The sequence below is a fragment of the Nicotiana sylvestris genome, chromosome 8 (assembly GCF_000393655.2).
Source record: "Nicotiana sylvestris chromosome 8, ASM39365v2, whole genome shotgun sequence".
Lineage (NCBI taxonomy): Eukaryota > Viridiplantae > Streptophyta > Magnoliopsida > Solanales > Solanaceae > Nicotiana > Nicotiana sylvestris.
In genome coordinates this window covers 136,828,405-136,900,493 of record NC_091064.1, presented here as the reverse complement: position 1 = coordinate 136,900,493, position 72,089 = coordinate 136,828,405, and the positions used below count along the sequence as shown (strand labels likewise).

The 72,089-nt window shown below is 40.1% G+C and overlaps 4 protein-coding genes across 4 annotated transcripts; 1 reads left to right on the top strand and 3 right to left on the bottom strand.

Moving 5' to 3' along the window:
- The first annotated feature begins 28,778 nt into the window (after positions 1 to 28,778).
- LOC138875719 (uncharacterized) lies at positions 28,779 to 33,044 on the top strand. The gene is made up of 3 exons (XM_070154582.1): positions 28,779 to 29,273; positions 31,977 to 32,039; positions 33,030 to 33,044. The coding sequence occupies exons 1-3, from the start codon at positions 28,779 to 28,781 to the stop codon at positions 33,042 to 33,044; spliced, it is 573 nt and encodes a 190-aa protein (XP_070010683.1).
- An 861-nt stretch (positions 33,045 to 33,905) lies between these two features.
- On the bottom strand, positions 33,906 to 42,890 carry LOC104231526 (uncharacterized transporter C405.03c-like). Its single transcript, XM_009784538.2, has 8 exons — positions 42,490 to 42,890; positions 40,414 to 40,809; positions 39,394 to 39,608; positions 37,123 to 37,193; positions 36,938 to 37,036; positions 35,895 to 36,012; positions 34,289 to 34,424; positions 33,906 to 34,142 (listed from the first exon to the last, which is right to left on the bottom strand). The coding sequence occupies exons 1-8, from the start codon at positions 42,568 to 42,570 to the stop codon at positions 34,083 to 34,085; spliced, it is 1,176 nt and encodes a 391-aa protein (XP_009782840.1). The 5' UTR covers positions 42,571 to 42,890; the 3' UTR covers positions 33,906 to 34,082.
- A 9,564-nt stretch (positions 42,891 to 52,454) lies between these two features.
- LOC138875718 (uncharacterized) lies at positions 52,455 to 54,124 on the bottom strand. The gene is made up of 3 exons (XM_070154581.1): positions 54,050 to 54,124; positions 53,632 to 53,961; positions 52,455 to 53,510 (listed from the first exon to the last, which is right to left on the bottom strand). Exons 1-3 carry the CDS (start codon positions 54,122 to 54,124, stop codon positions 52,455 to 52,457), a joined length of 1,461 nt encoding a protein of 486 aa, XP_070010682.1.
- A 1-nt stretch (position 54,125) lies between these two features.
- LOC138875717 (uncharacterized mitochondrial protein AtMg00860-like) lies at positions 54,126 to 54,795 on the bottom strand. The gene is made up of 2 exons (XM_070154580.1): positions 54,706 to 54,795; positions 54,126 to 54,620 (listed from the first exon to the last, which is right to left on the bottom strand). The coding sequence occupies exons 1-2, from the start codon at positions 54,793 to 54,795 to the stop codon at positions 54,126 to 54,128; spliced, it is 585 nt and encodes a 194-aa protein (XP_070010681.1).
- Positions 54,796 to 72,089: the final 17,294 nt, after the last annotated feature.

Here is a 72,089-nt window from a genome sequence, read left to right as displayed (position 1 = left end):
GTATATTCGTGTTATAAATTTAAAAATGCGGAATTGTGTCACGCGTACGTGTACACGATAACTTTTGGTAATATATTTATTAAACAATCATTTTTTCGAAATTGTGTCGACTCAAGAATATTTGTTTTTCTTAAATAGTGAACCGTACATCTCGGGTTTTTATGAAATTGATTTAACGCCTTTGGAAAAATCCTTTTCTTAAATATTCGCTCGAAATTGCGCATACGCATAATCCGAAGTTACTTTTAAAAAAATAATAATCAGGGTGCGCGAACGCATCCCTGATCGCGCAAGATAGTATTATGGACTTTTCCCCCAAATTGTTTATTATATTATGAGAAATCTTCATTTAAGATACCCTTTAATTCTTGAAAAAGAATTCACAATTTATTGAATGTTGCCCGTTGATTATAATTTTCCGCGTATAATTTATGTTCATCCAAGACTATTCAAATTCAAAATAAAGAATAAGAACATGATTAATACTATTCTTCACAAATACAACATATATATCTATATGCCCAATAATGAATTGTATATGAAACTAAAAATGATTTATAAAGGGAAGAATATTTTTTCAAGAACTTTTATTATTTCTATTTAGTGCAAGTTCCTATTTCTAATTGTCATTGATAAAAAGTGTTGCAATTTGTATATCTCATCTTATTCTCATATACTTGCTTTTAATCTAATAGGCCTAATTATTTATTTAGGATGGTAAATAGGCATCAAATTGATAATAAAGGGAATTATTGTACAAATTGATTAACAACATTGCCTTACATGCCACATATTTGTATGTCTTGAAACATTCGTAGCACTTTAACATCATAATGAGCCATGACAACTCAACTTACCATCCACTGATGGTTCTATAGATACCTGCTATCTTATACATGGAAATAATACCAACACCATTTTACCTTATTTAACAATAGATATTACTACTGTAGTTTTCTTGATACTTCTACATTACTTTCTTACTTAGCTAACAACAAAATTAAATAATGACCAACATTCATGCCATATTCCCTACTTTGACAATTCAAATATAACTATACTAATGAGATTTCGAAATGGATAATATTATTACAAACTTTTACACGAATTTCAAAATAAGATGATTAACTTATAGCCATAGTGTTGAATTCACTACTAGTTAACCAACATGAAATAAAACAGAAATTTAAACTAAAGGACTTAGATGAGTAAAAAGCAAAATTATAACTCCAAACTTCATTTATTTGCCGTGTTGAAGCTTTTCACAACCTGAGTTTAAAAGGTATGTACCTGGAAATGGAGGTAGAAGAAGTAAATTTCAGCAGTAGCAGCAGTAACAAAATCAGCAGAATATACCAGTGTTCAACAGACTTGGTCAACAAAACAAGGCCCGAGGAACTCAGAAACACAGTACAAGACTACTTAAAAGTTTCAGATTTTTAAACTGAACAATCTGTCTGATTCTAAAACTTTAGAAAAGGAAAACTGAAAAGCTCTTAATTTCAAAAATCAGCCTTAATACTAGTGTCTGATGTAGAATTCTTTTTACTATTTCTGATTTTCTTTCTTTCCTTCTATCCTATATCTGATTCTGTTCTTCTCAATTTTCAGATTTCTATTTCTGATTTTTCTCAATGTATCTCTCTCAGTCTTTCTCTGAAAAGCTCTTAAATCAGATTTTTTCTCTTTCAAAATCTGAGTCTCTCTAAAACTCTCTTTCTCTGAAAAAACTCTTAAAGTCTCCTAAATTCTGTTTTCTGTCTCACTGATAAATCAGATTTTTTCTTTCAAAATCTCTCCAAACTCCCTTTTTCTGAAACTGATCTCTTCAGTCTGTCCAGCTCCTTGTATTTATACAGGGCTGGTCCTATACAGTTTAGTGCTGGATGGACCCTTTTCTCCTTTAAAAATCAGAAAGTTTTTTCCATTAAAACTACTTTTGAATAATTTAAAACTAAGTGCTATTTATCCTGTTTTTCAGCAGCCCCATTATCCCTTGTTCCCCATTATTACTTAAATTATAGCCACTATCATATTATTGAAAGCACACTATCACATTACCTTACTGTTTCATTCTAAAATAAAACTGAAATCCTTCTGTAATTACAGCCCTCAAGGAAATCAGAATCTGATAAAAAAACAGATTTTAAAAATTGTTCAGAATCGATTATCCTTCTGAATTAAATAGCTATAATCAATCCTATCAAGTTCTGGACTGAATCTTGACTGAGAATGCACTTTTCTAACACAATGGTATCTAACCAACATTTGTGAAATTGAAATTAAACCTAATATCATAACAACATTATACTGAATTCAGCCTAATAATTCAACTGAACTCAGCTTTTGAACTAAGATCAAACAAACAGGAGCATTGTCAATATATTGACAATGTTCTGAACTTAATGTTCAGAAAACAACACACATATAACGTCCATTTGATGGATTTATTAAACAAGAACCAACTGATTAACAATAACTAATTAACTGATTATAGCAAAATAATCCATCCAAAACAGGTTATTTCAGTCAACATTTTCAGAAGCAGGATTTATGATATAACTAATCGACGAACTTAGTCGAGTCGATTACACACATTGTACATAATCACAATCAACAGAAACAATTCACATTTAGAATCAAGTTGACGGGTAGGGGACAGTATAACAAAATTTGACTAGAAAATTATGAAAAATTAAACAAACTAATGAAACGAACATAGAATACACATAGAATGCACATAAGAAACAGAAATTACCTCTGAACCTTTAAATTCAACTGAACTCAACTCGACTTGGATTTGGATTTTGTTTGAAATCAAACAGACCTTAGTCGAAGTATTTTCCACTGAAAATACTTCGACTAAGGTCGATTAAACCTCAATCTTTATTCAATCTGGACAGAATCCAAAAGTCTGGTATTTTTAGGGTTCTTGAAAGTTCGATTTGGGATTTACTCATTTCTGGTTAGATTCGAGGGAAACCAAAGATGTTCTAGGCACGAGGGAGGTCAGGGGGGTAACTGGTGTGAGTTTGAAGTAGGTTGGGATAAGGTCAGGTTGTACTCGAATCTTCAAATGAAGATTCGAGTAGTTCCAGTATGATTCGAACCATGCAACTAACAGATCCGTGATGAGGGTATCTAGGGGAAGTTGTGGTGTTATTTTGGAAGCCATCGGAGAAGATCAGGTTTTCAGGCCAACCTTCGATTTAAGATTCGAAGAGTTGGGGCCTGATTCGAAGGAAACTAAGGTCAGATTCGTGTAGAGGATGTTCAGGGGGTTCTAGGGTGTTATTTTGGTGACCGGCGGCGTTGATGCCGCCGGGTTTCAGGCGGTGGGATCCTAGGGCGGCTAGGGTTAGGAGTAGAGGTTTGGGGGACGATGATGAACAGTGTAGGAGGGGGGGTGTTCAGTTAGGGGCCGGGGTAAGGGCTTGGGACTTATATAGGGGTGGGGTGGATTGATATTGTCCGTCCGATCAAGTAAGATGAAGGGCCAGGATCAATTCATTAAACCAAACGATGTCGTTTGGTTTAATGCCAGGGTCGGCTGAGTCGGGTCACTGGATCGGGTTACGGGTTACGGGTAAAGGGGGTGAGATCTTGACCGTTGGTTGGATTTGATCCAACGGTTTCTGAGAAGCCACGACCAAACGCTGTCGTTTTGGTTCGTCTGGTTTGGACCGGACCTGGGCTAAAGGATTGGGCTGTGGGGGTTAAAATGTTTTGGGCCTGGATTTTAATCCAGGTCCGATTTTGTATATATATATATATTTCATTTTTTTCTAATTTAAATTTTTAATATTAACTATAAAATAATTTTAACTTCACAAAAATATATTAATTACTCTATAACAATTATTTAACACATAGACAAAACATCAATCACACAGTGGAATATTTAAAATAGAACGATTGCATATTTTTTGTGATTTTATTTAAATTATCTTTTAAATGCATAATTAAATCCTATATGCATGCAATATGTATTTTATTTTATTTTTTTCATTTTATTTATGACAAAGTAAACATTTATGGTCATAACACAAATATTTAACACCACGCAAATTCAAAAATTACACAGTAAAAGAAATTTATTTTATTTTTTGATTTTATTTTGGAGTAGTTTTCGTAAGGCAAAAATCACGTGCTCACAGCTGCCCCTCTTTGTGCGGAAACTTCGAAGAGTTTTCGTGCAAAGATAAAGTGAGCGGATACGAGCGATTTTTGCCCGTTCGAATACTCCGTGGGAAGCATTTTTAGAAAGATTTGACCGAACCTCTGCTTCAAAGGTTTCCTACATATCCTTGGCTATAAAGGAATCAGGTCAATGTAGTTCGGGAATTTTGGGTAGCTGGGACTACCATGGGACTGTGATGTTACTGCTGCTTTGTGCTGTTTTTACTGCTTGCTGACCTCCTTATTATACCTTACTTTAAAGGAAATACAAAAAGCTAAACTAGACTATGGTACATGAATTATAAAAATCTTATCTAGATCATGCCCTTGCGTTTCTTGTTGTCTTGATATCTTGGTGACTCCTGGGCATTTGGCTTATTCCGTATTCCTTTTGGAACTCTTGTTGTTTCTTGCTGGGGATTTTGTTGGACTCCTCTGCTTTATTGATTCTAAGTGTGCTCCTTTCTCATATGAGCGGGCTTTTGATTTCAACACTTCAATTGCATTCCCTCGTTCTTCAGGTGGGTGCCTTGACTGCTTCTTTTCTTTCTCATCCTCATTATCCAGGTGGACGCCTGACTTCTTTTTAACTTCTTCATCCTCGTTCTCCAGGTGGACGCCTGACTTCTTTTTAACTTCTTCATCCTCATTCTCCAGGTGGACGCCTGATTTCTTTAATTCTCATCCTCATTCTCCAGGTGGACGCCTGACTTCTTTAATTCTCATCCTCATTCTCCAGGTGGAGGCCTGACTTCTTCAATTCTTCATCCTCATTCTCCAGCTGGACGCCTGACTTCTTCAATTCTTCATCCTCATTCTCCAAGTGGACGCCTGACTTCTTCAATTCTTCATCCTCATTCTCCAGGTGGACGCCTGACTTCTTTAATTCTCATCCTCATTCTCCAGGTGGACGCCTGACTTCTTCAATTTCTTCTTATCCTCATTCTCCAGGTGGACGCCTGACTTCTTCTTTTCTCATCCTCATTCTCCAGGTGGATGCCTGACTTGTTCTTTTCTTCATCCTCATTCTCCAGGTGGATGCCTGACTTCTTCTTTTCTTCATCCTCATTCTCCAGGTGGACGCCTGACTTCTTTTTCTCATCCTCATTCTCCAGGTGGACGCCTGACTTCTTCAATTCTTCATCCTCATTCTCCAGGTGGACGCCTGACTTCTTTAATTCTCATCCTCATTCTCCAGGTGGACGCCTGACTTCTTCAATTCTCATCCTCATTCTCCAGGTGGACGCCTGACTTCTTCAATTTCTTCATCCTCATTCTCCAGGTGGACGCCTGACTTCTTCAATTCTTCTTATCCTCATTCTCCAGGTGGACGCCTGACTTCTTCTTTTCTTCATCCTCATTCTCCAGGTGGACGCCTGACTTCTTCAATTCTTCTTATCCTCATTCTCCAGGTGGACGCCTGACTTCTTTTTCTTCATCCTCATTCTCCAGGTGGACGCCTGACTTCTTCAATTTCTTCATCCTCATTCTCCAGGTGGACGCCTGACTTCTTTAATTCTCATCCTCATTCTCCAGGTGGACGCCTGACTTCTTCAATTCTCATCCTCATTCTCCAGGTGGACGCCTGACTTCTTCAATTTCTTCATCCTCATTCTCCAGGTGGACGCCTGACTTCTTCTTTTCTCATCCTCATTCTCCAGGTGGACGCCTGACTTCTTCTTTTCTTCATCCTCCATTCTCCAGGTGGACGCCTGACTTCTTCTTTTCTTCATCCTCATTCTCCAGGTGGACGCCTGACTTCTTTTTCTCATCCTCATTCTCCAGGTGGACGCCTGACTTCTTCAATTCTTCATCCTCATTCTCCAGGTGGACGCCTGACTTCTTTAATTCTCATCCTCATTCTCCAGGTGGACGCCTGACTTCTTCAATTCTCATCCTCATTCTCCAGGTGGACGCCTGACTTCTTCAATTCTTCATCCTCATTCTCCAGGTGGACGCCTGACTTCTTTAATTCTCATCCTTATTCTCCAGGTGGACGCCTGACTTCTTTAATTCTCATCCTCATTCTCCAGGTGGACGCCTGACTTCTTCAATTCTCATCCTCATTCTCCAGGTGGACGCCTGACTTCTTCAATTTCTTCATCCTCATTCTCCAGGTGGACGCCTGACTTCTTCTTTTCTCATCCTCATTCTCCAGGTGGACGCCTGACTTCTTCTTTTCTTCATCCTCATTCTCCAGGTGGACGCCTGACTTCTTCTTTTCTTCATCCTCATTCTCCAGGTGGACGCCTGACTTCTTTTTCTCATCCTCATTCTCCAGGTGGACGCCTGACTTCTTCTTTACCAGGTATTTTCTGACACAGATATTGTATTTTCCCCTGTTTTAAATCAAAGAAAACTTTGTTAGTTTAAAGCAGGGTGGTTAATTGGGTATTCTTGCCGATGGTGAGGCTTCTCTTCGTCTCTCTTTATTGCTTTGGAATGGTTGAAAAGACTGTTTTGTTCTTGTAATTGATCCTTGACTATAGGATTCCCTTCTGTATGTTTTCCTTCAAACCCTTTTAACTGTAATCATATGTCCCTTTTGACTTTGCTGATCCAATTTCGATTTCACCTTTCTTATACCCATATCTTTTATCTCCCACCTTTCGTGGCTGTATTTTGTAACCTTGAATCTTGGTAGTATACCTTGACATTCCTTCTTATTTGTTTGGAATAAAACTTATCTCAAAACGTTTTTAGAAAAGTAAGATTATTAGTAACGAAATACGCTGATTTCGACAATTTATAGAATGAAAAGAAAAATCCAAGTTTGGATGACTGTTGGAGAAAGAATAAAAACTTATCTTGATTGGAGTTACTGGCACCAATGATCAGGGTATGCATTTCGGATTAATCAACCCAGTCTTTTAATCAATCTCCTTTCAATTGTCTCATTTTTGTTTTTGCCAAAAATTTCCATAACCCAACTTCATTTTTCATTTCACAGACCTGTTGGACTTGTAACGTCTTAAAGAGTTTTCACCGATAAACTTTCCTCATTTGTTCATTTCTCACTTCCTTTTCGCCTTATGGTGCCCACGAAGGTTTTCACCAATAAGACTCTCTCATTTTACTTTTCTCTCAACTTCCGTCGCCTTATGGTGCCCGTGTGGGTTTTCACCTATAAGACTCTCTCATTTTTACTTTCTTTTCTTGTTTGTACCCGAGTGTTATGAGCCATCTTCATTTGCTTGACTCAAGCATTTTTCTAAGATTGATCGAAAGGTCTTTTTGGTATGGGGTTAGAAATGGAAAAGGTATTAAAAGTTAAATAGCTTTGGTATGGGTTAAAAATTACAACTCTTGGAATCTTTCTCTTATTTGCAATACAGTTTCTCTGCCCCAATTTTTGATTGGGGTTGCTTGACATAACTTTTTGTGCACATTATGTATATTGTGCACCCTATGACCCGAGCCGTGAGGCGCCTACGTATCCTTCTTTGAGGAATCAGGTCAAACGTAGTTCACTACAATAATAGTGGTTTGATTTTTTTTTTTCATATTTGATTTTCATTGATTCCAAGAGAGGGTAAGAAAGAAACAAGTATGGCTCAAAGGGGGAAAACAAAGGGTATAGTGTTTGGATAGCAGAATAAATTGCCTTTGTCATTCCAATCTTCGAAATAATGCTAAATACAAACATTCAAGAATTTTATGCATAATATCTCTTTACCGCGTCAGAATTGATCGCCATGTCTATGCATTTGCCCTCAATGTCTGTTAAGCATAGTGCACCATTCGATAATACTCTGGTCACAATGAATGGTCCTTGCCAATTCGGGGCAAATTTGCCCTTTGCCTCGACCTGATGTGGAAGAATACGTTTCAGCACATGCTGACCTACTTCAAACTTCCGGGGTCGCACCTTTTTGTTGTATGCTCTTTCTATTCTTCTTTGATATAATTGACCATGACATACTGCGGCCAATCGTTTTTCATCAATTAAGTTTAACTGTTCCAGACGGGTTTTGACCCATTCATCATCATCAATCTTTGCTTCGGCGATGATCCGAAGGGAAGGAATCTCAACTTCTGCAGGAATTACTGCTTCAGTGCCATATACCAACAAATAAGGAGTTGCTCCTACTGAAGTGCGAACAGTAGTGCGGTATCCCAATAATGCAAATGGTAATTTTTCATGCCATTGTTTTGAACCTTCTATCATTTTCCGAAGTATCTTCTTTATGTTTTTGTTGGCTGCTTCTACTGCTCCATTCGCCTTGGGCCGATATGGGGTAGAGTTACGATGTGTAATCTTAAACTGTTGACATACTTCCTTCATTAAGTTGCTGTTAAGATTAGCACCGTTATCTGTGATGATCACCTTCGGGATTCCGAATCGACATATGATATTTGAATGGACAAATCGACCACAGCTTTCTTGGTCACTGATTTGAATGTCTTGGCCTCAACCCATTTGGTAAAATAATCAATAGCTACCAGAATGAACCTGTGTCCATTGGATGCTGCCGGCTCAATTGGTCCAATCACATCCATGCCCCAGGCAACGAAGGGCCATGGTGCCGACATTGTGTGCAACTCGGATGGTGGAGAATGAATCAAATCTCCGTGTATTTGGCATTGATGACACTTGCGCACAAAACTGATACAATCTCGCTCCATGGTAAGCCAATAGTAACCGGCTCGGAGGATTTTCTTTGCCAATACATATCCACTCATGTGGGGTCCGCAAACTCCTGAATGTACTTCAGACATGACAGCTGCAGCTTGTCTGGCATCTATGCATCTTAATAATCCAAGATCTGGTGTTCTTTTATACAAAACTCCTCCGCTTAAGAAGAATCCATTTGCCAATCGCCTAATGGTCCTCTTTTGATCTCATGTGGCTTGTGCGGGATATATCCCCATCCTGATATACTCCTTGATGTCGTGGAACCATGGTTCACCATCAAATTCTTCTTCGACCATATTGCAATAAGCGTGCTGATCGTGGACTTGAATATGTATTGGATCTACATAAGCTTTGTCCGGATGGTGCAACATCGATGCCAGGGTAGCCAATGCATCGGCAACCTCATTATGGATTCTTGGAATATGTTGGAATTCCACTGATTGAAACCGCTGACAAAGATCATGTAGACATTGTCGGTATGGTATGAGCTTCAAGTCTCGGGTTTCCCATTCTCCTTGAATTTGATGTACCAAAAGATCCGAATCTCCCATGACTAAGATTTCTCGGATACCCATGTCTGCGGCTAGCCTTAACCCCAAAATGCAAGCTTCATATTCAGCCATATTATTGGTGCAATAAAATCGTAATTGAGCCGTTAACAGGATAGTGATACCCTGTTTCAGAAATGATTACAGCTCCTATTCCGACTCCTTTCATGTTGGCGGCTCCATCAAAGAAAAGTTTCCAGCCAGGCTTTTCAATTCGCTCCACCTCGTCGATATGCATTGTTTCTTCGTCAGGAAAATAAGTTTTCAACGGCTCATATTCCTCATCGACCGGGTTTTCGGCTAAATGATCGGCCAGTGCTTGAGCCTTCATTGCAGTTCGAGTCACATAAATGATGTCGAATTCTGTGAGCAATATCTGCCACTTTGCAAGCCTTCCCGTTGGCATAGGCTTTTGAAAAATGTATTTCAATGGATCCAACCGAGAAATGAGGTAAGTAGTGTAGGATGACAAATAGTGTTTCAATTTTTGAGCTACCCATGTTATGGCGCAACATGTCTTTTCCAGATGAGTATACTTAACCTCATAAGCTGTGAACTTCTTGCTAAGGTAGTAGATGGACTGTTCTTTTCTGCCAGTGAGGTCATGTTGCCTCAATACACAACCAAATGAATTTTCCAAAACCGTCAAGTAAAGAATCAATGGTCTTCCTGGCTCTGGCGGGACCAACACGGGTGGGTTCGACAAGTACCCTTTTATCTTATCGAACGCTTCTTGACACTCATCGGTCCATTTGACCGCAACATCCTTTTTCAACAATTTGAAAATTGGCTCACAAGTTGTTGTGAGCTGAGCAATAAACCTGCTGATATAATTCAACCTTCCCAACAAACTCATTACTTCAGTTTTGTTCCTAGGAGGTGGCAGTTCTTGGATGGCTTTGATCTTTGATGGGTCTAGCTCGATGCCTCGTCGACTGACTATGAATCCCAGCAACTTTCCAGATGGAACTCCAAATGCGCACTTGGCAGGGTTAAGCTTGAGGTTGTACCTGCGAAGTCTTAAGAAGAACTTCCTCAAATCCCCAACGTGGTCGGCCTGATGCTTTGATTTTATGATCACATCGTCCACGTATACCTCAATCTCCTTGTGTATCATATCATGAAACACTGTGGTCATTGCTCTCATATAGGTTGCTCCGGCGTTCTTTAAACCGAATGGCATTACCCGGTAGCAATAAGTTCCCCATGGTGTGATGAATGCCGTCTTTTCTGCATCTTCTTCATCCATTAGAATTTGATGATACCCGGCATAACAATCCACGAAAGACCCTATATCATGCTTGGCACAATTGTCGATCAAAATATGGATATTAGGTAATGGGAAATTATCCTTTGGACTTGCTTTGTTGAGATTGCGATAGTCGACGCATACTCTAATTTTGCCGTCTTTCTTTGGTACAGGAACGATATTAGCCAACCAAACAGGATATCGAGTGACTCGAATGACCTTTGCTTCCAATTGTTTGGTGATTTCTTCCTTAATTCTCACACTCATGTCAGGCTTGAATTTTCTCAGCCTCTGCTTGACAGGAGGCACCGTTGGATCGGTGGGCAATTTGTGAACCACTAAATCAGTGCTCAGGCCCGGCATGTTGTCATACGACCATGCAAAAACATCTTTGAATTCTATGAGTGCTTTAATTAACTCCTCTCGGATCTTTGGTTCCAGATGGACACTTATTTTAGTTTCTCGGATATTACTCGTGTCCCCTATATTGATGTCCTCGGTATCACTCAAGTTAGGTTTGATTTTTTCCTCAAAGTGAATTAACTCTTTACTAATCTCTTCAAAAACCTCATCTTCATCATATTCTGATTCATAATCACAATATATTTCTTGAATTAATATTTCGGAACCAGATTGATTTTTAAGACTGGGCTGAGGATTCCTCATGCATGCCATATCACTAGAGCCAGCGTAAAAGGAACTGTACAGGAAAGAAGAAAAAGAAAAGAAAGCTATTAGGAATGATAATAAAAAGGAAACTGCTTTTTATTGGATGATGAAAGATAACAAGGTTTGCACACTTCAAACAAACTGTAAGATAAGCTTTGGGATTACAACCCTGAAGTAACCCAAACAAACTGAAAGAAAATCAAAATAAACTACCAAGACTCCTTTCGAATTGGGAGAGGAGTGGCTTTCCAATTATTGAGCTTTGTTTCTGGCCCAACGAATTGAACTTCTGCGTTGCTACACCCTTCTCCGCTTTCCAACATATTCACATCACTAAACAATTTCTCGAACCTTTCAATTAATTCCTTCTCAGGATTGACCCGGGATTTAGGAATTGTTGTTATCGGGCGATTTTTAGCACCGGTCTTGACAAAAGACTTTGACAGATGTGGGACTGGTTTTGGAAGAACCCATGCTTGGTGTTTCAGCTTCCTAGCCCTTATCACGTCATTGGCAGTGGGTATGAACCCCAAACCGAATGTTCCCCAGTTCTCGGGGAGAGATACTGGTTGTATAATTCCTTGCAAAGATAAACCCAGACCTTTGCCGGGTATAAAGCCATTCTTTAACATTTCATAAGCTACCATGACTGATGCAGAGGATATCTTTGGATTTGGAAGATATTTCCCCTCTGGAATTTTCTCTATCGACACTGTGTCGGTTACTTGGTATACCCATGGTCCCTAGTCATTTTCTGTTCCCTCGACCGGTACAATGGTACTGCTGTGAGCATTTAAACTTTCTTCTCCATACACGACTACTTCTTGATGATCCCATTCAAACTTGACAGCTTGATGTAGTGTTGACGGGACTGCTTTAGTAGCATGGATCCATGGTCGACCCAATAACAAGTTGTAAGAAACAGTTATGTCCAACACTTGGAATTCCATTGTGAATTCAACTGGCCCTATAGTTAGTTCCAACACTATGTCGCCAAATGAATCTCTGCTTCCACCGTCAAACCCCCGTACGCAGATACTATTCTTCTGGATCCTCTCCTCTTTAATTTTTAATTTGTTTAAAGTGGAGAGAGGGCATATGTTTGCACTTGACCCATTGTCAACCAATACCCGGGTTACTACGGAGTTTTCACATTTCACGGTGAGGTAAAGAGCTCTGTTGTGCTCGGTACCTTCCACAGGTAATTCATCATCAGCAAATGTAATTCTGTTTGTCTCAAAGATTCTGTTGGCTATTTTTCCCAAATGATTTACAGAGATCTTTTCAGGAACATGAGCCTCATTCAGGATTTTCATCAAAGCCAGACGGTGCTCCTCTGAATGGATCAGTAATGACAACAATGAAATTTGAGCGGGGGTCTTCTTTAATTGATCCACAACAGAATAATCATGGAGTTTCATTTTTCTTAAAAACTCCTCCGCCTCTTCTTCCGTCACAGCTCTCTTTGTTGGCGTTGGATTGTTTTTAGTTTTTCTCAACTCTTCGGGAGTAAAACATCTTCCCGAACGTGTCAAGCCTTGCACCTCACACACTTCTTCCTTGATTTCTTTGCCCTTGTACATTACAGTCACCCGTTCATAGTTCCATGGGATGGCTTTGTTGTTGATGACCGGCAGCTGGATTACAGGTGCAATAATAACCCGATCTGTACGGGCTCCTTCCACGAATACAATGGGTTTGTTAGCAACCCCTGGTACTATCACTTTCGGCCTTTCTTGTTTTGCGGCAACTTTGCTCGATGATCCCTCATCGACTATCATAGACGGTTCATCACCATTTTTGTTCTGCTTAGACACCGGCTTCTCCTCTATTAACTGCTTATCTGGCTTGGCTTCATGAGACTTGATCATCATGACAGTTTGTGATGGCTTCTTTGTCTCCCCATCAGCTTGTATGATTTCTATCATATTAGCCTCTTGATGGGCTGGCATTGGATTTCTATTGATATTTGGGGCTTCGGGGTTTTGAACCTCGATTTTATTAGTATCAATCAGTTCTTGTATTGCATTTTTCAAATGCCAGCATTTCTCCGTATCATGGCCTGGTGCACCGGAGCAATATTCACAGCTAATGGTGTAATCCAGATTCTTTGGAGGAGGATTGGGTAGCTTGGATTGTATTGGTCTCAGCATGTCTAGCTGTCTCAGCCTGTGGAACAGACTAGTGTAAGACTCTCCCAATGGAGTGTAAGTTTTCTTTTTCTGTTCCCTTTCTCCCCTGAATGCTGGCCTAGGCCTGAAACCTGGTCCGGGATAGGCTCGTGGGTAAGTATTTGGTGTGACAGGAGCACGCCAATTGGTGTGAACAGGTGGCTGATTGTATGCTTGAGCATGGTTAATGGAAAAATGAGGCTCTGAAGGGTGATAGTAGTGTTGGGATGAATCATGGTGGTAAGCTGATTGGCGAGGTCGTTGTTGATTATAGTAAAGCGGTGAACCTCTGGGTCCCGACCAAATTCCTGAATCAACTACTGCTGCTTCCTCCCTCTTCTTTCTTCCGATTCCTCCTACCCCACCTTGAATAGCTTGAGTAGTTGCCTTAATTGCTGAATAGCTCATGATTTTATTTGTCTTGAGGCCTTCTTCCACCATACCTCCCATCTTTACTACTTCGTTGAATGATTTCCCAACCGCTGAAACCAAATGGGCATAGTAAGTCGGTTCCAAGGCTTGGAGGAAGTAGTCTACCATTTCGCTCTCCTTCATAGGAGGATCCACTCTTGCTGCCTGTTCTCTCCACCGAAAACCATACTCTCTGAAACTTTCATTATGTTTCTTCTCAAATTTTGTCAAAGATAATCGATCTGGGATGATTTCCAGATTGTATTGGAAATGGTATGCGAATGCCTGTGCCAGGTCATCCCAGGTGTACCATCTCCCATGGTCCTGGCGTGTATACCACTCCAAAGCTGATCCGCTTAGACTTTGACTGAAGTAAGCCATTAATAATTCATCTTTTCCCCCAGCTCCTCGCATCTTGCTACAGAAACCCCTTAAGTGGGCTACTGGGTCGCCGTGCCCGCTGTATAGGTCAAATTTGGGCATCTTGAAACCAACTGGCAATTGTACATTGGGGAATAAGCATAAGTCTTTGTATGATACACTGACCTGCCCGCCCAATCCTCGCATGTCTCGGAATGATTGTACTAGACTTTTGAACTTCCTGAACATCTCTTCTTGCTCAGCATTTTTGGCTGGCTTGTCAATTTCGGTTGGGAGATCAAAACGAGGAGTGGTTGAATGAATTTCGGAGGCTTTGAGGGTGGGCTCCGGGGGGTAATATTGGTTGTCCTGGGCCTGGAATGTAGGCTCACTAGGAGATTTGTGGAATGTAGCAGGGGGAGGTGCTACGAAAACAGGAGTCATAGGTGGAGGAAAATATGGAACGGGTTTTGGAGGTGGAGACTGCGGTGTCTGAGAGGTGGTGCCTCGGTAGTGCTGGTAAATGGGGAAGTTTGGGGATAATTCAGTGGTGATATTATCCTGAGTTTGGGTCATTGAATGGGGGTAACTGTCCTATAGACCAAGCTTGGTACATCTCAGCCATTTGCTGCTTGAGCTTAAACATCTCTTCTTTCATTTTCCCGACATCCATCTCCTCTATCTCCATACCTGTGTCAACATCTGGGATAGACATACTTTCGGGTATTGGTCCTTTTGATCTTGTGTGATAGTGATAATATGCCAGTATACTCTTTAGAGAAACTAACTGCTTGAATTCTGAAAATGAACAAATTTGTTAGTTTTGAGAGTTTAACACATATATAATCACACGTTGAGATGCAATGCTCCTAGACAAATAATCCCTTTCTATTATGCATTTGCTCGGCTGCTTGTGTCGTCCCAGCTTTCTTGAAATTTTTGTTGTTATTCATTTTTTTTATTATATATATCTTTTATCGTGGTGGTCGAATCTTAGAGATTGCCTACGTATCATGCCTCACATGAATCAGACCTTGCGTAGTTCGGACCAAAGGCAATCACTTTTATTCATTACACAAAGATGGAATTACATTTGAAAACTTTAAGAAAATGGCTTGAAAACACACACTTAAATCAAAATAAAAGATACAATTCTTAACATCTCACAACGTGCCCCACTTTCCACTTTTGTTGTCAAATATTGGATTATCTGCTCAATGTGGGGCTTGACCTGGATGGCCTCCCAGCGTACGATACATCCTTTCCAACTCCATTGCTAGATGACGAGCAAAAGTGGGCGCATGCTCAGTAAATCTTTCATAATCCATTCCTTGGCAGTTTACATAACTTTGAGATGTGAAGACTGCCAGGTCGTGGATTTGTGCCCTGAAACCTTGGAGACGTTGGTCTTGGTCTTGCAATTGCTGCTGACGAGTGGTGGCTATATCTCTGACACGGTTTTCACGATCTAGAGCTGATTCTAACAGAGCTCGGAGTCTGGCCTGCTCTAATCTTGCTTGCGATCTTTCCCTGTCGAGGTCTGCTTGTTGATGTTCTCTGTTGCATCTTCTTGCCTCTTCTAGTTGTGCACGAAGCTGGTCTTCTGATCGCATCCAATAGTCTTTTTCCTTCTTGAATTGTGCCTTGTCTTTTTCGGATTGCCTATCTTGGCGTTCCTTGTTAGATCTGGCTTCTTCGTTTAATTGTTGGATCCTTTCTTTTGCTTTGCTCAATGCCCTTTCGTTTTCCGCAAGAATGGAATCATAATCTTGCATTCTTTCAAAGAGATTGGCGATGGTTTTTTGATCCTTCCAGCTCCTCTTTGGCGTTTCAGAAACTCTTTTCATTTTTTGGAATCGAGCATGAAGATTTTCATTCTCACAAGCTAGACTCTTTTTCTCGCCTTCGGCTTCTTGTGCTTGCAAATCTTTCTCCAAACTGAGGCTTCTCAGATTTTCTTTTAGGGCATGGATAGTTGCTTTGTACCCTTTTTCTTTTTCTCCCCAAATCAACCGTTCTTGGATTTTATCACTGATGTTTTGAACATGGGGTCTTTTTGTTGGCCTTCTTAGCTCAGGCTCTAATACATCATCCACGCGAGATCGTTTTTCAAACCACCTTGCATATCCAGGATTTATCTCACCCCTTGTAGTGTCTGGGACTTGAGTATCACTTTTCAAGTATCGACATCCATTCCACATCTGCTGAAGTAGAGCTTCGGGAATAGTGGCTTCTGGGTGTAATTCGATTACTTGCATACTCAAATCTTCATCATCAGGAACTATTTGATATCTCCCTAGTTGCCTTAAGACTCTTAGTGGTGCATACGGCTGAATGCTTCTTAATCCCAATAGTAGTAGATAACTATTTGAGGTTGACATATGTATTACTTCCCTCATCGGGAGCCATCCCAGAGTCCATTCAATTTGATTTGCCGTTAAAGCCTTTAGATGAGATACCCATGCTTCTATCCCTTCTGGAGCTTGATAATTTTTTGTTCTTTCCTCATAGCTCTCGATGCAATTATCATTTTTTGACCCATATTGTATGATCTTGGGCTGTTGTTGGAGATGCTCCATCACCCACATTTGCAACAAAATTTTGCATCCTTCGAAGACCGTTGCTCCTGATTTACATAAAGTCAGAGCCCGATAAATATCTGATAGAATGATGGGGACAAGGGTGTGATTTTCTTTGGTGGTAAGGATTTGCACAACTTTTGCGGTGCGAATATCAATTGTTCGCTCTTTATTTGGGAAGACCATGACTCCTAGAAAAGCCACCATGAAAGCAAATCGACGGTGAATCTGCCAAGTGTCTTTGTTTTGCTTATTAGTAAGGCCTTTCTCATGAATTTCGAACCCATCTGACTTTCCGAACCTTGAATACAAAAAGTTGAAGGAACAACATCCATTGATGACATTGCTTTTCCTGATTTGACTGCTGATGTTCAGAAGACCGAAGAATCGATGTACCGAAGGAGCCTTTGTGAATATCAAGCTTTGATTTCTTAAACTTCCGTCAAAACCAACATAGCCAGCTATCTCCTCTAATGTAGGAGTAAGCTCGAAGTCAGAGAAACGAAAAACATTGTGAACAGGATCCCCAGAAAGTTACTAACGCCGCAATCAGATCATCACGGGGTTTAACTTTCATAATGTCCGTGAGATTTCCCAAATGCTTGACGACCCATTTTTGACCGTCTTCGCCTAAATCATACCACCACATTTGAAGCTGACATAGAAATTCTTCCGTACTTGTGGATGAGGGGCTTTGTGTGGTGCTCATTTTGTATCTGAAATTTAATTTTGATAAAGTCAAAATTCATTTTGAAAATTTATACTAAAAAATCATTTTCGAATTTTTTTTATTTATTAAATACCTTTATTTCAAAATTTAAAACTATATTTTTTTTTCGAAATTTTTAAAACAACCCATTTTATTCCTTTCTTCTTACCATGATTTTATTTAAGCTGGTCAACAAGCATGTTCGAGGCAAATGAATGCACAAGTAACAAGTAGGATGCATCATGATGGTCTTTTTATTTTGGGTTCACCTGTCCTAGACAGACCCAACCCCTGTGTTGAGTCTCCAAGGCCAAATGTGTATGATGCAAATAGACGTTCCTACTAGGGATCCGGTACATGGCTGAGTTATTCTAAGTGTAAAACCTTAGGTTGATTGTTCTAAACCTGGCTTACCCAAACGGACAGTTTGAGCCGAAGCGGGGGCAACGTACCGGGAGCACGAAAGTCTGCCCGGCCTAGTTACTTGTCCCAACTCCGTCTTATTTGGTATGACTTTAACAGAAAGGTGGGTCACGCGCACGTGTACACCATAAATTCAGAAGACTCAGAAAGAAAGGGGGTTTCGTAGCAGTTGTATATATTCACAATTCAAATAATATTAAAGCGGTAAAAAAAACATTTAGCATATTAGCATGTAAACAGTTGAAAATCATAAAGCCAATTAACACAGATATTTTAAGCTCGAATTCTTTAAACCCTGAACCAATGGTTCTGGGTTACAATAACACTGGCTTTTGTCCCCAGCAGAGTCGCCAGAGCTATCGCACCTCCTTTTTACCGTGCCCGCGAGAGGGTACAGGGAGTTTTCTCCAATTAAAGGACAGTCGAAACGGGATTTATTTAATTATTTAAGAGTCGCCACCTGGGAATTTTAAGGCGTCCCAAGTCACCAATTTCAATCCCTGAATCGAGGAGAATATGACTCTGTTTATTATTCTGCGAACCAGAAATCCTGAGTAAGGAATTCTGTTAATCCGGAAGAAGGTGTTAGGCATTTCCGAATTCCGTGGTTCTAGCACGGTCGCTTAACTGTTTTTATTATTGGCTTAATTATCTTGATTTTATTAAATATATTGATGTTACATGATTTTACTACCGCTTATACTTATTGTGATTGAGGACCCTTCTTTGAATCGAATTACGCGTACGTATATTCGTGTTATAAATTTAAAAATGCGGAATTGTGTCACGCGTACGTGTACACGATAACTTTTGGTAATATATTTATTAAACAATCATTTTTTCGAAATTGTGTCGACTCAAGAATATTTGTTTTTCTTAAATAGTGAACCGTACATCTCGGGTTTTTATGAAATTGATTTAACGCCTTTGGAAAAATCCTTTTCTTAAATATTCGCTCGAAATTGCGCATACGCATAATCCGAAGTTACTTTTAAAAAAAATAATCAGGGTGCGCGAACGCATCCCTGATCGCGCAAGATAGTATTATGGACTTTTCCCCCAAATTGTTTATTATATTATGAGAAATCTTCATTTAAGATACCCTTTAATTCTTGAAAAAGAATTCACAATTTATTGAATGTTGTCCGTTGATTATAATTTCCGCGTATAATTTATGTTCATCCAAGACTATTCAAATTCAAAATAAAGAATAAGAACATGATTAATACTATTCTTCACAAATACAACATATATATCTATATGCCCAATAATGAATTGTATATGAAACTAAAAATGATTTATAAAGGGAAGAATATTTTTTCAAGAACTTTTATTATTTCTATTTAGTGCAAGTCCTATTTCTAATTGTCATTGATAAAAAGTGTTGCAATTTGTATATCTCATCTTATTCTCATATACTTGCTTTTAATCTAATAGGCCTAATTATTTATTTAGGATGGTAAATAGGCATCAAATTGATAATAAAGAGAATTATTGTACAAATTGATTAACAACATTGCCTTACATGCCACATATTTGTATGTCTTGAAACATTCGTAGCACTTTAACATCATAATGAGCCATGACAACTCAACTTACCATCCACTGATGGTTCTATAGATACCTGCTATCTTATACATGGAAATAATACCAACACCATTTTACCTTATTTAACAATAGATATTACTACTGTAGTTTTCTTGATACTTCTACATTACTTTCTTACTTAGCTAACAACAAAATTAAATAATGACCAACATTCATGCCATATTCCCTACTTTGACAATTCAAATATAACTATACTAATGAGATTTCGAAATGGATAATATTATTACAAACTTTTACACGAATTTCAAAATAAGATGATTAACTTATAGCCATAGTGTTGAATTCACTACTAGTTAACCAACATGAAATAAAACAGAAATTTAAACTAAAGGACTTAGATGAGTAAAAAGCAAAATTATAACTCCAAACTTCATTTATTTGCCGTGTTGAAGCTTTTCACAACCTGAGTTTAAAAGGTATGTACCTGGAAATGGAGGTAGAAGAAGTAAATTTCAGCAGTAGCAGCAGTAACAAAATCAGCAAGATATACCAGTGTTCAACAGACTTGGTCAACAAAACAAGGCCTGAGGAACTCAGAAACACAGTACAAGACTTCTTAAAAGTTTCAGATTTTTAAACTGAACAATCTGTCTGATTCTAAAACTTTAGAAAAGGAAAACTGAAAAGCTCTTAATTTCAAAAATCAGCCTTAATACTAGTGTCTGATGTAGAATTCTTTTTACTATTTCTGATTTTCTTTCTTTCCTTCTATCCTATATCTGATTCTGTTCTTCTCAATTTTCAGATTTCTATTTCTGATTTTTCTCAATGTATCTCTCTCAGTCTTTCTCTGAAAAGCTCTTAAATCAGATTTTTTCTCTTTCAAAATCTGAGTCTCTCTAAAAATCTCTTTCTCTGAAAAAACTCTTAAAGTCTCCTAAATTCTGTTTTCTGTCTCACTGATAAATCAGATTTTTTCTTTCAAAATCTCTCCAAACTCCCTTTTTCTGAAACTGATCTCTTCAGTCTGTCCAGCTTCTTGTATTTATACAGGGGTGGTCCTATACAGTTTAGTGCTGGATGGACCCTTTTCTCCTTTAAAAATCAGAACGTTTTTTCCATTAAAACTACTTTTGAATAATTTAAAACTAAGTGCTATTTATCCTGTTTTTCAGCAGCCCCATTATCCCTTGTTCCCCATTATTACTTAAATTATAGCCACTATCATATTATTGAAAGCACACTATCACATTACCCTACTGTTTCATTCTAAAATAAACCTGAAATCCTTCTGTAATTACAGCCCTTAAACTAAAATCAGAATCTGATAAAAAACAGATTTTAAAAATTGTTCAGAATCGATTATCCTTCTGAATTAAACAGCTATAATCAATCCTATCAAGTTCTGGACTGAATCTTGACTGAGAATGCACTTTTCTAACACAATGGTATCTAACCAACATTTGTGAAATTGAAATTAAACCTAATATCATAACAACATTATACTGAATTCAGCCTAATAATTCAACTGAACTCAGCTTTTGAACTAAGATCAAACAAACAGGAGCATTGTCAATATATTGACAATGTTCTGAACTTAATGTTCAGAAAACAACACACATATAACGTCCATTTGATGGATTTATTAAACAAGAACCAACTGATTAACAATAACTAATTAACTGATTATAGCAAAATAATCCATCCAAAACAGGTTATTTCAGTCAACATTTTCAGAAGCAGGATTTATGATATAACTAATCGACGAACTTAGTCGAGTCGATTACACACATTGTACATAATCACAATCAACAGAAACAATTCACATTTAGAATCAAGTTGACGGGTAGGGGACAGTATAACAAAAAATTTGACTAGAAAATTATGAAAAATTAAACAAACTAATGAAACGAACATAGAATACACATAGAATGCACATAAGAAACAGAAATTACCTCTGAACCTTTAAATTCAACTGAACTCAACTCGACTTGGATTTGGATTTTGTTTGAAATCAAACAGACCTTAGTCGAAGTATTTTCCACTGAAAATACTTCGACTAAGGTCGATTAAACCTCAATCTTTATTCAATCTGGACAGAATCCAAAAGTTTGGTATTTTTAGGGTTCTTGAAAGTTCGATTTGGGATTTACTCATTTCTGGTTAGATTCGAGGGAAACCAAAGATGACACAAGGGCGAGGGAGGTCAGGGGGGTAACTGGTGTGAGTTTGAAGTAGGTTGGGATAAGGTCAGGTTGTACTCGAATCTTCAAATGAAGATTCGAGTAGTTCCAGTATGATTCGAACCATGCAACTAACAGATCCGTGATGAGGGTATCTAGGGGAAGTTGTGGTGTTATTTTGGAAGCCATCGGAGAAGGTAAGGTTTTCAGGCCAACCTTCGATTTAAGATTCGAAGAGTTGGGACCTGATTCGAAGGAAACCAATGTTAGATTTGTGTAGAGGATGTTCAGGGGATTCTATGGTGTTATTTTGGTGACCGACGACGTTGATGCCGCTGGGTTTCAGGCGGTGGGATCCTAGGGCGGCTAGGGTTAGGAGTGGGGGTTTGGGGGACGATGATGAACAGTGTAGGAGGGGGGGGTGTTCAGTTAGGGGCCGGGGTAAGGGCTTGGGACTTATATAGGGGTGGGGTGGATTGATATTGTCCGTCCGATCAAGTAAGATGAAGGGCCAGGATCAATTCATTAAACCAAACGATGTCGTTTGGTTTAATGCCAGGGTCGGCTGAGTCGGGTCACTGGATCGGGTTACGGGTTACGGGTAAAGGGGGTGAGATCTTGACCGTTGGTTGGATTTGATCCAACGGTTTCTGAGAAGCCACGACCAAACGCTGTCGTTTTGGTTCGTCTGGTTTGGACCGGACCTGGGCTAAAGGATTGGGCTGTGGGGGGTTAAAATGTTTTGGGCCTGGATTTTAATCCAGGTCCGATTTTGTATATATATATATATATATTTTTCATTTTTTTCTAATTTAAATTTTTAATATTAACTATAAAATAATTTTAACTTCACAAAAATATATTAATTACTCTATAACAATTATTTAACACATAGACAAAACATCAATCACACAGTGGAATATTTAAAATAGAACGATTGCATATTTTTTGTGATTTTATTTAAATTATCTTTTAAATGCATAATTAAATCCTATATGCATGCAATATGTATTTTATTTTATTTTTTTCATTTATTATGACAAAGTAAACATTTATGGTCATAACACAAATATTTAACACCACGCAAATTCAAAAATTACACAGTAAAATAAATTTATTTTATTTTTTGATTTTATTTTGGAGTAGTTTTCGTAAGGCAAAAATCACGTGCTCACAACAAGTACTTATGCACTGCCACATTATCTATTTAGCATGTTCCCTTCCTCATTCCTAATATATTATTTTTCTGTCTTAACTGCTACATGCTTATTGGTGCTTCCATATTTAATTGCTTCTTGTTAGATGTTGTTTTCTTTATTGAAGGTATTAATTGTTCCATAGTTCATTGTGCCACATTATTGGTTTAAGTTGGTTTATCGGTGTTTCATGGTACATTTTGGTTGGTCTCGCTGGGTAGTGTTAACTGATGAAGTTTCATAATTGTATAGATTTTCGTTTGCTTTGGTTTGAGGCATAAATGTTGTGGAGGGTTTTAAGCTAAATTGTGAAATATGTGTTCTTATTATGTGATTGGTACTAATATGGTGGGATAGTGTTGCATGCTGCAACATGAGAAATAAGAGTGATCTATTGAGGAGGAATAATGGTGAAATGTAATTGTCTGGTAGGATCAGGTTGCGCGCCGCAACAGGAGTAATAAGGGTGGACAGGTGTGATCCGGTTGCACGCCTCAACAGGAGGAATAAGGGTGATATATTTAGGAGCAATAAGGGTGGACTGGTGAGATCGGGTTGCACGCCGCAACATGAGTAATAAGTGTGAATGTACACAGTGTTACTAATTATATGGTGGGATCGGGATGCCCGCTGCATCATTTTGTTATTTAATTCTTCTTCTGATGTGATTTTATTCTGTAGCATTGTAACTCTCTTAAGGATTGGTTATAGCTAAGTACTAGCAAGATAATTGGGTTCCGTATTTATTTACTGCTAGTTACTGTTCCATTTCTTTCCGTACTTTCCTTTTGCTTTATCATATATTGTATGCAGGTTAAACGTGAATGCCCTACCGTAGACTTGTCAATACCTCATCGAGGATAGGCTCAGCACTTACCAATACATGGGGTCGGTTGTACTGATACTGCACTCTGCACATTCTTTGCAGATTTTGGAGCTAGTTGTGGCTGATCGAGAGGTCGGTTGAAGGCATTTATCTAGGAGACCCAAGGTAGTCCTGCAGGCATCCGCAGGCGCTGGCATCCCCTCCTATGTTTCTACATTCCTGTTTTATCTTCTTTTGAGATACATGTACTTTTCTTTCAGATTAATACTTGTAGATATTCTTAGTATGTTCGTGAATTGTGACACTAGTTTTTGGGTGATAACAGTTTCAGTATTGTTAATAGTATATGGATAATCGGCTTATTATGCACTTCCGCATTTATTTCAGTGTGATTTAGCCTTGTTAATTTTAATTATAAAATGTAAAGGAAAAAAATTAATAGAACTCTAACATTGGCTTGCCTAGCGAGTGCGATATTAGGCGCCATCACGGTCTCGACACTGGGAAATTTTGGTCGTGACAAGTTGGTATCATAGAACTAGGTTGCCTAGGTCTCAAAATTCACGAACAAGCTTAGTAGAGTCTGAGGGATCGATACGAAGACGTCTATGCTTATCCCAGAGGCTACTGAGTTAGGAACAATTTTACTTCTATTCTTCTCTATCGTGCGATTTGGTCTCTCAATGCTAATTGAACTTTCTACTCTTGTTCCTTCGCATATGGCGAGAACACGTACTGCTTTATCAGTTGATTAGCAGTCTGAGCCCCTAGTGGCAGCTCCTACGAGGGGCAGAGGACGAGGCCAAGGCCATGCTAGAGGCCGAGGCAGGGATAGGGCTCAGCCCAGAGCTCGAGTAGCAGCACCAGCGGCGGAGCCTCGGGTAGAGTTTAACGAGGAGGCTCCAGCCCAGAAAGTTTCAGCAGGGCCAGCTCAGGTTCCAAAGAGGTTCAGTGCTACCCCGGTACTTCAGGATGCTTTGGTCTGTCTAGTAGCCCTTATGGAGAGTGTTACTCAGGCCGGTACATTCCCTGTAGCACTAGCCATCTCTCGGGCTGGGGGAGGAGCACAGACTCCCGCTACTCACACTCCGGAGTAGATGGCTGCCCAGTTTCGAACTTCAATAGCTCTGCCAGTTGGGGTAGTTCTAACGGGTGTTGTAGCACAGACCAACGATGGATCAACCATATCTTCTGAGGCCTTGTGGATATTGGATAGGTTTACCAAGCTTTTCACCACTACCTATGGCGGTACATCTTTAGAGAATCCCCAGGACTATCTAGATGGATTTCACAAGGTATTATAGAACATGGGGATAGTGGAGACCAATGGGGTCGACTTTGCTACCTTTTGTCTGTTAGGTTCCGCCAAGAAATGGTGGAGGATTATTGTTTGGCCAGAAGAGCTAGGTCACCAGTTCTTACTTGGGACCAATTCTCTCAACTATTTTTAGAAAAGTATCTTCCTATCACTCAGAGAGAGGACTATCGGAGGCAGTTCGAGTGCCTTCAGTAGGGTTCTATGACCGTCACTCAGTACGAGACCTAATTTGTTGATTTGGCCTATCATGCTCTTCTTATACTTTCCACCGAAAGAGAGAGGGTGAGGAGGTTTATTGAGGGACTCGCTCAGCCTATCATATTTCAGATGGCTAAGGAGACAGGGAGTGAGATTTCTTTCCAGGATGTAGCCAATGTGGCCTGGCAAATTGAGATGGTTCTATCTCAGCGGAGTGTTCAGGGGTCTTACAAGAGGCCTCGTCACTCCAGTAGATTCAATGGGTCCTCATCTAGAGGCCGGGGAACTTTTGGTAGGGGTCATCCTCCTAGACTATTTCATTCAGCACTTCAGACATCCCATGGAGCTTCAGGGAGTCGTAGTCCTTATGTACCTCCTTTAGGGCAGCCAGCTTATAGTGCACCGCCAGCTTCTATCAGGGCACATCCTCTTTAGACTTATTATCGCGGTCAGCCGACCCGTCAGGGTCGATCTCAGTTTCCTTAGCTGCAGTATCAGGAGGATGTTTTGAGTGTGGTGAGTATGGGCATATCCGGAGGACCTGTCTGAGATTAGTGGGTGTTCAGTCACAACAGTAGGATTCTCATTCCATGATCTCGGCATCGCCCACTCAGCCAGCTAGAGGTAGGGGTTAGGGAGCCAGAGGTAGGGGTTAGCCCGCTAAAGGTGGAGGTTAGGCCGTTACAGGTGGAGGCCAGGCCACTAGAGGTGGAGGCCAGCCAACAAAAGGTTGTCTCGGTGGTGGGGCCCAGCCCCGATGTTATGCTTTCCCAGCCAGGCCTGAGGCTGAGACATCCGATGTCGTTATCACAGGTACTATTTCGGTTTGCAGTAGAGATGTTTCAGTTCTATTTGATCCAGGATCTACATACTTCTATGTGTCTTCTTATTTTGCTTTATATTTTATTGTACCTCGTGACTCTTTGAGTGCTCCCGTGTATGTGTCCACACCGGTGGGACATTCTATTGTTGTAGATCGTGTATATCGTTTGTGTGTTGTTACTATTGGGGGTCTTGAGACTAGCGTAGATCTCCTACTACTCGATATGGTTTATTTCGGTGTCATTTTAGGGATGGATTGGCTGTGACCTTATCATGCTATATTGGATTGTCACGCAAAGACCGTGACCTTAGCATTGCCGGTGTTGCCTCGATTAGAGTGGAGATGGACTCCTGGTCATTCTACTAGCAAAGTTATTTCTTATATGAAGGCTTGGCGTATGGTTGGAAAGGGGTGTTTGGCTTATTTGGCTTATGTTCGTGATTCTAGCCCGGAGGTTCCTTCCATGGATTCTGTACCAGTTGTTCGGGAGTTCCTAGAGGTTTTTCCTATAGACCTGCTGGGGATGCCACCCGACAAGGATATTGACTTTGGCATTGATTTGGCTCCGGGCACTCAACCCATTTCTATTCCGTCGTACCACATGGCCTCGCCAGAGTTGAAAGAATTGAAAGAGCAGTTGCAAGATTTTTTTGATAAAGGCTTATTAGACCTAGTGTCTCACCCTGGGGTGCGCCGGTGTTGTTTGTAAAGAAGAAGGATGGGTCGATGAGGATGTGCATAAACTATCGGCAGTTGAACAAAGTCACCATCAAGAACAAGTATCAATTGCCGAGGATTGATGACTTATTGGATCAGCTTTAGGGTGCCAAGGTGTTTTCAAAGATTGATTTGAGGTCTGGCTACCATCTATTGAGGATTATGGCATCCGATGTCCCTAAGAAAGCTTTTCGGACTCGATATGGGCATTATGAGTTTCTAGTGATGTCATTTGGCTTGACAAATGCCCCAACAACATTTATGGATTTGATGAACCGGGTGTTCAAGCCCTATCTAGATTCCTTCGTGATTGTCTTTATTGATGATATCTTGATCTACTCCAGCAGTCGAGAGGAGCATGAGCAGCATCTGTGGGTCGTACTTTAAACTGTGAGGGACAACCAGTTATATGCTAAGTTTTCGAAGTGTGAGTTTTGGTTGAGCTTAGTCACTTTCTTGGGTCATGTTGTATCAGCAGAGGGTATTCAGGTGGATCCTAAGAAGATTGAGGTAGTCAATGAGTGGCCTAGACCCATATCAGCTACAGAGATCTGGAGTTTCTTTCAATTGGCGGGTTATTACCGTCGTTTTGTTGAAAGGTTTTCATCTATAGCAGCCCTGATGACCAGGTTGAACCAAAAGGGTACCCCGTTCAGGTGGTCGGACGAGTGTGAGGCAAGCTTTCAGAAGCTCCAGGCAGCTTTGACTACGGCGCCGGTGTTGGTGTTGCCCACAGTTTTAGGGCCATATATAGTATATTGTGACGCATCTCGTATTGGACTTGGTGCGGTATTGATGCAGGGTGGAAATGTTATTGCATATGCTTCGCGGCGGTTGAAGATTCACGAGAAGAATTGTCTAGTTCATGACTTGGAGCTATCATCCATTGTTCATGCGCTGAAGATTTGGAGGTACTACCTATATGGCGTGTCGTGTGAGGTATTCACGGATCATAAAAGTTTACAGTATTTGCTCAAACAAAAGGAGCTCAATTTGAGGCATAGAAGGTGGTTGGAGATATTGAAAGATTATGATATCACCAACTGGTATCATCTCGGGAAGGCTAATGTGGTGGCCGATGCTTTGAGTAGGAATCAACTAGTATGGGTAACCTTGCGTATATTCCAGTCGGTAAGAGATCGCTTGCATTAGATGTGTAAGCTTTGGCCAATCAGTTCGTGAGGTTGGATATTACTGAGCCCAGTCGTGTTTTTGCTTACATAGTTGCTCGGTCTTCCTTGTTTGAGCGTATCAGGGAGCGGCAATATGATGACCCTCATTTTATTGTCCTTAGGGACACAGTGCGGCACGGTGATGCCAAGTAGGTTACAGTTGGGAATGATGGAGTTTTGAGGATGCATGGTCGTGTTTGTGTGCCTAATGCAGATGGGCTTCAGGAGTTGATCCTAGAGGAGGCCCACAATTCCCAATATTCTATTCACCCGGGCGCCGTCAAGATGTATCAGGACTTGCGGCAGCATTATTGGTGGAGGAGGATGAAGATGGATATTGTTGCATATGTAGCTCGGTGTTTGAATTGTCGGCAAGTAAAGTACGAGCATTAGTGACCGGGTGGTTGCTTCAGAAGATTGAGATTCCTGAGTGGAAGTGGGAGCGTATCACTATTGATTTCGTTGTTGGACTCCCACGGACTCAGAGGAAGTTCGACGTAGTATGGGTTATTATAGATAGACTGACCAAGTCAGCACATTTCATTTCTGTGGCAGTTTCTTATTCTTCGGAGCGGTTGGCAGAGATCTATATCCGTGAGATAGTTTGTCTTCATGGAGTGCCCATGTCGGATCGAGGTACACAGTTTACCTCGCATTTCTGGAAGGCAGTACAGCGTGAGTTGGGTGCGCGAGTCGAGTTGAGCACATCACTTCTTCCTCAAACGGACGGACAGTCCGAGCATACTATTCAGATCTTGGCGGATATGCTCCGCGCCGGTGTTATTGACTTTGGAGGTTCTTGGGATCAGTTATTGCCATTAGGGGATTTTGCCTACAATAACAGTTATTAGTAGAGCATCCAAATGGCTCCTTATGAGGCATTATATGGTAGACGGCGTCGATCGCCGGTTGGGTGGTTTGAGCCGGGGGAGGCTCGATTATTGGGTACAGATTTAGTGCAGGATGCCTTGGATAAGGTTAAGATCATACATGATAGACTTTGTACAACTCAGTTCAAGCAGAAGAGTTATGTCGACAGTAAGGTTCGTGATGTGGCATTCATGGTCATAGAGAGAGTGCTGCTCCGAGTGTCACCCATGAAGGGTGTGATGCTGTTTGGGAAGAAGGTCAAGTTAAGCTCTAGGTTCATCGGGCCTTTTGAGATTCTTGATCGAGTGGGAGAGGTGGCCTACAGACTTGCGTTGCCCCCAGGCTTATCAGCGGTACATCTAGTCTTCGATGTGTCCATTCTTCGGAAGTATCACAACGATCCATCCCACATATTAGATTTTAGCGTTGTCCAGTTGGACAATGATCTGACCCACGAGGAGGAGCCAGTAGCTATTCTAGACCGGCAGGTACGTCAGTTGAGATCGAAGAGTTATCCTTCGGTTCGTGTGCAGTGGAGAGGTCAGCCTATGGAGACAGCTACCTGGGAGTTTGAGTCCGATACGCGGAGTAGATATCCTCATCTTTTCACCGACTCAGGTACTTTTCAATGTCCGTTTGAGGACAAATGATTGTTTTAGTGGTGGAGAATGTGATGACCCAAAGGGTCATCTTATATTTTAAAACTCGATTCCGTATTCTGATTCCTTAAAAACCTTATTGTATCTCTCCTCGATTTGGTGCGTAGTCCGAGCGCGTATCCAGAAAGGTTTTATATGAAAAATTGATGAAATAATAAATTTTGACCTAAAAGGTTAATTTTTGTTGACTTCGGTCAATATTTTGGGAAAACAAACCTGGACCTATATTTTGACGATCACGATAGGTCCGAAGTAAAATATTGGACCCAGGCGTATGCCCGGAATCGAATTCCAAGGTTCCAAGCCTAAGAAATGAATTTTTGATGAAAATTGTAAAATTGGAATTATAAAGGTTTAAATAATTTGGTTAATAATTGATCTTGTTGATACCGACTCCGTATTGTGGTTCCGGAAACCGATACAGGTCTATTATGATATTTATACCTTACCTATGAAATTTGGTGATAAACGAGACTGATTTGACGTGATTCGGACCTTTGGTTGAGGAAATAGAAGTTTTGAAACTATCTTGAAAATTTCATGCAATTTGGTGCTAAATTCGTAATTCTAGATGTTACTTTGTTGATCTGATCGCGCGAGCAAGTTCGTATGATGTTTTAAGACTTGTGTGTATGTTTGGTTTGGAACCCCGAGGGCTCGGGTGAGTTTCGGATAGGCTACCGAGTGATTTAGATTTAAGGAATTTTGCAAAGTCTGGCTCGCAAGTGCGAGCATCGTATTTGCGAAGAAGTTTTGCATTTGCATCAGAAGGGCTGGGAGGGAACCTTCGCAATTGCGAAGTTCAGGATTGCAATTGCGATAAGAACAGGTCGCATTTGCGAACAATTGTTCGCATTTGCAATAGTAGCAGGTCCTGGACATTCTTCGCATTTGCGAAGGGATGTTCACATTTGTGGGGTTCGCATTTTCGATCCCCTGATCGCACATGCGATATCTGCAACTGTTCAAAAACGATTTTGGATGGGATTTTTCATTCATTCTCCCATTTTTCAAAACCTAAACCTCAAGAGGCGATTTTCCAAAGACCATTTCTTCCCCAAATCATATGAAAGTGAATCTTACCTCATTTCTTTTCAATATTTTACTACTTTTTGTAAGATTTCATCCTAGAATCTAGGGTTTTCCATGGTAGAATTGGAGATTTTTAGGTAGAGCTTAGGAATTTCAAAATTTGGGGATTTAGACCTCAAATTGAGGTGTGATTCCAAAACCAATTGTATATCTGGGCTTGGGGGTGAATGAGTAATCAGGTTTTGGTCCAAATTTCGGGTTTTGACCAAGCAGGCCTGGGGTCCGTTTTTTACTTTTTGGGGAAAATATTGGGAAGCCTATAATTATGCATTGGAATTGATTTCTTTAGTGATAATTGATGTTATTAAGTTAATTATGACTATATACGAGTGGATTGGAGGTGGAAACTAGAGGAAAAGCAATAATTGAGCTTTGATTTGGCTGTTGGATTGAGGTAAGTGTTGTGTCTAACTTCGGCTTGAGGGATTAGGGATCCCCGACTTAATTACTATGTGAAAATTCATGTGTGTGGCGTATAGGTAAGGTGACGAGTACCTATGTGCCGCCAAATTATCTGTTTAGCCTGTTCCCTTCTCCATTCCTAATATATTGTTTTCCTGTCTTAACTGTTACATGCTTATTGGTGCTTCCATGTTTAATTGCTTCTTGTTAGATGTTGTTTTCTTTATTAAAGGTATTAATTATTTCGTAGTTCATTATGCCACATTATTGGTTTAAGTTGGTTTATCGGTGTTTCATGGTACATTTTGGTTGGTCTCGCTGAGTAGTGTTAATTGATGAAGTTTCATAATTGTATAGATTTCCGTTTGCTTTGGTTTGAGGCATAAATGTTGTGGAGGGTTTTGGGCTAATTTGTGAAATACTTGTTCTTATTGTGTGATTGGTACTAATATGATGGGATCGGGTTACACGCCGCAATAGGAGAAATAATGGTGGTATATTGAGGAGGAATAAGGGTAAGATGTGATTGTCTGGTGGGATCGGGTTGTGCGCCGCAACAGGAGTAATAAAGGTGGACGGGTGGGATCGGGTTTCACGCCGCAACAGGAGGAATAAGGGTGATATATTGAGGAGCAATAAGGGTGGACTGGTGGAATCAGGTTACACACCGGAACAGGAGTAATAAGGATAAATGTTCACAGTGTTACTGATTATATGGTGGGATCGGGATACGCGCTGCATCATTTTATTGTTTATGTATTCTTCTTCTGATGTTATTTTATTATGTAGCATTGTAACTCTCTGAAGGATTTGGTTATAGCTAAGTACTGGCAAGATAATTAGGTTCCATATTTATTTACTACAAGTTACTGTTCCATTTCGTTCCGTACTTTCCTTTTGCTTTATTATATACTGTATGCAGGTTATATTGTAAATGCCCCGATGTAGCCTCGTCACTACCTCGTCGAGATTAGGCTCGGTAGTTACCAGTATATGGGGTCGGTTGTGCTAATACTGTACTCTGCACTTTCTGTGTAGATTTTGGAGCTGGTTGTGGCTGATCGAGAGGTTAGTTGCAGGCATTCATCTAGGAGACCCAAGGTAAACCTGCAGGCGTCCACAGGCACTGGCGTCCCCTCCTATGTTTCTATATTCCTATTTTATCTTCTTTCGAGACAGATGTACTTTTCTTTCAGACTAATACTTGTAGATATTCTTAGTATGTTAGTGGATTGTGACACCAGCTTCTGGGTGGTAACAGTTTCAGTATTATTAATAATATATGGATAACCAGCTTATTATGCACTTCCACATTTATTTCAATGTGATTTAGCCTTGTTAATTTTAATTATAAAATGTAAAGGAAAAAGGTGAATAGAACTCTAACGTTGGCTTGCCTTGCGAGTGCAATTTTAGGCGCCATCACGGTCCCCACGGTGGAAAATTCGGGTCGTGACAATATCATCCACATCTTCACTGCTTGCACGCCAACCATACAAATCTGGCATCATTTTAACATCTTATTCCATTTACTAACCATATAAATTGGCTACACCATCTATGTACATCTGTCGAGCTACTACATCTACGTTCCTCTGTTACATCACACGTTAATTCACCTACAACTCAACTTGTGCCTATTATTCTCTGGCACGTTTGGCTCAACCGTAACCATGATCTCTTCAACCACACTAATACAACCGTCCCTATTAATGCCATCTGCCTCTTAGCCGCTGAACTCAAATATCTCATCTCTGCCAACCCCCATCCACGCAAACTCACAACTATTATATTTCCTGGCAGCCACCTAAATCTAGCATCTACAAACTTAATATAGATGGCGCATTTGACCCCAACACACATCGCGGAAGGGTAGGAGGCATCTTTCGAGATTCCATTGATGATTGATTAGGAGGCTATTGTAAACCCCTATACTTTACCAACGTTTTGCAAGCAGAATTGCTTGTTCTTTATTATAACCTACGTTTTGCAATCAATTGATCACTCACCCCACACATAGTGGAGATCGACTCTCAGGTACTTATCGCTCTCTTACCATCAGGTAATCACACACATTTTTAATGCTTGCAGGTTGATGCTATATGAACTGCATATGCCGGCCATCCAACATATTCAGGGAGGGGAATGGAGTAGCGGATGCTCTGGCACGTTTTGGAAGGGATATGCAAATTACCCAACCTCAGGATGTTATGTTTTTTGAGAACCCCCCACCTTTTATGTTATCGCACTTACTTTTGGACTCCACAGGGACTGCACTGCGCGTTCAGTTCCCTCTTTGTAATGTTCTACTTTAAGTTTTCAATAAAATGACAAATGCATGATTTAGCAACAAAAAAACTACTTCTAGTTTTAAACTGATTCCGTAGAGTTTTATGCTTCAAGGCTTGACATAGCTAGTACCTGCCAATTAAATGCCACAGATAAATTGTGCAGATTTCCATTGGATTTGGTTCATTTTTACTTGTTGGATGCGATATATTTGAATTCAGATGGTATATCCATTTTGGGGTGAAAGGGGAAGGTTGTGGTGGAAGAAGAAATAGGGGAGGGGGATAAAGTGGGGTTGGGGTAGTGAGGTGGCATGCCATATGAGGCCACCTCAACAAAATGTCCGGTCACGTGAGACGTAGTGTCTATGGCAGAGGGTCCTAATGACGGAGAAGTATTTTTGCACCAATTTTATAGTATCGGGAGCAATGATAGACCGAAAATATAACAGATGGCATAACAGATCGTTTTCACACAAGCAAAGGGTATTTTGGCCCTTTTCCCTTTATTTTTTTCCCCTTAGGTAGTAGTATCAAAGTATGTGAAAGCCACAATGATTTAAAGGATGACGGAGAAAGGGAGAAAAAGAAAACAAGCTAACAAACGGACGATAGATGATGTGATAAATAATTGAGATGATGAGAAATTTAAGGAATACTTCCATGGAGAAGGAATACATACTGCAAAAATAAAAAAAGTATATACACTTTGAAACACTCTTATTACAATTACACCATATTAGCATATATAAATCTTGTTCACGAGGGGAAGAAAACTTTATTTTTCTACCCCAGTATATGTTTTATACACTTGAGATTAAAACGCTCTCCATCTTGAAACTGAGTAGCCATGAGGTTATCTTCTTCCGCACGAACACTTGTCAGAGAGGTTGGCTATAACAAATCCAGCAAAAACCTTGAAAAAAAGAAGTAAAATGGCAAGTGGCCACTGTAAGTTGGAGACCACTACTTGTAGATTCCAATAGAAGTTTGTGACACAAACCAAAAACTACACGAAAATTGTAACTTGAAGCTATGTAGGGAGTTGGCCAAGAGAAAAACCTGAATGCATCCAAAAATGTAAACTGCAGAGTAATGACGGCCGTGAACTAGCATGTCAGCAATCATAGCAAGAGGTATGGTCAATGACATTCCCAGTGTCGCAACTAGTGGTGTTGTCCATACTACTGAAAGGGCCCTGTTTCATAATTCAAGAACTTACCCCTGTTAATCTAAAAACTTGTAGAGCAAAAGTAGATATCAATGTAGAGAAAAAAGACAGGCAGATTCCGGTGAACCCGAGAATTGGTTTGCTCTCCTTGCAATTTGATTTCATTTTGTCTCCACTGTCATCTGATTTAGCATATTGTGGTCAAGCTAAATGTTTAGAGGGGCGGGGTTAACCCCAGAAAATGTTTTCCCTAGAGTTGATCAATATGAATAGAGATAATAAAGATTATCTACCTTAACCTAAGCAGCAATGTAAAAGTGACCTAACACAACCTGCAATAGCAATTCTATAGATGTGAGAACTGGCAGACTTCCCTTTGCAATTGTTTACCATCCATTCCAACTCCTCCTGCCACCTGAAAGCTTGTCGACTTATTCCTTGCCATCGGAGCATTTTGTTCCAAACGTTAGAAGCAAATTGGCACTCAAAGAAAAGGTGCGACACTGTCTCATTTTCAGTCAAACACAAAGGGCACTTTATATCGACATTCATTCCCCACTTTGCGAGTCTGTCTTTAGTAGCTAGAACTAGGAATCAAGAATAGTAGAGTAATGATGTTGTTTGTTGTTGGACCTGTGATACAGGGTTCCAGCAATTCGTTTCTCTCTGCTTGTAATTCTTACATTGGTTAATAAAATTCTTTTATTTACCAAAAAAAAAAAAAGTGACCTAACACAAGATCCAAATGGGTTTATTTTTTGAGATGGAAGAAATGGGTTTATTCAAAGTCAAGATTTAATGCTCGTATTCTTAGAATATTCTAAGATTCATTCTATGAATTTATTGAAACTCAGAAGCATCAGTTCTGACATAGATATTGATGTCATTTCACAAGGGAGAAGGTCAAGGTTAATGCTATTAGTAGACAATACATTCGCACAAAGGAGTAACTAGCAGATATCTTAATCAAGAGCCATGAAGAGACTCAGCATGAATACCTTCCTGTGCAAGCTGGGTGCGAAAATATCTTCTATACCCTCTGAACTCGAGGACTACTAAGTGATACGGAAAAAAATAGAGTGGAGTGACAGGCTGTGAGAAATGTGACGAGTTAGAGTTGGAGCTTAGTTAAGTTAATTAGTTCGCTAGTAGTTGGTTTAGTTAATTAGCCAGTGAAGTTGCTATAAGTTAATAGTAACTAGAACTAGATGATGGAATGAACATCTTTTTGTTATTTTCCACTCAGTTGCAGCTACTCAAAATCTCCTTTGAGGGAGCTAGCTCAACAAGGTTAAGCGTATAGAAAGCTCTTCCTAATTCCGATATAATAAGGAATCTCCATATTCGGGTAACTTTCCTCATTTCGCATAGTTTAATCTTATTTCTAGCAGTGGTACTCCTACAAAGGAGCCCTCTTGTATCTTGTTTCATAATCAGCTCAAAACAAGTTCTCTGTTTATTTTCTTATTTTTCACGATGATAAGTGTTGGTACGTACCATAAGTAGTCAGAGAAAACACTCCCAATAAAGCCATTCAGCAGCACAACCTCAGCAACAGAAGCCGAGCTTGGGAAATCAAACTTAGGTTCCAATCCAATAGCATTTAATGGCCATGCTGGAAAAAGAATTAGGGATGATAAAAATCAGTAATACACACTCAATTAAGTAAGAGATTCAAACTAAGGACGGTACGGTATAATATAGGACTGGTTGCAATCACACTTGAAATCTGGAAGTTCTTTCCACTGGCTTAGAAAATATTTGACTTCTACCCACTGCGGAAAAGATTATTTGTCCTCTTTCCTTTTCAAAACCAAGAGAGTTTCATTTCCCATGAAAGGGAAGTTTTTCCATTGTTTGCTTTTGCAGTATTATAGTATTTCAAAAGTAGATGGTCCCACTTCTATTCTTATAAAATCTCAAACTTTAAAAGTACACTCTAACTTTGGATCCGCTTCCAATATATTATAATTTCAACCTTCAACTCTTCAATTACATGTGACAATTAAAAATGGTGCTACTACATGGAACAGAATAACATCATGAAGTACAACAATAAAACAACAGAGACCAATTCAAACCTAAAAGCCCCAAAAGAACACATTTACTCCAAACCTAAAAGTTCAAAAGAATATTTTCATTTTTTCTGCGGAGAAAGTTCCAAAAGAACTTAATGAAATCAGTTCCAAAATTTGATCACTACCTAAAGAAAATCACCTTCCTTACAAGAGCAGTTGTGTTATCACTGTTTACTTAGATTTCTGAAGAATTTAACATGTCTATGCACGGTATCCTATATTTGTCCTCTTTCTTTCCCTGTAGTATAGACCTAGGTGCCCTCCCCTTCTAAACAAATAAAGAAGAAAAACCTGATCACCTTATTCAATTCTTGGATTTCTTGATTTATTACTCATAAGAATGTTATTTTCTCTTGATACGCCAAAAACTGAGAATAGTGGGCAGCTTCTTTGAATACAAAGAAATTTTAAAATATTCATGATGTTCTTTCCAGGGGCGCAAATTTCCAAAATGTCCATTACCAATCCACCAAAGGCCGAGCAAAGTGAATACTCCAAGATATCCAAAGAACTTCTCCATATCTGTCTTTTCTCCTGATCCAGCAGATTTCTTGAGGAGCACTGAGCACATCAGAAAACCGTGAAACTAGCATTATTATTATAAAATAAAAGTGGCAATTTCATCCCAACCCTGATTGATATCCTACCTGTAAATAAGCCATAACACACAGCTGAAAGAAGACCAAAAACATCACCAATAATGGAATGCTTAGCAGTCCTGCCAGCAGCAAAGGATCCACAAAAATGATGCACTAGAGTTAGCCACAAAAGTAGCATATGGAAGAAAATTTAAAATTACCCTAATATTTGTAGTCCATATAAAAATATAAAAGCCGATTATATCAAGAACCAGACAGGTTAGCCATGAGCAGAAATAAAATAGATATATTGTGGAGTTATTGGTCAAGGGAGCAGGTTACTCAGCTTAAACATATCATTATAGAACAGTGAAAGAAAAATTACTTTAGACATCCAAATTGCTTCATATAGCATAATGTAGTTCAAAGTCAAGGTCTGAAATTGTTAACTGAAATAAACCGAGCGGTAAAAAGTACATTTAGAATCACACAATTCTCCCACAACCATCTAATAATAAATTTGACGATTAGTGTCCCTTAGTCTTGGATTAAAAATAAGCTCTCCGTTCGAGTGCCATAAAAACAAAAGCAAAAGGATCCAGACTACTTTAAAAAAAGGCATATAAGGCATCAGATCAAGCATGAGCGGCAACACTAGCCCTCATGAACTAGGAAAAGTACGGCACTTGTATGATTGTGATATAAGCATTGGAGAATACTATGACCGCCTAGAGGGAGCTCAAAGAATCGCCCGGGTTTTTTTTTTTTTTTTTGGGGGGGGGGGAGGGGGGAGGGGGGAGGGGGGTGGAATGGTTACTATGACTACCTCATCACTAGTATTCCTTAACTAAGAGGTGCATATATTGATTCACGCCAAATGAGTCTAGTGATGCAGACAATTAAATTAACCTATAGAAGAGCAGTTTAGCCTATTAGAAAAGTTGAAAGATCTGGAGGTATGTTTCCCCCTCCTTTTCCCTTTTGTGACCAGCAGATTAAGGCTTATAATACATTTTCAAATTCTTTTATTATTGTGCCATTATTTTCTATAAGATTTTTTTTTTCTATAATTTCAAGTTCTAGGGGTATTTTGCTCATTATAGAATTCCTGTGATATCCAGAAAAATTTTGCATAAAGAAAGCTATTCTTTGGCAAACTAGTTATAATTTTTAGTAATTTAAACGTTTCGCAAGTAGGTATTACCGTTTGTTTCCTAATTAGTTCAGAAAATCCTACCAGAATAGGTTTAGGTTGTATAGTTTATGTACAATATTGTAATGTTGCTTATGAAAAGAACTGTATAAAGCTTTTACTCAGAATTCTCTGAGATCTTTTGAAGGGTATGCCTCCCTTGAACTTTCTGCTAGGCGCCATTCCTAGAGGACATTCGAGATTTGATGTTTTCCTTCTTCTTGATTATTATTTTCCACTGGTTATGGATTTAACTGTCTAATTTCAGATATGTCCTAGATCATATACTTCAACCATTCTTAGATCTTGCTCTCTATTTCTCTACTGCATCAAGTCTGATAAGCGTCCACTTCAAATTACGGGTACAAAAACCAAGCTTTTAAAGTAGATACGAGCCTTGAACAACTTTATTATCTTTTCCTATAAACCATCAGCACTTTTTAGGTCACTTTCACCAGTAAAAGCTCCATCTTTGCCATAATACATGATGATGCAAGGAAGCTAAAGTCCTTAAGTGAAAATGAAAATTAATAGTGCACCAATTAAATTTATATTAGGAGAGACGACTTCTAAATTTGCATATACATCCTGAGCTTAAACAACACTTATCATTTCAAAGCCACTTATTGAAACTTATTCACTTTTTTTTTTTTTTTAACAATTGCCATTATGGGTAATTTGAAATTTCACCAATTAAAACATGGAAATGACATGAAATAAGTAATATAGAGGCACAACTTGTGCATATCAGCATAGCATGATCATCGTCTAATAAGGGCAGCTCGGTGCACGAAGCATCCCGCAGGGTCCGGGAAAGGGCCGCACCCCAAGGGGTATGATGTAGGCAGCCTACCCTGATACAAGCATTAGTGACTGATTCTACAGCTCAAACCCGTTACCTATAATAACTTTACCGTTGCTCCAAGGCTCCCCTTCTATATGATCATTGTCTCATGGCAGAATAAAATGTTGTGGAACAGAAGAACTTGAGATGCTATGCCTATATGCTAAATACGGATAAAGCATCTTCTGCCCCTATGCATGCATTTTAATCCGTAGATGGATTGTATGGTTCATCTGGAGAATCTGAAGACATATTAACAAGCTTAGACCTCAACATAGATAGACCATGCTTATTAAAAACTTACTCAGATGCACTCAGCATTTCATCAGGAGCCCATGTTTTTCCAACTGTAGTCAGTGCCACACCACTCATACTGATTATAACAGCAATCATCTTCGCAATAGTTATTGAGTCCTGGCCGAGGAGTGCTCCAAAAAGAAGCGTAAAAAGCCCAGATGTTGAGGTCAAAATAGTAGTACTAGCCACACTTGTATTCGCCAGTGCAGAGTTTGAAAAATACTGCAAGCCATTAAGCAATTAAGTTGGGTATTCAATTTGCAATTATATAATTTATCTTGCAAAGAAGGAAAATGACAAATAGCAATCAGCCCCCTACATAAAGACAGAATAGGACAACAAACAGTCAGTCACCTAGATACAATTAACACTCCTTTAATGTAAGCATGTCCATTTTGATCCATAAACAGACCGACTCAAATGATGACGACTTGACTGCATCAAATCTTGCATGAATTCTCTATCTTCTAATTTCTCATCCGTTAAACATTTTCAAGAAGTACAAAAGGAAACATCGATTGTGAAATCCTATATTTGGACAAACAAGTTCTCCGTCTTCGTGATATTTCTGTATTTCTACAATAAGTAAAAAAATCTGTGTTCTTTCTGTTTGGAAATGTTCTTAAATAATATTTGCATATCTTCTAGAGCTCATAATGGGAGATCTCTTAGATGTTCAATGCTTTATAGCCATTTTGAGCAAGCAACAAACATTTGTTTTCTAAAACAAGCAGTAAAAGCTCGGGCATGGTTCAATAAATGACCGTCAATCTTGAAGCAAAATTGATAAGGGTCAGGAAATGAAGCACATCTCATCCGTAATACATTTTATAACATTTGCCAGCTTCCTTTTTCTTTTTTTGCTCACTATAGGAGCCTTTGGCTGCTTTCCTGATTTCCTCTCTTCTTTGTGTTTTTTTTTTTTTTGGCTTTAGGGGAGAGGGTGGAGAAACATTTGGCGCAAGTACTGAAAGTAGTATATCATTCAACATAAAAATTGTTAAAGGTTTTAGATAGAAATAAGTACCTCTGTCGCAAACCATAAAGGAGCAAGATACAAACTACATTTGACAAGGTCCCATGAGTTACGATCATGGCCCTCCTCTTCAAGAAAGTGGAACTCATCTTTATGGTTGATACCAACTAATGCCAGGGCTTCTTCAGGGCTGCTGTAATCCATGTCTGCTGTAAAATAATCCTTCAAAGCTCCTCCGGGATGATTGTGCATGTCATTGAGTTTAAGTGGTACATCTAGGACTGAGGAGTCCAAGATAAGATTTTTATTATACAGTTTCTTCAAGGAACTCTTTTCTAATAAACTGCATAACCAATCTTTACAAACCGCTATAGGCAGGAAGATTGCCATAAGAGAGATCCCCAGATATGTAACTGCAAAAGGTTGTTTATACTCTACAAAAATTTTCTGCAGCACATAAATGGTTTTATCTTAGTATCATCTGTCCAAAAACATCTGCATAATATGATTGCAAAGCTTTGTATGGAAAGAAATTAATGGCAACAGAAATAAGTGAATGGCAAAAGGAAAGTTGTATAGAAATCCTTCACATACTATGAAAAGATCAACAGCTTCAGCATAGGAACTACAACATAACGAAATAAACATTCTAACTTTCCCTTTTGCACAGCTCTAAGCATTTCTTTACCAATAATCCCCAAGTAATTGTTGTTAAGATGCTATAGTGGAAAACTTGCAATATTGACATGTAATTGACACATAATTCATATAGCAAAACATTGGTTTAAAACCGAATCTTACAAAGCTTGTACCCGGAAAAGAAAGTAGCCCTTGTGACAAAAAATTACTAGTTAATACTAGTAGAATAGGCACAAGTTACTGAATACGATATGCATAGACAACGCAACATCCTTAGCCAATGCAAATGAGATAAAGTAAGCATATGATATTAGATGAATGCAATCAGCATATTTAGTGGTAATACTGTGGGTATCATCAATCAATGGGCTTTGCATTCAAAAATATTTTTCTGTGTCAGATTTTGTGCAAAGGCATATGTTTAGAACAAAACAAGATTGGATTATGGTTGAAACTAACTTGCCTCTCTCAATGTACTCTCAGATATGAGTCTAAACATCGGAATAGTGCATGACAATTTCTTGCTTCTCATTTCTTTCCCGGCAACTGACAGCAGATAAATGTAATAAAATAACAACGCCAACAGAAACCAAAATAAGGTACATAACGTCTGAAAGCAGATAAACAATCAAATGATGTCTTTGTAATGTGTAATGGATACTATACAGGCAGTATCATTGATAAAACCTTGTAAGATGATGACGTCAACAACAAAAATAACTAAGACTCTATGCATTTCAACAATGTTGCAGCCTATCTTTTTGACACTTCTTTACCTTAATCATAATCCTAGTCACAATAGTATCTAGTCTCCTACAAGCAATCCGTCAAATTTTTGAACTTTCCAACTTTACACTCTTCCCCTATCGTCTAGCCTCTTGGGCTTAATCTGTATGCATATTTACTTAAGTCCTACGCTTTCTCACCATTTATATTCTGAACCTATTTTTGCAAGTGCTTTCAGTTGCTTGACTATAGAAAAACAAAGCTTTTCCCCATCTCAGCAATATATATGAGGCCACAATTCATTGGAATCCTAATCTCTCTGTTTGATCTTCCTTTGAGCTAACTTCTTAAACATAATTCACAATCCAATATTATCCTTAAGTTATTCCTCACCATTTCTTTTTCAACATAAAATTCTGTCTGGACCGTCTACATATAATAATAACAAAAAGGAGTTACTAGCATTTCTGCATAACGTCATGAACTAGACTACATTTTGCTATAATCTTATTCATCTTTTAGAACTAATTTTATAATATCAGCTTTATATTTTCCAATTCAGAAGTCGGTTGCACTGTTTAGCTAAGTCTATATATTCCCTTACTTCTTATCAATCTTTCCCTATCAAGTTGCTGCATAAGTAAACAATATTAGAATTCAGCTATAAAATAAAAGCATCAGTACACAAAATAAACCAAGACTAAACTCTATAATCCCCCCAAAAAGAAACAGAAAGAGCGCAAATGAAAAGGCTTTAATTACCTGAGTAACCTCAGCAGAAGCAACCCATATCAACACAAAAGCTCCTATTAACACCAATCCAGCGTTGTATTTCCAACCCATATCTCAATAAATAACTTTAAAAACTCAGAAGCAACGAACAAAATAACAATTTAGAGAATCTAATGCTCTAACTGTGAGAAACACAGTAAAATTTATCCAGAAAGTGCATGTTGGGGTGTTTTTCTTTGGTTCAAAAAGGGGAGAAAATGTGTGAAGAGTTGAAGAAATCCCAAAGGCCAAAGAGTTACTCATGGCTGTGAAATTGAAACGCAATAAATATATTGAAGTCGGCAAGAGTTGGCTGGTAATCCCGAAAAGAAGCTTAAACGACAAAATTGGCTTGTTTTTGACATGTAATTCGTATGTTTCACTGTTTCAGTAACGTACGCGAGTGTCACAAAGTCCTTAACTAAAGTTTCCCGTTTCTTGGATTTTAATGGCAGTGGTTTTTGTTTTCTTCCTCGAGTACGATTAATTTGATAAATTTGATCCCTCTACTCTTTAACAATAAGTCAAACCATATTATCCTACATATATACATCCAAAACAAATACTTTTGCTTAATCTACAACAAATATAGGAAATATATTAAAAACACTTCATCTTTTTCGAATTAAAAAAGTAATATTTGAGAATACTTAAGAATAAACTTCTACCTTCCCAGGGTGGGTAATCTTTAACTCCAAAGGACTTCTTTTTTTAAAAGGAGACAGAGTTCTTATATTTTTTATTTAAAAGGTGACAAAAATTCTACAAAAGTCAAAGTAAAAAATATATACTCCCTCTGTTTCATTTTATGTGAACCTATTTCCTTTTTGGTCCGTTCAAAAAAGAATGAACTTTTTCTAAATTTGGTAACAATTTAGCTTAATGTTACAACTCTACCCTTAATGAGAAGCTTTTATAACCACACAAAATACTCTGGGCCCCATTTGGACTTGTTTAGGACCACAAATTCCAAAAGTCTTCATTTTTTTCTTAAACTCCGTGCCCAGTCAAATAGGTTCACATAAATTGGAACGGAGGGAGTACCATAGTATAATTTAAAGTCTTAATTATTTAGTTCATCTAGAGTTTAGAATACTAATATCATTTTGTATATGAACTATAATTAATTTTCATATTAATTTGAACTCCTTTCCTACTCAATCAATATTTTTTTATTTATCAATTTTTTTAAAATTTTGAAAACTATGCTCAGAAATTAGAAAAAATGCTGATATGGTATATATGAAATTTGTATTGGGTAAAATTGGTTTATAATAAATAGTCGAATGATAGCATAACATGTGGAATCGAAGACAGGTAAAAGGCGAGTCAAGTAACAACCAGTACCGAATACCACAACTACAATTGACATCGGGTAAATCCCTAAGGGAGCATGGTCAACAGGAACAAATCAAGTATTTGTGATTGGATAGCATTCAATGAGAGAATATTCTCTATCATTAATGAGCAACTGTTACTGAGAATATTTGCATTCAAGTCCTGCCGTTACATATTCATAAATGATACCTTTATTATCATTTAAGCGAGACTTGATCCTAGGATCTTGTTTCTCTAGCTATACCTATAAATAGCAGGCTCATCAACCATTATAACACAAGAAATTCTTGAAGAAACATATGCTATATTTTACTCTCGCTCTCAATTAAACAACTTTATTTGTTCTTTATCATTGTTTTTATTTTTGTCCTCGGAGAAATTGCGCTCGGATCCAGGCTTATCATCTTCTTCAATTTCTATTGCTAAGTATTTTTTAAAATCTTATTTCTTTATCATTTTTGGATCAAATCAGTTTGCTTGTCTATAAACCACGTAACAAATTTAACTGTACTGTTTTACGGGTAAATAGTTTGGCACCCACCGTGAGGCTTAGACAGTTGCGTAATTGCTTTGATTCTTACATTTGTTACTAACTTGTTTGATTTTTCCTTAGCAAGAAATCAGCAATGGCAACTAATGATGTCAATATCACGCACAACGTTAAGGGACACGAAGAGTTGCCTTAACATGAAAACTCAATCAGCGACACCCGTAACGAAGGGGACGAAGCAACACTAGTTCGTGAAAGGCAGTACCTCCGACATGTGCGGGAGCTAACTCCCAATGATGTAGAGGAAGAACATGTCCTGAAAACAATGAAAATCATAAGAGCACAACAGAAAGCTATCATGAGACACCTCTCAAGGTAGGACCGGATAATGACGGAGTTAAAACAAGCATTGTGAGGTGCTTCTAATAATGCAAACAAAAGGGGTCCGGTTCCTCCTATTGTTCCTATGTATCGAATGGCTCAAAGAGTCGATGGTGCTGGAGGGACCGATAGCGAATATGGGAATGATAACAGGAATTATCCCTTCAAAATCGAGCTCAAGAGGTTTACGAGGGAAATGAACGAACGAATGGATCAAAATACGAAGGAATTTCATGCCCGAATCGTTCAGATTCTGGGCGCACCGCCAATCTTGAAAGGCCCACATTTGAAAAAATACACGCAATTGTACCTTAAACCGAGCGAAGCACCAGAGTCAATTCCGAAGAGGTTCCAAAGGTCGGACATACCAAAATACGATGGGACTTTGGATCTATAGGAGCACATCACAACCTACACCATTGCAAAAGGGAACGATTTTGGCTCAACATGAGATCGAATCGGTTTTACTGAAGAAGTTTGATGAAACCCTCATAAAGGGGGCCCTGACATGGTATTCACTCTTACCCGAATATTCAATTGACTCTTTTGAAATACTTGTAGATTCGTTCATCAAGGCCCATGCCGGGACAAGGAAGGTCCAAGTCAGGAGGGCAGACATATTCAGGATTGTGCAAGGTGAGTCCGAATTGCTGCAAGAATTCATGATAAGGTTCTAGAAAGAGAGAATGTTGGTACCGGTTGTACCAGATGAGAGGGTAGGAGAGGCGTTCACAAAGGTTTTGAATCCACGAAGCTTTGACGCCTCCTGAAAGTTGAAGGAAAACTAGCTCGAATTCCAAGCAACCACATGGATGGATGTCCATAACCATTACGAGTCAAAAAACAGAATAGAAGACGATCAACTCGGGTTCCCAACATCAGCCAAAGGATGGGACCGAGACAAAAATCAAGACAAGTTTAAAAGCGACTTCGATGTAGATCGGCGATCTTTTAAGGGTCATTTACTGCTATATGAAAGAATCGAGGGATGCAACAGAAAAGGGTTTCAGTCCTCGGATAGGTTCGCTCCTGATAAAAGAGCCAAACATGGCCGGAACAACATGTCATTACAAGAAAAAGAGGTACCGAGGGCCCGAGACTCCACATATCCTAGGTTATCGAATTACAACTTCAACAATAGCTTAGTGGAGTTAGTATTAGCGTCGCGCCCTTTTTTCTCGCGAAATCAGGTTTCGACATGTGACAACTCTTTTAAAGGCAGGGTTAAAAGAGAAGAGTCGCCACTTAGCGATTTTTAAGGTGCGTTAGGGCACCTATTTGCAAGTGACTCAGGTTTGACTAGTTTGCATCACCAAATATCGAGTAAGTGCTCGAAATTACATCGAAGAGAAGATGTTAGGCACTCTTCGAGGTCCACAACTGTGGGTCTCGGCCAAACTCAAATTATTTGGATTAGTCAAATAAATAAAGAGAGAGAGAGAGAGCACGAAGTTTGGGAATTTTATTATTATAAAAGACTTTGAGTAAATGAATACAAATACTTGATTCAAAGATAAATAGGAATAAGATGGGGGGAGGGTCCTAAGTTTTTTAGCCTAAAGGATCACCACGTGCAACATAAATAATACTTCGTAACTCCCTCAAGATAGGATGTTACTCATATTATTCAGCGGGCACAGACTATCATCTTCTGCTACCCAATTGCTATCTTCAAGTTGTTACCTAAAGCTCACTAGTTCAATTATAAATCGTACCTTACACGTGCACTACCCATCCCATGCCTATGGTCTAGGAGGCATTGGACCTCTACTTTTGGTGTTTCTAGACTTATCTTAGGCTGCTCAAAAAATGTCAAAACTAGGCGACATACAAAAACACATTAGAGTTCACATATGAATGCAGTTAAATGCTCAAATTAACCTCCACAATTAAACAACAAATGCATGCCCAAATAGATTTTCAGGTTAAGCAATTCAAGATTAAAGAATTTGATTTCCTATAGACATGATTTCTATGTGATAGACATCCAGGCATGCAAGCAGTTTGAGGAACCAGTGTTATTCATAGACATGATTATACGATTGTCGCATACTGATTATTAAAAATTGCAGCTTTCCAGTTATTAATCCTGTAGATATTGTGTCTAAGTAATTTATGCACTAAGTGACAATGAAATCTATTGGAGAAGAGCCCAGAATTATGCATGATTTCTATAGTGGCCTAAATGAACAATAACAGAGTTGAGAGGTGCATCACTAACAGTTATTAAGACGAATAATGGTATCCTATAGACAGGGTCTCTAACGATTAGCACCTGGGACCGATTTTATGATTATACTTTAACCCTATAGGCATGTTTTCTAGGTGAATAGTGTGATATAATAACAAATGAGATGATTGAAATCCTATAGGCATGATCTCTAGCATATATGCTGCAGCAATGCAAATTGAAGGAAAGTTCAACGATATTTACTTCTTATGGACATATTTCTAATAATCATGTAGCAACAAGGATAATTGAAACATTTGAGCTCATGCTTTGCTAGTAGACAAGTAGTGTGAGTGTGTGCTTCTCTTAATGGCATGATTTCTACAGTTTACATAGCGAGTGAACGACACATATAGCAAACACATTATTAAGTCCTATAGGCATGTTATCTACCCATCACATGTAAATATTAAAATCTACCCCACTCTCTTTTACTAACAACCCAGTTGTTTATACAAAGATTATTACAGGCCCCATAATGAGTAAAGTAACAATATTACATTACATTGAAGAGGCCCACAATATTCCCAATAAAGATAAAAACAAATACCCAGCATTGCATGGGCCTTCAACATCTCTTACAACATACCTAGGCCTTCAATAGAGAGTCGCATTCAATACACGACCCAAGGGTCCATAGAAGAGCCCAAACCAATTTACTTAACCACAGTACCAAGTTTTGCACCACTTGAACAACCAAATTCAGACACATAGTCCATAACAGGGGAAAGGGAACAACAGGAACAGTTTTGGAGGTTGAGGGAATGACTAAGGACCAAGCCCTAGCGTTTTAGAGTTCACAAGGGCCTCAATTGGATCCCGAGCAGTGCTTGCACTAGGGAGACCAACAACAGAACCTAGATAGCCTTGGTTTTCAGCCGGCTAAGAATGAGAATTTAGAATAGCATGAGCAACAAGTATGGAGAGTGGATAGTGGATAGTGGTGGAAGGACAGGAAATAAGTGATATACCAAGTTAAGCATACAGAGCAACTAGTCAAGCAGGCCAGTAGGATTTCCACACATAGCAGAGTACCATATAGAAAATTTCATATTGAAAGAATTAGGAGAAGAAACAGGTTTTCAGGTATACATAGATTATCATGTACAAATGCATGATGCTAAACTAGTTGAGACTTAAAGTTTTTCAAATTAAGTCAAATATACATCCTAGTGCCATGTTAATCAGCATTTAGGCATGATGGGGGGAACACATATTGTGACAATCACTGAAGGGGTAAGGTATCAAATGAACTAAAGGCATACTAGGGAAACATATTGGCATAGAATAAAGATCATGGTCTTAATACAAGTTGAAACATATTGTACAAACAGGACAAATATTGCAGAGGTTCAAAGCAGTGACAGACAACAAGCTCATACCAAATAGCACAAGTAGATATTCTTGGATTGACATAATAAACTAATTAACTAAGAAGTTTTAAGTTATGTAATAAAAACAGAAAGGTTCAAAATAGGGCATGGAAAACAAGTTGAAGTAACTGTTAAACTCTCAGTCAATCACCAATGAGTATGAGGGCTCATGTTGAGTGACACAATAGTAGGGGAACATATTTTAGAGGAAAATTTTAAACAACATTCCATATAGTTGGGACTAGTACACAAAGAGAAGTCAAGCAGACACATGACTTAGCACCAAAGGATTCATTCAAAAGTGGGAGTGGTTTCCATAGAGTTGTCGTAGTATCCAAACAAAACATGCAGAAGTTTAACAACATATGGTCACAATAGTCAGATTCATATCAAAATGGACTGGCACTGAAGCTCAAACTGAACATATTCAGATGCTAGAGTTACAGAAATCATAAAAATTAAACAATCAATATAGAAGTGCAAATCGTAGTGAATTATACATATTAGTATAACACAAGCTAAGGACGAAGCAGTAAGCTCTCTCATGTGTTCAATTATCACAGAATAACAAAGGAGTATTAAGCATTATCATAGTTAAATCATGCTCATGTAATTCAAACACATATAGGTATGCGGAAAGAAAGAAAGAAATTTAACATTGAAAGAGTTTAAAAGCTCTAACCAGTAGCAAAATCAAAGAGAAATAAAGAGCATAATAGCAAGAATCCCAGGTCTTCGATGCTTCAGAGTTCACAAGAGCCTCGAGAATGGGCTCCGAGCAGTGCTTGCATCAGAGGAGGTCGTTTAATGGCCTTGGCTTTCAGCTGGCCCAGAATTCAACGATTTTAGAGAGTATTCGAGTGTAACAGTGAGTGAGTGACTAAAAGAGGGGAATAGTGAGAATAATAACAATGATTAGGAGGTTCGAAAAGTCTATTTAAGGGGATTAAGGGGAGATGTTTATATAGTAGTTAAAGATTAATACATGAAATAAGGAAATACATTAAATTAAACACAAAATAAGGAAAATATAGAATGCAAAATCAATTAGAATCAGTTTTAGGACAAATCTAGGAAACCCTAGTTTAGACGAGAAACAAAAATGGCAAAAATCTCACTGAATATGGGCTATTACTACAAAATTGTGCAAATAGCTTAAAAATACTAATGTAATTACATAAAATAAGGTAAAAATATTTGAAACATATATTATAGATGCAAATAATAAGTTTAGGTAACTAAGTCCTCACAAAATAGTTTGAAGGAGTAACTAATAATTATTCAAGTAATTTAAATACATGAAATCAATTTAAAAGCTCTAAAAATTATGAAAAATGCTCGTACATGTTTATAAGCCAAAATAATGATGCAAAAATGATGTTTTGAAAGTATATATACTATTTAAGAAAATATGAGCGCAAAATTGGGTATCAACAGTTGTCCCCCTTTACCCGGGAATGATGAAAGAGTTGTCGGGTAAAGAAAATGATGACCAATTTTGGCCGAGTCGAATGAGGAATGATGTGATTTGGAAATAGAGGTCGAACCCTAGTTCCTGAGTTGCCTACATATCCTTGGTGTTACGGGAATCAGGCCGTGTATAGTTCTGGATCCAATAGTGAACAAAACCGATGGAATTGTTGTAGGAATGGTCGTATGTTTTGGAAAATATTTTTTTGGGAAGGATAGTATCGGATAGATTTATGCGAAGTCATGAATGTGAATTTGAGACGTTACGGATGTATCACATGGCAAATATCTAAATGGGCATGGAGTAAAAGGTGAGGAATTACAGGTGGTCGGTTATGTTTGAAACAATTGCATGATGTGAACGTTATGAACAGAAACTGGAGTGAAGATTTCTCTCGTTTGAAGAACGATTACTTCTTGGGTTACATGCAAAACTTAAAACATGATGCATGCAAATATATATGGATTATTGCGAGAATTTAAACATGATAAAATTCACTTTGGACCATGAAGGTTATCTTTGGACGGTGAGGATGATGTCCTTAGACCATGACGTCCCGGGCCATGAGTCATGCGATAAGGGATTCGCATGCCATGAAATGATGTCCTCGGGCCATGAGAATGGTGTCTCTAAACCATGACGCCTTTGAATAATGATGTGCATTATTGAGAGATCCTCAGGCCATGGAATGATGTCTTCCAGCTATGAGGATGATGCCTTCAGACTATGACGCCTTTGGACAAAATGGCGATGTTTCAGCCTATGAAATGCAAAGATATAATACTTGGTCATATGCAAAATGAAACAAGACAAGACTTAGTCTTGTGTAAGATGAGGGCAGTGCTTAGCCCCAGGTGAATAGAGGATAATGCTCAGTTTCAGATAGCATAGTGGAGATAGTATTTAATCTTAAGGAAAAGACAGTGCTTAGACTTATGCAATTAGGAAGGCAGGACTTAGCCTCATTCAAATGGGAGACAATGCTTAGTCTCATGCAAAGAAAGACAGTTCTTAGCCTTATGCAATTAGGGAGGCAATGCTTAGTCTCATGCAGGAAAAGACAGTGCTTAGCCTTATGCAATTAGGGAGGCAGTGCTTAGCCTCATGCAAGAAGAGGAGACAATTCTTAGTCTCATGCAATTAGGGAGGCATGGCTTAGCCTCATGCAAGAAGAGGAAACAATGCTTAGTCTCATGCAATTAGGGAGGCATGGCTTAGCCTCATGCAAATAGGAGACAATGCTTAGTCTCATATAGGGGAAGGCAGTGCTTAGCCTCATGCAATTAGGGAGGCAATGCTTAGCCTCATGCAAGGAAGAGACAATGCTTAGTCTCGATGCAAGGAAAGGCAGTGCTTTGCCTTATGCAATTAGGGAGGCAGTGCTTAGCCTCATGTGAGAAGAGGAGATTGATAATGTTTAGTTTCATGCAATTAGGGAGGCAGGGCTTAGCCTCCTGCAAATAGGAGATAATGATTAATCTCATATAGGGGAAGGCAGTGCTTAGCCTTATGTAATTAGGGAGACAGTGTTTAGCCTCATGCAGGAAAAGGAGACAATGCTTAGTCTCGATGCAAGAAAAGGTCGTGCTTAGCCTTATGCAATTAAGGAGGCAATGCTTAGCCTTATGCAGGAAAAAGAGACAATTCATAGTCTCGATGTAAGAAAAGGCAGTACTTAGCCTTATGCAATTAGGGAGGCAATGCTTAGCCTCATGCAAGGGATAGAGACAAATGGAAAAGTATTTCTTAGCTGAAGATGTTCATGCTAGATAATTTGTTGTCTTGAAGGCGGTGTCTTGATGTATCCGCTAATATTGTTGTCTTATTATTCCTGCATTCAAAAAAAATTGTGAGTTCTGTGGGGGAAGGTTGGTTCATGCTTTTGTCTTCTTCTTTGCCTGTGCTCCTATCTTGAGATACTGTTTGAGTTACCCTGGGTAACGTCTGACTATCATAGAAATAAAATTTTCGAAAAATATGCATGCATTTGATAAATATAATTGTTTTAAAAATATAGTGGTATGCGATATCAAGTAGGTTAGATGAACCAATGACTGTGGCATATTTTAAAGACATCGCGACCTCCTTGCTTTAGAATTTGAGGGTCCTCCTCAAAATTCTGCCCCATTTTGAAAGCAATTATTTGACCGTTCTTTGTATGACGAAATCAGATGGACTTGCTTCAGAATTTTGAGGGTCCTCCTCAAAATTCTGCCCCAGTTTCTGACTATGGAAAAATGAAGAATTTATTAAAATGTGACCGAACCCACAAGGCTGCCTACGTATCCCCTCTTAAATGGGAATCAGGTCAAGCATAGTTTAGTTACATCAAGTGAAGAAATGTAAACAATCCTAAACATAATATCTCTTGACTGCGTCTGATTTGATAGGTTTTAGCCAAATTTCTCCATCCATTTCTGCAAGTATGAGTGCTCCTGCTATTAGTACTATGTGAACCATGTAGGGATCTTGCTAGTTGGGTGAAAACTTCCCTTTGGCTTCATCCTGATATGGAAAGATTCGCTTCAGCACTAGCTGCCCCGGTGTGAACTGTCTAGGTCTGACCCTTTTGTTCAAAACTCTAGACATTCTGTTCTGATAAAGTTTACCATGGCATAATGCATTCATTCTTTTCCCGTCAATGAGAACCAATTGTTCATAGCGCCTCCGAATCTATTCTGCGTCACTGAGTTCCGCTTCTTGTATAATTCTTAAAGAAAGAATTTTGACTTCGGCGGGAATGACAACTTCAGTACCATAGACCAGCAAGTAGGGGGTTACCCCGGTCGATGTGTGAGCTGTGGTACGATATCCCAATAAGGCAAATGGTAATTTCTCATGCCATTGCTTGTGATTGTCTACCATCTTTCTCAGTATTTTCTTGATGTTCTTGTTGGTGAACTCCACAGCTCTATTCATTTGAGGCTTGTATGCTGTGGAATTCTTATGCTTGATTTTGAAGGTTTCACACATATATTTCATTAATTCACTGTTGAGGTTGGTAGCGTTGTTGGTGATGATGGATTCTGGCACTCCGAATCGGCAAACAATACGATCTCTAACAAAATCTGTGATGATTTTCTTAGTTACAGCTTTGTAAGATGCAACTTCAACCCATTTTGTGAAGTAATCTATGGCCATTAGAATGAACCTATGCCCATTTGAAGTAGAAGGTTCGATCGGACCGATGAGATCCATTCCCCAAGCAGAGAAATGCCAAGGTGCACTTGTTGCATTGAGTTTATTTGGTGGCACTCGTATCATATTTGCATGTACTTGGAATTGATGACACTTTTGAACATATTTGATGCAATCCGTTTCCATTGTCATCCAAAAATATCTTGCTCTTAATATCTTTTTGGCTACAACAAAATCGTTCATGTGTGGTCCGCAAGTTTCGGCATGTATCTCTTCGAGCAGTTTGGATGCTTCCTTGGCATCGACACACCGTAATAATCCTAGATCTGGAGTCTTTCTGTACAGAATTCCTCCACTTTGGAAGAAATGGTTGGCCAATCTTCGGAGTGTGCGTTTCTGATTATGGTTTGCGTGCTCCGGGTATTCTCCTTTTGCCAAATATTCTTTGATATCGTGGAACCATGGATTTCCATCGGTTTGTTCTTCAACATGAGAACAATACGCCGACTGACGTTGGATACCTACCGGGATAGGGTCGATGAAAATCTTGTTTGGTTGTTGTATCATGGAAGATAAAGTAGCCAATGCATTCTATCTTTGTGAATCTCTTCATCAACTCTTGTACATAGTAAAGATACGACAATATCTTGGTATTCTTTTTAGCCCATTCTCCTAAAACCTGATGTACCAAAAGGTCTGAATCACCAATTACCTGTAGTTCCTGAACGTTCATGTCGATGGCTAATATGAGTCCTAAGATGCAGGCCTCGTATTCTGCCATGTTGTTGGTACACGGGAATCTGAGCTTTGCGGATACTGGATAGTGCTGACCTGTTTCTGATACTAAGACAGCTCCAATACACACTCCTTTGAAATTTGCAGCTCCATCGAAAATCATTCTCCAACCGTCATATGTTTCGGTAATATCTTCTCCTATGAACGATACCTCTTCACCGGGAAAATACGTTTTCAGTGGTTCGTATTCTCCACCTACAAGATTTTCTACAAGATCATCCACCAATGCTTGCCATTTGATTGCCTTCTGAGTTACATAGATGATGTCAAATTCACTCAATAGTATTTGCCATTTTGCCAACTTCCTCGTAGGCATGGGTTTCTGAAAAATGTACTTTAGAGGATCCATCCTTGATATGAGATATGTAGTGTAGGCATAGAAGTAATGCCTCAACTTTTGAGCTATCCATGTTAAAGCGTAGCAGGTGTGTTCCAGCAAAGAATACCGTGCTTCGTAGGTGTGAACTTCTCACTCAAATAGTATATGGCCTGCTCTTTTCTTCCTGTCTCGTTGTGTTGTCCCAAGACACAACCAAAAGCCCCATCTAGTACAGACAAATAGAGTAGCAAAGGTCTTCCAGGTTCCGGCGGGACCAGTACTGGTAGTGTAGACAAGTATTCCTTGATTTCGTCAAAAGCTTTGTGACATTCTTCAGTCCAACTTGTTGCAGCATCTTTCTTCAACATTTTGAAAATTGGTTCACAAATCACAGTTGATCGCGCTATGAAACGGCTGATGTAGTTGAGATGCCCTAAGAAACTCATCACATCTTTCTTGCTCTTTGGAGGTGGCAAGTCTTGGATAGCTTTAACCTTTGACAGGTCTAGTTCAATACCTCGGCGACTGACGATGAAACTTAGCAATTTTCTGGCAGGGACTCCAAAAGATTCAGTTTCAGATTGTACCTTCGAAGCGATTAAAGAATTTCTTCAAGTCTGCTATATGATTTGTGCTTCTTTTGGATTTGATGATGATGTCATCCACGTACACCTCTACTTCTTTGTGAATCATGTCATGGGAAATGGTCGTCATAGCTCTCATGTAAGTGGCTCCAGCATTCTTCAGGCCAAACAACATCATCTTATTACAATACATCCCCTACATAGTGATAAAGGCGGTATTTTCGGCATCCTCTTTGTCCATCCAGATCTGATAATACCCCACAAAGCAATCCACAAAAGACTGGAGTTCATGCTTGGCACAATTGTCGATTAGTATATGCATATTAGGCAATGGGAAATCATCTTTGGAACTTGCTCTATTTAAATCCCGATAATCGACAGATACCCTGACCTTCCCCTCTTTCTTTGGAACCGCCACGATGTTGGCTAACCAGGTTGGATATTCGACCACTTTAAGAACCTTGGCTTTGATTTGCTTAGTGACTTCCTCTTTTCTCTTCAAACTCATGTCTGGCTTGAATTTTTTGAGCTTCTGTTTCACTGGCGGGCACATGGGATCGGTGGGTAAATTGTGAGCCACTATGGATGTGCTCAGACCGGTCATATCATCATAAGACCATGCAAAGATGTCTTCATACTCTTTCAGGAAATGAATGTACTCTTCTTTCTCTGATGGTCATAGGTGATACTTATACGGGTTTCCTTGACTGATTCGAAATCTCCTAAGTTAACTGTCTCGGTTTCGTCCAAGTTAGACTTAGGCTTGTTTTAAAAAATTTCCACCTCTCTGACAATTCCTCAGGTATTACATCGTCTTCCAGATCCTCTGAATCACTATCCCTATGTTGCGTTGTCTCATTAAATGTCACAGTCATAGGTTCATCAAGATGAGTAATAATAACGTTGTAGAGAAAACGTAAAGGATAATAATGAATAAAAATAGCTATGCATTAAATAAATTTTGAAAGCATCAAACAAGTACGGCGATGACTCGAGCAATTATTTCTAAACAAAATATTGAAAATGTCTTAAATGCTCAAATTGCTTTTAAAAATAAATTATGCTAATTGCCGGGCTACCCAAGAACTCGGCGGGCCCGGGATGGTGCAGTACCCCAATTCTTGAGGATAGTTCCTTTCTCCATGGTATGAATAGTAATGTCTTCCTCCTTAACTATCACATTGCAGTCCATGTCTTCATTATCCAGAAATAAATTCCTTAGGCCAACTAAAGCTTCATCTTCTTCAGATCCCCATATCACATCAGTTTGTTGAAATGTTTGGTGTAAATGTGGTGTTGGCTGCTCAAGAGGGTAATAAGGACCATGCCATGGCGGCGACCAATCATTATACTCTTGCCAGGTGTACTTATATCCAAGCCCAAAGGTTGTGCCGTAACGCTTTGGCTGCACCTGTTTGGTGATAACTTGGAGATTCTTGTTGGGTTCATACCCTGTCCACAACAATATGCTTTCTATCTTGTTGCTCCACCATTTATCTTTCTCAATTACTTTGACGTGCTCGATGCGATGGTATGTTTCTCCACCCAACTTCCTTCTATTCTCGACGACCGGAACAATCTGATTGGTATAAATAGGATTACTCCCATTTCCATGGATGATCACTTCCTGATAATTCCATTCAAACTTCATAGCCTGGTGCAGAATGGAAGCTACGACATCAACGACATGTATCTAGGGTCATCCCAATAATAGATTGTATGTTGCAGATATATCCAGCACTTGGAACTCGACATCAAACCAGGTTGGGCCCATCTGTAAATAGAGGTTGGTCTCCCCAATTATGGCCCTTTGGGACCATCGAATGCTTTCACGTTCATACTCTCTGCTCGTACCTTTTGCAAACCCTTACCCAACCTCTTTAAAGTGGTTAATGGATAGATGTTGAGACTTGAAGCCCCATCTATCAAGACCCTGGCGATGAATTTGTCTTCAAACTGCACTGTGATATGCAGTGCCCTGTTGTGATCAGTCCTTCGGGCGGCAGTTCGTCTTCGTGAAAAGTGATCTTATGGCTCTCCAATACTTATCCTAACATATTGGCCATCTCCCCACTGGTAATATTATTGGGTACATAGGCTTCATTCAATACCTTCATAAGGGAATTCCTGTGTGCCTCGGAATTTTGCAGTAGTGATAAAATGGATATTTGAGCAGGGGTTTATTCAGATGATCAACCATAGAATATTCTCTTTCTTGCACCTTTCTCCAAAGATTGTTTGGGCCGGTCTCAATGATAGGCGACTTAGAAGCAGCTTCTTTGCTTGTTATTCCTAAATGCTCGGGTGTATAAACCTTATCGGTTCTGGTCATATCCTGCGCTGCACCTGTTTCCTCCATTTTTACCTTTCCTTTCCTTCTTGCTTCCGCAGCATAGTCCCAGGGTATAGCATTGGACTTAAAGGACGGTGTAGGTGGTACCGTCACGGTAAAGGGTATGGTTAAATCCACCTCAAACGGAGTTGGCGTGGCTGAGGGTGTTGTTACTTCGACCTTGAACGGAGTTGGCACGGCTGAGGGCGTTGTTACTTTGACCTCAAATGGAGTAGGTTTTGCTATCTCGACTTCAATCGGTGTTTGAATCTACAGTATAATGGGTGTGAGGGTGATTGGATATGTTTTAGGATCATCCCCCTCCCGAATGAGTCCAATTGACCCTTCCGGATCCATTCTTCGTCCATCTCTATCAGGTTCACTCCCTCACCTCTGTGATCTGGGAGAGGATTGTTATGGACATTAGGTGCAACCTGTTTTGCCTATATAACTTTGGTGTCAATCAACATCTGGATATTATCCTTCAAAGTGCGACATTCATCAATAGTATGACCTTTCATGCCCGAGTGGTAGGCACATGTCTTGTTTGGATTAATCCACTGGGAGGAATTTTCCATAGAAACAGCGGGAATATGATTGACATAACCGGTGGCCTTCAGTCTCTCATACAGTTGATCTATGGGTTCAGCAATTGGGGTGTATTGTCTAGGTGGTCTGCGATTGAAATTTGGTCTAGGTTTTTGGAAGTTTTAGTAGGCTGGTGGTGAGTGGTAGTATGCTGGCTAGGTATTATAAGTGTGGTAAGTGGCGGCCGGTTGTTGGTATCTTGAAGGTGAAGGCTGATATATGGGTGGGGGTGTTTGGTATGTGAGAGGAGACTTGGGACCTTGGGCCACCATCATTGCCCCTGCTTTCTTCTTTTTGGAAATACCCCTAACTGCAAGGCTTTGTTTGTAGCCTGGAGTGCTTCAACATTTGTCACCATTTCGGTCTTAATCCCTTCTTCTATCTTTTTTCCCAATTTGATGATGTCGGAAAATTTATGGTTTTCAATAACCATCAGTCTCTCGTAGTACTGCGGATCTTGGGCTCAGACAAAGAACTTATTCATCTGTTCTTCTTCCAATGCTGGTCTTACTTTCACAGCTTCAGATCTCCATCGAGTAGCATACTCGTGGAAAGTTTCAGTTGGCTTCTTATTAAGATTTTGAATGTAGAAAATGTCCGGTGCATTTTCCATGTTAAACCTGAACTGGTCCTTAAAATCTGACGCCATGCTCTCCCAATTAACCCATTTCTTTGGGTTTTGACTGATGTACCAAGACAGGGCATCTCTAGTGAGACTCCTCATGAACAACTTCATGCGGATTCTCTCATCCTTGACAACCCCTACAAGCTTGTCACAATATGTTCTCAAATGTACCTTTGGATCACCTGTCCCGTCGAACATTTCGAACTTTTGTAGTTTGTAACCCTCTGGCAGCTCTACGTCTGGTTGAATACAAAAATCCTCATAATTTAAACCATCGATGCCTTTACCACCTTCGACACTTTGGACCCGGCCAGTAAGTTTCTTGAGTTCCTCCACCATATTTTTTATGAGCAGGTCCTTCTCGGGTGACTTAGGTATGTATAAGGTTTATTTTGGAGTGTGGGGTAAGGTTTCCACGTATATATGATTGTTTTGATGGACTCCAGAAATCTGTGCATGATGGTGGTCATTGGTTGAGTTTTGGGGATCAGGGGTTGGTTGTGGTGCGTTTTGAGGAGTGTGATAGGTGGTGGTTTATGGATACTGAGTTGGATGTTGATGATGTTGTGGAAGGGTAGATACTGGTGGAGGATTAGGATTTTGAGGAGGTGTGGTGTATTGATGAGGTGCAGGAGGGTTTTGTGAATTTTGGTTTTGTGTGTTTGGATGATGTGCCGGATTTTGGGCATTTGTGTTCTGTTGGTTGATATCAGGGATGTTCAAGGTAAGGGAAAGGTTTGCCAAGTTCTGGACCTACTCAAGCTCCCCTTGTAACTCTAGTATTTTCTATTCCAACCGTAAGACCAAATCTTTCTGTGCCGGAGTACTCCGACTATTCGAAGTCTCAACATTCTCTACATGAGTAGCGTTGTCTTTTCTGATACCGCTCATATCATCCTTTTTTGGTTTTTCCTTTTCTTGGGGATCACTTGGAGGAGGAGGAGGTGGAGGACCTCGGGATATGGTATGATATGCTGATGATGCCAGTATGCACGAACCAACCTTTGGGAATGGGAATAATCAAAAGAAATAAAAATAAAAGGTAACCAAGTCAGTAAGGAGTATTAAAAGGATGTTTGTGGTATTTAAATACTGAAAATAAATCAAATCTTTGCTAAAATGATAATAATAAGAGAGTTACTAATGGCATGTGCTTTATTACAATCAAAATCTAAACTAAACTAGAAAGCAGTAAAATAGCATCCTCCTAATCTATTCTGTCCCAAAAGGACCTTCCCCATGCTTGGCTCTTTTGAATCCATCGATTAGATTCCCCAAGTTGCACATATCCAGCAGTAGATAAGCCTTTTCTAGGAGCCCTCCTTCATTACCATCCATGTTTTGATAGCCTGCAATCCTTTTTCTCATTTTCCCTTCAAGTTCCATAAACCCTTGCTCCAAATATTCCAGTCTTTCTGTTGACTTGGTGGTAATTTCCTTCCACTCGTTGATTGCTTCCATATTCAATTTATGTTTCTCAAGATGCATAGCTTCAGATTCAAAGACTCTCTTGCGTAACTTCTTGTACTTAACTTGTGCTTCAGCATCATCATCTATGATCCTATTTTTCAGATTAGTTCTCGGCTTGACGTCTCTTGCTATATCATCCACTAGCCATGATGGGTAGAAGTAAACATTACCAGCGTGATATCTTTCTGGCTCAATGGTATCCCTTTCCACAACGACTTTCTGATTCCACATATGATGTGCCGCGAACTTGAATGGTATAACATCCCCTTTGAAATCTGCTTTATTGGACCATGTTGGAAACCCGAGGTATAACCTGTTTTCTTCCCGCTTGATGAGGAGTCTCCCTTGACCTGATGATGAACTCATTGCTAGGAAACCATTCAAACATCCAATGTACCTGCTCGTCCGTCAGATTGCTGAAGAAACGCACCCAGCTTACAACATTTCCAGGTTGTGCAAACCTGTCTAGGATAAATGTCATTCTCTTTGGGTGATGGTAAGTTATATGGTCATTCAATGGTCGACGCAGGATCTCCTGGCGGTACTCTCCTCTTTGAAAATGTTCTAGTAACCAAACTTGCAGTAGTAGATTACAACCCTCGAAGTGCCCAGAAACCTGCTTGCACCGATCTAGAGTGCAGTACATTTCAACCAAGATCATGGGGGCGATAGTGTAGGTTTGTCCCTCAATGCCTTCCATTAAGGTTCTGGCGACCATGGTTAGACTAGTATGGATCTTCCTCCTTTCATTGGAAATATCAGCAACCCCAAGAAGCATACAATGAACACGTAGACTCGACGGTGCGTCCAACCCAAGCAAGTAATGGCGAGTTCATCGTGATAAAGGCGGTATGACTTGTTATGCTGAAATCGTTCATAAAGAAATTCAAATGGAATGTACGACTTCTTCAAACAAAGCAGCTCATCATTTTTTTTTGAAACCTAACATTTTCAGGAAACCGCGAAGGGTGCAATTCTATGGGACCAGTAATCCGGGACTATCCCATGGCAGATTAGCGAAACCTCCTATTTCCTCCAATAAAGGAGTCATATCTATGTCACCGAAGCAGAAGACAACCCTTTTCTCATCCCAAAACATACTAGCAGCCTCAATCAATGATTTGTTTGGTTAGATGTCTAACAGAGATGACAAATTACCTAAAACCCTTCTTACGTGATTCTTGTCACAAGGTGCGAGATTTTTCCACAGCAGCAAAGGTGGGATGGTTTGGACCATGCCAAACCTGGGGATTTCGTTCTTTATTTTCTGCAAACAAATAGAGTTATCCTTTTCTCCTCCAGATTCGACTATTTACACACTAATGATCAACATATTGGCATATTTTCTAAAAGTAATGCACATAACGTGATAACGTCCATTGGGATTGTTGAAATCCCGTCGGACTTTGGACAAGGCTTGCCTTAGCGGATTATCACGCGAACAACATTTTAACCCATACTAGGTTTGACATGATGCATGCATAGTTGATATTAGAGTGGGGTTTCTAGAAGACTCTAGACTGGTACCCTCAAGTGGATAACTTGAGAGGAAAAGCCACAGAATTGTCTGCTGCATCACTGATGAACTACTTTTACCGCAAATAAGCCTTTCCAAATTTAAGGGGTGATTTTGGAAGAGCGCGGACACTCATCAAGCGCCGCTATGATATTAATTAGGCACGAGTGGAATATGATGTGGAGCATGCAGTTATGCGAAATAAATAACACATTGTCAAGTATTTGCATAATAAATAGAATGCGATAAATACAATATTAAGGTAAAACATAAAGAATATAAAAGAAAGAAAAAGGAAAAAAGTTAGTTTGCGGGATATATGAGAAGGTAATAAAGGAAGCAAGGGAGTAGGGATGTGAGAGACATGATGTAACAATCTTTAAATGAGTGAAGAGCAGTTATAGCAAATACGGATGAATAGGGGAGGGATATGCATGTTATAACCAATTTAAGCAAGAAAGGGTGGAAAAGGGAAGGGATTAGCATATTACCACAAATTCAAATGAAGGGAGAATAGGGGAGGGATGTGCATGCAAAAATGAATTATACAAATAAGGGGAAAAACGAGAGCGGGATGTGCTTGTAGCAGTAAATAAAGAAATATGTTTATCAGAGAAGACTAATTCATATAAGCCAAATTTGCTATAGTAAGAGCCTAAATATATCCCCAGCAGAGTCGCCATGCTGTCGCACCCCTTTTTCTCGCGAAATCGGATTTCGATGTGTGACAACTCTTTTAAAGGAAGGGTTAAAAGAGAAGAGTCACCACCTAACGTTTTTTAAGGTACGTTAGGGAAACTATTTGCAACTGACTCAGGTTTGACTAGTTTGAATCACTAAAGATCGGGTAAGGGCTCGAAATTACCTCAAAAAGAAGGTTTTAGGCACTCTTCGAGGTCCACAACTATGGGTCTCGACCGAACTCGAATTATATGGATTAGTCAAATAAATAAAGAGAGAGAGAGATCACGAAGTTTGGGAATTTTATTATTATAAAAGACTTTGAGTAACTGAATACAAACAGTTGATTCAAAGATAAATAGGAATAAGATGGGGGATCCTATGTTTTTTAGACTAAAGGATCACCCTGTGCAACATAAATAATACTTCGTAACTCCCTAAAGATGGGGTGTTACTCATATGATTTAGCGGGCACAGACTATCATCTTCTGCTACCCGATTACTATCTTCAAGTTGTTACCTAAAGCACACTAGTTCAATTATAAATCGTACCTTATATGTGCACTACCCGTCCCATGCCTATGGTATATGAGGCATTGGACCTCTACTTTTGGTGGTTCTAGACTTAACTTAAGTTGTTCAAAAAATGTCAAAACTAGACGACGTACAAAAACACATTGGACTTTGTATATGGAGAATCCGGGGGCCTAATTCCCCCACTATAGAACCATCTCGCGGTCATGCCCCTCGAAGCTCGAAGCAAAGGTCGAGACTCATCCTCGAGGTTTGATACATGTCGGTCGGAAAGATATCGTATTCTGACAAGTACAACAAGCTACGATAGGCGAGAAGGGAGTTCCCAAGGCACGCAGCTTAACCTTACATGGTTGGTCTATCCGGGGCCTATTCTCAAGATGTCATTTCTAGCCGTCCTATCTCCATAACTTAACGGCTAATACGTTCTGTACCATAACGGGTTCCCCTCATATATAAAGGGGATCCCCATTACTTTGTAGGCTCGGTTGATGTTGCTCTATTTTTCTCCACAAGTGCAATAATATCTCTCTCTCTCTCTTCTCTTTCTAACTTGCTTGTTCTTACTGGCCCGAGGCCATACTATATCCATCATTCTCTTATTTACTCTTCATTATATAGCTTAATATTGGCCGTAAAGAGACTTGTTCAATTATATCCTCAACTGTTAATCCATTCCCGACTATACCCAATAGCCCTAGCTCAACCCCGACGTCGACCCCGAGGTCCCCCATCGACCAGACTTATACCCGGGCAGCAGGCCCTTCGGTTCGATTACTATCTCGTTTTAGCTTGCATTTCCTCATTAAACTTCACATTATTAGCATCAACTGCTCTAACAACTGGCTCAGGAATAGATCACGTATTATTAGAATCCCATTTACAAATTTAATTGTTGTTACCATTTTCACGGTAAACAGTTTGGCGCCCACCGTGGGGCTAAAAATAATAGTGATTATTTTCTTGTTGGTTTCATTGCACAAACGCACGTTATCTTTCACACTTTTCTCGTCCAAATATCTCTTCTTTCAAGACGAAGCGCCTGGCTGGACTAGTGAATTGGGAAGCCGGAACCTCAAAGGCGATAGAGAAAAGGGTGTGGCCGACCTAGAGGCCGGTGTCCACATGATTACTGGGGGAGCCAACGTTCCCCGAGGACCTGTGTCCAAACGAGTGAGAACATTCACTACAAAGGAGGGGCCGACCCGAGAACGTTTACCTGGAGAAACCTTCGTATTCAGCAAAGAGGATCTCGAAGCTATGATGGAACCGCACAACGACGCGCTAGTAATCTTGTTTCTCTCAAACAACACCAGAATAAAGCACGTGCTTATGGATCCAGGCAGCTCGCTCAACATAATTAGGTCAGAAGTAGTAGAACAACTAGGGCTACTCAATCAAGTTGTTCCCACCGCTTGGGTCCTTCACGGTTTCAACATGATCGGAGAAGAAACGAAGGGAGAAATCACCCTCCCGATCGACACGTCTGGCAAAACCCAGAACACCGAGTTTCAGGTCATCAACGACGACATGAGATACAATGCCCTATTTGGCAGGCCTTGGATACACAACATAAGGGCGGTGCCGTCGACCTTGCACCAGGTGATAAGGTTTCCCACCAGGGATGGCATCACAACCATACACGGAGAACAGCGGGCAGCGAGGGAAATGTTCGCGGTCCACCACGAGACGCTAACCCCCATATGCCCGGCCTCGGACGAGGGGGGAAGCGTGCGGACCCTTGAAGACGACGAGAAAGTCTTCTTTGCACCTCGAACCTTCATCGCCCCCGAGGAATTCGACGTGACCAAATCAATAGTCGAAGAGCTAGAGCAGACCGTCTTGATCAAACACCTCCCGGATCACAAGGTATACCTGGGGACGGGGCTGACCCCCGAACTCAGGGCAGGGTTTATTTAATTCCTTAGTAATAATATCGACTGTTTTTGCTTGATCCCATTTAAATATGACATGTATCCCACCAGAATTAACCTCCCACAAACTAAGCGTTGACCCCAAATTCAAACCCGTGAAAAATAAGAGAAGACCGCAGTACGAGATAAAGCATGCCTTCATCAAAGAGGAAGTGTAGAAACTCCTTAAAATCGGATCCATTAGGGAGGTAAAGTATCCCGAATGGCTAGCTAACGTAGTGGTAGTGGCAAAAAAGGGGAATAAGCTAAGGATGTGCGTAGACTATAAAGATTTGAACAAAGCGTGCCCAAAAGATTCCTTCCCATTGCCTAATATCGATTGCCTGATCGATGCTACGGCCGGCCATAAGACCCTTACTTTCCTCGATGCCTACTCGGGGTATAATCAAATCCAGATAAACCCCGAGGATAGGGAAAAGACCTCATTTATCACGAAATACGATACGTATTATTATAACGTAATGTCCTTAGGGCTAAAAAATACAGGAGCAATATACCAACGGATAGTTAATAAAATGTTCGAGCACCAAGTAGGAAAATCGATGGAGGTATATATCGATGATATGCTATTCAAGTCCCTGCGCGCAGAGGACCATCTGACCCATTTGCAGGAAACCTCGACATCCTCAAAAGCTACAACATGAAGCTCAATCTTGAGAAGTACGCCTTCAGAGTAGGCTCAGGCAAATTCTTGGGCTTCATGGTCTCAAATAGGGGGATCGAAATCAATTCTGACAAAATAAAGGCCATCAAAGAGATAACAGTGGTGAACAACGTAAAAGCTGTTCAATGGCTGACAGGGCAGATCGCGGCCCTAGGCAGATTCATATCGAGATTGTCGGACAAAAGCCACCATTTCTTTTCCCTACTCAAAAGAAAGAACAACTTCGAATGGACTCTAGAATGCCAATACGCCCTGGAAGAACTGAAACGATACCTGTCCAGCCCGCCTTTGCTGCACACACCCAAGGAGGATAAAATGCTATACCTATACCTGGCCGTATCTGTAATAGAAGTTAGCGGCGTACTGGTCCGAGAAGGGCAAGGTATGCAATTTCTTGTTTATTACGTAAGCCAAACCTTGGGGGACGCCGAAACCCGGTACCCCCATCTGGAAAAATTGGCTCTCGCACTAATAAGCACCTCGCGCAAACTAAAGCCTTACTTTCAGTGCCACTGTATCTGCGTGCTGTCAACTTATCCCCTCCGGAGTGTACTGCATAAACCTGAGTTATCGGGTCGATTGGCCAAGTGGTCTATCGAACTCGGAGGGTATGACATCGAGTATCACCCTCAGACGGCCATCAAGTCCCAAATCCTGGCAGATTTCGTGGCCGACTTCTCGCCAACCCTCGTGCTCGAGGTAGAGAAGTAGATTTTATTAAAATCAGGCACATCCTCTGGGGTATGGACCCTATTTACAGATGGTGCCACAAACGTAAGAGGATCCGGACTCGGTATAGTCCTAAAGCCGCCCATCGGTGGAATAATTAGGCAATCCATAAAAAACACAAAGCTGACTAACAATGAAGCCGAGTATGAGGTTATGATTGCAGGTTTGGAGTTGGCCAAAAGTTTGGGAGCCGAGACTGTCAAGGCTAAATGCGACTCGATCCTCGTGGTAAGCCAAGTTAACGGAAGTTATGAAGCCCGAGACGATAAGATGCAAAGGTATTTGGAAAAAATCCAAATCGCATTATGTTGCTTCAAAGAATGGACCTTAGTCTATGTACCTCGAGAGCAAAATTGCGAGGCCGGTGCCCTCGCAAACCTAGAATCTTCCGCTAAAGAAGAAAACCTGCTCCTCGGAACCGTCATCCAACTGTTCAAATCTGTGGTCGAGGAAGGTCACGTGGAAATTAACTCCACCAACCTGACATGGGATTGGAGAAACAAATACATCATTTATCTGAAGGACGGAAAGCTACCCACGGATCCAACGAATCGAGGGCCCTGCGAAACCAAAGCGGCCCGGTTCTTACTGGACGAAAATGGGTCTCTCTACAGGAGAACTTTAGATGGTCCCGTGGCGATATGCCATGGACCGGGCGACAAGGATTACATGCTCTGGGAGATCCACGAGGGCTCCTGCAAAAATCACTCTGGGACAGATTCCTTAGTCCGAAAAATGACCAGAGCGGGCTACTATTGGGACAGCATGGAAAAAGACGCCAGGGAATTCATCCGAAAATCAACAAGTGTCAGAGGTTCTCTCCCATGATCCACCAGCCCGGGGAGCAACTGCATTTCATTTTATCACCATGGCCATTTATGAAGTGGGGGATGGACATTGTCGGTCGTTTGCCGACGGCGCAAGGTAAGGCCAGATTCATTTTATTTATAACTGACTATTTCTCAAAATGGGTGGAAGCGCAGGCCTTCGAGAAAATAAGAGAGAAGGAAGTCATCAATTTTATATGGGATCACATCATATGCTGGTTCGGGATCCCGTCCAAAATAACATGTGACAACGAGAGGCAATTCGCCGGGAGCAAGGTAACACAGTTCCTTGAAGACAACAAAATCAAGAGAATCCTGTCAACGCCATACCACCCGTGTGTGAATGGCCAAGCTGAATCTACAAATAAAACCATCATTCAAAACTTGAAAAAGAAGTTGGAAAGCGCCAAGGGAAAATGGAGAGAAACATTGCCCGAGGTGCTGGGGGCATATCGGACAACTCCAAAATCGAGCATCGGGGAGACACCTTTCTCCCTAGTGTATGGCGCCAAGGCACTGATACTGGTGGAGACCGGGGAACCAAGCGCCAGATTCCGACACACTAGCGAGGGATGAAACAATGAAGCTATGGCAACGACCCTCGAGCTGCTCGACGAAAGACGGGAAGCCTCGCTGGTTCGGATGGCTGCCCAGAAGCAGAAAATCAAAAGATACTACAATAGAAGAAAAAATCTCCGATACTTCAGAATCGGAGACTTGGTCCTAAGGAAGGTTAACCTCAACACCAGAAACCCTAATGAAGGGAAGCTGGGCCAAAATTGGGAAGGACCGTACCGTATCTTTGGTATAGTTGACAAAGGATCCTATAAGCTTGGTACCATGGAGGGCGAGCAGCTTCCGAGTAACTGTATCGATGGTTAAGCAGTATTACTGCTAGGGTGGCCGGATGAGGAACCCCACACATATCCTCGAGCAAACATCGTACTCTTTTCCTTCGACTGGGTTTTTTATCCCGAAATGAGTTTTTGCCAACAAGGTTTTTAACGAGATGACGTCTATACATCTCCCAAGAAGGATTCAAAGAGCCTCCAAGATTTCTTTCGCAATCAGCCCCGCCTAGGAAAAAGACGAACAAGGCTCCGATAGGGAACAATGTATCGGGTCGAACGACCCAAGGAGCTGCACCCGCACTGACCGAACTCGCAAAAACAAAACAACATGTATTTACACCAAACAATAAAGAATATCTTTCGACATCTCGTACTCTAGAAAAGGGGATTTCAACATGACCACAGCGAAGGCCTCTCCACCAAACACGTCCCGAGATACTCGGAGACTTAGCGTCAGCAATTTAGCACCCGCATGACCCCAGGGTTGGAACTCTGGGCTTATAAAACCCCTACAAGGCAATTTTGATCTCACAAAAACTGGTCTTCAAGCTTAAACAAACTTGATGACTCGGAGACTGTCATTAATCGCCATGCGCTGGAAAACCCGTAACTGTAAGACCCCTAGCGGGAAGACTCTGCATAACCAGATTTATTCTACATTACAACAAAAATTGTAAGACCTCAACAGGCATGACAAATTGTAATACCTCAACAGGCATGAAAATCCCGAATTTCAGGCTATACGTTGCATTTGTAAGAGTCCCGAAAGGGCATATCCTCGGTGTAGACGCCTGAACTGTCACTCGAGATCAAAATGGCTTTGGCCAAACACATATAACTACAGTCAAAACGGTTGATACAGCCATACTAACGCGACTCGGGGATGCCCGACCATCGCTAAACAAAAATCGCAGGCCACTACTTCGAATATACTTCAGAAAGAACCTGTTTGATGAAAAGGGCTTTATTGTGCTCACGATGACTCACCTCGTCCTGCTACTAGGTGAGGGCCTTGTTATAAAGCACCTCAACCAGATCGGGGGGAACTCCATCCACCTATCAATTCAAGGTCAGTGCTCGATACCCCATCCGCTGCCTCACCACCACAAATCTGAGTCGTGCCAGCATTAGATTCCTGTCCGTAAGCATCTATTCCCACTGCCTGAGGATCAGTCAACCCCAAAAGCTCTTCGAAGGGTGCCGAGAAGCTGCTTTCTCCCTCACCTTCAGCATGAGGATTTCCTGTCGCCCTGGATACTAGAGCCAATGGGTCAACCTTGGAATCCTCCACTCTGATCCTCTTGCCTCTTCCTCTCCTCATCATGCATCAGAATGTCCCCTCCAACGGACGACACCTCCATCATCAGTAGGATCCCTCCCAGACCTGGATAGATGTAGATGTTAAAATGTATGGTACAGAGAAAGCTACTAACAGAAAGATACATCAAAATGCACGGATGCATCAAGACTCAAGGCTTACCAGGGCCTCTGGCCTCCCACCAAGCTCTAGATAAATCCCGCCACGCTTGGTCGGTATACAGGCAGATTGAGTGCAAATGACCACCCTAACCATGAAGGTCCAGCACCGCGCCGAGGTAGATCGCTGCGGCTAAAAATATAAAAATGGCAGAGTCAAATGTATGAAGAAAAATTTATTAAGAAAGGGCAAGGGCACCACGTCTACTTACGCCCAACGTTCCACTTCTTAGGGAATGACATCTTTTTCGCTGGAATCAGATCAGACGTCCTCACTCGAACGAATCATCTTAACCACCCATCATCCTCAAACTCCTCGGTAGGGGCAAAAGGGACCTCGAGTCTCAACAACGAAGATTGACCAAGCCCCGCGAAGTAGACGGGGGTTATACATCCAGATCAAAAGGTTTAGGGTGAAGGGCATTCCCTCTATCATGCTCGAATAATGCCTGATCATATAAACCACGCGCCAGAACGAAGGGTGGACTTGACCTAGAGTTACCTGGTAACTCCGGCAGAAGTCGAGAATCATGGGGTCGATCAGGGGCGAGGATGGCCCCACCGTCCCCAAAGAGAATGAGTAGGTGTACACACTCAGAAAGCCAGATTTATGAGCCGTAATATCCTCATCTTGAGCGAGAATCTCCACGAGCACGGTATCTCCCCAGTAGCAGTTTGCCTTCACTATTTTGATGTCCATTATAGAGCTAATATATTGAGTTACAGGCTCACGGTGCCCTAACTTCGAGGAGGGTCTCTCAACTCTAAAATCGGAGGTCATCACAAAGGATCCCGGAATGCACTCCTCGGCAAGGGGGGGAGTGGCCACTTCGCCTCGAGAGAAAAGCGAAGAAGATGAGCCCGCAGCTTCCTAGGAAGCAGAAGTGGAAATATTCGTCATCCTAGGAGAAATCTGAGGAAAGAAGAAAAAGGGGGTTGCGTCCCTAGGAAAGAGTGAGAACGAAGGGAAACAGACCTCACTAAGGGTTTTGAACACAAGATGGAATCTAAAAAGGAAGAGACGAGTATTAATAAAAGCATCATGGGTATATTGAAGGAAGACAACCACCGCAGTCAATGCTAAAATCTGCAGGAATGGTGCGCTTAATGAGCCTTAATACCTTGTATCTGTTCGCAAGGGCACCAGAGGAAGCATGGGTTCAAAACTATTTCTAATCGTTTCTTGTCGTCTTCACTCTAAGAAATGTAGAGACTATCTGTATACGGCGAATCCAGGGGCCTGATTCCCCCGCCATAGAAACATCTTGCGGTCATGCCCCTCGAAGCTCGAAGCCAAGGTCGAGACTCATCCTCGAGGTTTGATATATGCCGGTCGGAAGGATATCGTATTCTGATAAGTATAGCTATCTACGACAGGCAAGAAAGGAGTTCCCAAGGCACGCGGCTTAACCTAACATGGCTAGTCTATCCGGGGCCTATTTTCAAGATGTCATGTCTAGCCATCCTATCTCCATAACTTTACAGCTAATACGTTCTGTACCATAACGGGTTCCCCTCATATATAAAGGGGATCCCCATTACTTTGTAGGCTCGGCTGATGTTGCTCTATTTTTCTCCACAATTACAATAATCTCTCTCTCTCTCTCTCTTTTCTTTCTAACTTGCTTGTTCTCGCTGGCCCGAGGCCATCCTTATATCCATCGTTCTCTTATTTGCTCTTCATTATATAGCTTAACATTGGCCATAAAGAGCCTTGTTTAATTATATCCTCAACTGTTAATACGTTCCCGACTATCCCCAATAGCCCAAGTTTGACCCCGACGTCAACCCCGAGGTCCCCTATCGACCAGACTTACACCCGGGCAGCAGGCCCTTTGGTTCGATTACTCTCTCGTTTTATCTTGCATTTCCTCATTAAACTTCGCATTATTAGCATCAACTGCTCTAACAACTGGCTCGGGAATAGATCATGTATTTTTAGAATCCCATTTACAAATTTTATTGTTGTTACCATTTTCACGGTAAACAGACTTCATATACGAATGCAGTTAAAGGCTCAAATTAACCTCCACAATTAAACAACAAATGCATGCACAAACAGATTTTCAGGTTAGGCAATTCAAGATTAAGGAATTTAATTTCCTATAGACATTATTTCTACGTGATAGGCATCTAGGCATGCAAGCAGTTTGAGGAACCAACGTTATTCATAGACAAGATTATACGATTGTCGCATACGATTATTAAAAATTGCAAATTTCCAGTTATTAATCTTGTAGGTGTTGTGTGTAAGTGATTTATGCACTAAGTGATAATGAAATCTATTGGAGAAGAGCCCAGAATTATGTATACTTTCGATATTGGACACCAGGCGGTGCTCATACTAGGGAGGCCAACAACAGAACCTAGATAGCCTTGGCTTTCAGCCTGCTAAGAATGGGAATTTAGAATAGCATGAGCAACAAGTATAGAGAATGGATAGTGGTGGAAGGACAGGAAATAAGTGATACACCAAGTTGAGCATACAGAGCAACTAGCCAAGCAGGCCAGCATGATTTCCACACATAGCAGAGTACCATATAGAAAACTTCATATTGAAAGAATTAGGAGAAGAAACAGGTTTACAAGTATACATAGATTATCATGTACAAATGAATGATGCTAAGCTAGTTGAGACCTAACGGTTCAAATTAAGTCAAATATACATCCTAGTGCCATGTTAATCAGTATTTAGGCATGATGGGAGAACACATATTGTGACAATCACAGAAGGGGTAGGTATCAAATGAACTAAATGCATACTAGGGATATATATTTACATAGAAACAAGATCATGGTCTTAATACAAGTTGAAACATATTGTACAGACAAGACAAATATTGCAGAGGTTCAAAGTAGTGACAGACCACAAGCTCATACCAAATAGCACATGTAGATATTTTGGGATTGACACAATAAACTAATTAACTAAGAAGGTCCGAGTTATGCAATAAAAATAGAATGGTTCAAAACAAAGAATGTAAAACAAGTTGAAGTAACTGTTAAAATCTCAGTCAATCACCAATGAGTATGGGGGCTCATGTTGAGTGACACAATTGTAGGAGAACATGTTTTAGAGCAAAAGTTTAAACTGTATTCCATATAGTTGGTACTAGTACACAAAGAGCAGTCAAGAAGATACAAGACTTAGCATCAAAGGATTAATTCAAAGTAGGAGTGGTTTTCATAGAGTAGTGGTAGTATCCAAAAAAAATATGCAGAAGTTTAACAACATATGGTCACAG

What these genes read in the sequence shown, in the direction of transcription:
- LOC138875719 (XM_070154582.1), top strand. Translation starts at nt 28,779, where the DNA reads ATGGCTCCTTATGAGGCATTATATGGTAGACGGCGTCGATCGCCGGTT. An exon ending in TAGCTATTCTAGACCGGCAG is followed by an intron (nt 29,274 to 31,976) that starts GTACGTCAGTTG and finishes CTTTCTGTGTAG; the next exon opens with ATTTTGGAGCTGGTTGTGGC.
- LOC104231526 (XM_009784538.2), bottom strand. Translation starts at nt 42,570, where the DNA reads ATGGGTTGGAAATACAACGCTGGATTGGTGTTAATAGGAGCTTTTGTG. An exon ending in GAAATGCTGAGTGCATCTGA is followed by an intron (nt 37,194 to 39,393) that starts GTAAGTTTTTAA and finishes TGCTGCTGGCAG; the next exon opens with GACTGCTAAGCATTCCATTA. An exon ending in ACATTTTTGGATGCATTCAG is followed by an intron (nt 34,143 to 34,288) that starts GTTTTTCTCTTG and finishes CTTTTTTTCAAG; the next exon opens with GTTTTTGCTGGATTTGTTAT.
- LOC138875718 (XM_070154581.1), bottom strand. Translation starts at nt 54,124, where the DNA reads ATGGATAGCTCAAAAGTTGAGGCATTACTTCTATGCCTACACTACATA. An exon ending in TCAAGGATGGATCCTCTAAA is followed by an intron (nt 53,962 to 54,049) that starts GTACATTTTTCA and finishes TATGTAACTCAG; the next exon opens with AAGGCAATCAAATGGCAAGC. An exon ending in TGAACGTTCAGGAACTACAG is followed by an intron (nt 53,511 to 53,631) that starts GTAATTGGTGAT and finishes TCACAAAGATAG; the next exon opens with AATGCATTGGCTACTTTATC.
- LOC138875717 (XM_070154580.1), bottom strand. Translation starts at nt 54,795, where the DNA reads ATGATGTTGTTTGGCCTGAAGAATGCTGGAGCCACTTACATGAGAGCT. An exon ending in TGATTCACAAAGAAGTAGAG is followed by an intron (nt 54,621 to 54,705) that starts GTGTACGTGGAT and finishes ATCGCTTCGAAG; the next exon opens with GTACAATCTGAAACTGAATC.